Raw genomic sequence first — 70,376 nt, 5'->3', positions numbered from 1 at the left:
ATGCAAAGCAGCAGGAAAATGTTCTTCATTATTAATATGAAAGTCAACAGAAGGAGAACCAGAGGAAATCCAGATACTGGACTTAGCTGACAGGGCCTCAGAATAACTGAATAAACCCTGGCTGGTGTGGCTCAGTGGATTGAGTGCCAGCCTGTGAACAAAATGGTTGCCAGTTCGATTCCCAGTCAGGGCACGTGCCTGGGTTGCAGGCCAGGTCCCCAGGAGGGAGCACATGAGAGGCAACCACACACTGATGTTTCTCGCCCTCTCCCTTCCTGCCCCTCTCTAAAAATAAAGAAATAAAATCTTTTTAATGTATTTTATTGATTATGCTATTACAGTTGTCCCATTTCCCCCCTTCTCTCCCCTCCACTCTGTACCCCCTCTCCCACCCACATTCCCCCCCTTTAGTTCATGTCCATGTGTCATGAGTTCTTTAGCTTCTACATTTCCCGTACTATTCTTGCCCTCCCCCTGTCTATTTTCAACCTACATTCTATGCTACTTATTCTCTATACCTTTTCCCCCCTCTCTCCTCCTTCCACCCCCCTGCTGCTAGCCCTCCATGTGCCCTCCATTTCTGTGGTTCTGTTCCTGTTCTAGTTGTTTACTTAGTTTCTTTTGGTTTTGCTTTAGGTGTGGTTGTTAATAATTGTGAGTTTGCTGTCCTTTTACTATATATGTCTTTTCTTTATCTTCTTTTCTTAGATAAGTCCCTTTAGCATTTCATAAAATAAGGGCTTGGTGATGATGAAGTCCTTTAACTTGACCTTATCTGAAAAGCACTTTATCTTCCCTTCCATTCTAAATGAAAGCTTTGCTGGATAGAGCAATCTGGGATGTAGGTCCTTGTCTTTCATGACTTGGAATATTTCTTGCCAGCCCCTTCTTGCCTGTAAGGTCTCTTTGGAGAAATCAGCTGACAGTCTAATGGGAACTCCTTTGTAGGTGACTGTCCCCTTATCTCTTGCTGCTTCTAGGATTCTCTCCTTTGTTTTTACCTTGGCTAATGTAATTATGATGTGCCTTGGTGTGTTTCTTCTTGGGCCCAACTTCTTTGGGGCTCTCTGAGCTTCTTGGATTTCTTGGAAGTCTATTTCCTTTGCCAGATTAGGGAAGTTCTCCTTTATTATTTGTTCAAATACGTGCTCCATCTGTTGCTTTTCTCCTTCCCATTCTGGTACCCCTATAATTCGGATGTTGGAACGTTTAAAGGTGTCCTGGATGCTCTTAAGCTTTTCCTCGATTTTTTGAATTCTTCTTTCATCATGCTTTCCTGCTTGGTTGATTCTATCTTCCTTCTGGTCCACTGTATTGTTTTGAGACTCAGATTCCTTCCTTTCACTATTGGCTCTCCTCCGCGTATCTTCCTGCATCTCTTTTATGGTAACCTGCATCCTTTCATCTAAATTGCGCCCAAAATCAACCACTTCCGTGAGCTTTCTGATCACCAGTGTTTTGAACTGTGCATCTGATAGATTGGCTATTTCTTGGTCGCTCAAAAGGACAAGTCCTGGGGGACTGATCTGTTCTGTTGGAAACATGTCTTATGTCTTTCCCTGTCTCTCCTTTTTTTTTCCCCCAGTCTGGTTGCTCTTGTTACGGTGGGGGGCGGAGCCTTAGGTGTTCACCGGGGCTGGGCACCCCAGTCGCTAGATTGTGACGTTATATGTGGGGGCGGGAGCGGGAGGGAACAATGGCGGTAGTTCCGTTCTCCTGGGCTCAGGCCCTTCCTTGGGATCCTGGGCTACGAGCTCTGCCCTGGTCCACAATCGCTGCCTCACTGGGTCCACCAGCCGCAGCTTGCGTACTCAGGGATCCCCGCTGCGTTCTTGCACCCCAGATGGCTGTCGCGCCAATTTCACACCAAATTTTCCCCGACCTCTGCGCGCCGCTGACCCACGCCAGCCCCACGCCCGCCTGGCTCATTGTCTCCTACCAGTCTGGATGTACAGGTCTACTTCAACTTCTTGGCTGTCCGACTTCCATTCAGATAAATCCTCTATCAGTTCTGAGTGATATGCTATCTGTAAATTATTGTTGTTCTAATCTTGGTTGTGCGAGGAGGCATGGTGCATCCACCTATTCCTCCATCTTTCCGGAAGTAAGAAATAAAATCTTAAAAAGTAACTGAATAATATGTTATGGAAAATGAAGAAAACAAATTGTAGAAAATGAAAGACAAACCTAAAATCTTCACAGCAACCAAAGAAAAAGGATGCATTGCTTTTAAACAAGTAAGATGAAAACTTTTCAAAAAAACAAACTGGAAATTAGAAGACAATGAATGACATCTGACATCTAAAGGGGTGAATGAAATAAAAAACAACTGCCAACCTGAAATTCTATGACCTAAGAAAAATAGTCTTCAAAAATAAAAACAAAGCTGTTTTCCACTGGTTTTCTTTTAAGCTGAAAAAAATTAGCAGAGCTGCCGCTTAAGAAACACTAAACAGAGTTCCTGAAGTGAAGGAGAATGATACCATGTCCAGACACAATTTAGGAATGAAGATCAGCATGAAGTAAAATATGAGTCACTATAAATAAAAATGGACCATATATAACAGCCCTGTATAGTTTTACAACTTCCGTGTAAGTCGAAACTCTTTCCAAATGAAATGCTTTTAGAAACACCCCCAAAACCAGAGAGGATGGAAGTCACTACAAGGGCTTCCCCAGCCTCCCCCCAAGACGAGAGATCCCGGGAGCCCCAGCAAGTTGTGCTGGCACTCCAACCCCGCAGTAGCCCTAGCAAGCGACCGGCAGTCCCCTCAGTGTCAGAGAGCAGCTGTCATCCCAGACACAAGTGATGGGTCTGAGTGAGCAAGACCTCCATCCTGACACTAAAAATGGTGGAAATTAGTGTTGACAATAAAAATAAAGTTTAGAAAAATAAAAAGGAAAAAAATTATTTAAAAATGACGGAATTTCCAGCAAGCAACCCCAGTCACTTATGATTATGGAAATGACGGCAGCCACAGGAGTGACACCCTCAGCTGCTTCTCAACACTAGAACATAAGGAACCCCAGCCTAGTGACCCACCTAGTAGAAGGGGAGACACAGAAAGGGACACATTTAATCCCCCCAACACTAGTTGAAAGGAGCTATACGGAGGTCCCGCTAGTCCCCCTGACTAGCAATAAGTGGAACCCCATGAAATTACCACCCCCCACCCAGTCTTCTCCCCAAATTTGAGACAATAGGACTGCCCACAGGGAACCCTGCCCTGACACCACATCACTTGAAAAGTGGGAGCCCCAGGCAGGCAGTGGCCCTCCAGTTCCTCAGCACCAGAGACAACAGGAACCCCAGTCTCATACCCCCCACCTTCCCCCAACAGCATGAGAGCTCCATCACATGATGGAAGCTTCAAGTGATCCCCCATATTCCTCCACTACTCAAGAAGACGAATACACTGAAAGCAATTTGCAAACCCCTATATACTGAAGAAAGAAGCCCAGCAAATGCTACAACATTCTCACCCAACGCAATTCTCAACTGGCTCCTGTGACTACAGGAGAGTCCAGATGACCCTGATGGCCCCCCGTGTTCCTGGCAGAGCCCTGGAGGGGATCCTGGCAATGCTGGTGGATTCAGGTTTCCCTGAAGAACGCTGGTGTTCCTTGTAGATTTTGGTGACCCTGATGGGTCCAAGGGTCCCTGGTGTAACCTGGTGTCATTGGTGATTCCTCATGTCCCTGATGTGCCCCTGTGTGCTGGTGGGTCCAATGCCCTGAAGGACATAAGTGTCCCTGGTGGACACCAGTGTCCCTGACGATCCAAGTGTCCCTGGAATACCCCAGTTTTACTAAAGGACCATTGTGCTCCTGGTAGGCGTTGGTGTCCCTGGTGGGTCTCTGCATCTCTAGTGAATCCCCATGTCCATGGAGGGCCCTGGTGTCCCCGGTAGTCCTCAGTGTATCTGGTGGGACCATCTGTCCATGTTAGAACCAGACGTCCCTGGCTGACCCTGATTTTCCTGGTATATTTAAATGTCCCTGGAGGCTACCAGTGTCACTGGTAGATCCAGGTGTTTGGGGAAGCCTGGTGGCTTTGGAAGACCCTAGTGTCCCTAAATAATACAAGTGTCCCTGGAGTTCCCCCAGTGTTCCTAGAGGGTTACCATATCTCTTGGGGACCCTGGTGTCCCTGTTGGATACCAGGGTCTCTGGTGTTTCCAAATACCCCTGGTGGGTCCCATTGTTCCCGGTGAATGCAGACCCTGGGAGAACCCCAGTGTCCCTGGGGGATCCTGATTCCTCTGGTGGACTTACGTGTCCCTGGAAGACCTCAGTGTCCCTAGATAATACATGTGTCCCTGGGTTTTCCCCATTGTCTGTGGAGGATCAGAGTGTCCCTTGTAAATACTGGTATCCCTGTTAGATACCAAAATGCCTGTTGGGTCCCAGAGTCCCTGGTGGATCCCAGTGTTCCTGGTGGATCCAGGTGTCCCAGTAGAACCACAGTGTCCCCAGCAGGTCACATTGCCCCTGTTGGGTTCTGTGTCTTTTGTGCATCAAACTGTCCGTGGTGGAGCCCAGCGTCTCTGGTTGACACTGTTGTCACCGGTATATTCAAGTGTGTTCAGAGGATCCCAGTGTCACAGGCGGATTATGGTGTTTCTGATGGACCCCAGTGTCCCTAGAGGACCACAGCGAGTTGTTGGACCCTCTTGTCCCTCGTATATACAAATGTCCCTGGAGCACCAGAGTGATTCTGGTGAACCCTAGATTCCCTCGTGGTCTCCAGTATCCCTTGTGGCCCTTGGTGTACCTGGTGATCCAGGTATCCCTAGAACACTCTAGTGTCCCTAGTGGTCCCCAGTGTCTCTGTTGAATCAAACTGTCCCTGGAAGACTCTATCCCTCACAGCATGGTGGCCCTGGATGATCCCAATGTCCCTGGAGAAACCTAATGTCCCTTGTGGATTATCGTGTTCCTTGTTTATCCCAGTGTCTCTGGAAAACACTGACGTCCCTGGTGATCTAAGTGTTACCTGCGGACCCCAGTGTCCCTGTAGCACCTCAATGTCCCTGGACAAACTCACATTCCCTGGCACATTTTGGTGTCTCTGGTGAACCACACTGTACTTTGAGGAACCCTGTGTCCCTTCTGCATTTCAGGATTTCTGGTGCATCTAAGAGATGGACCCCAGTGTCCCAAGTGAGTCCCAGCAGCCTTCACAACCCTTTGAACCGGGAAAACCCTGTGTCCCTAGAGGATCCATATAAGCTTGGAGGATCTCAATTTCCCTAAAGGACCCCCAGATTCCTAATGGATCCTGGTATCCCTTGAGGGTCTTGGTATCTGTGGCAGAATTAACTTTTCCTTGTGTATCCCAGTGTCTGGTATACCCAGGTGTTCTGGAAGGACACCATGAAGGTTTACAAAGGTTATATCCTTTTGCTGGTAAGCAGTGTTCCGTTCCAGGCTACCGCAGATTTAGATTTTGCCGTGTTGGGGAAGGGCTTAGGAAAGATGGCACCTGCCTGGTGGCTGTGTGGGAAGATGGCTCAACGCAGGGACAATGGTGGCTGTCCCTCCAGCCCTCACCCTGAAGCCTGTTTCAGAGTCTGTTTCTCCCTGTATGTCTCTGGCACCCCCTGAGCTGCTGTCCTTTCCCTGGAGCCCAGGATAAGTGCTTGGGAGCGAGTGTGTCTTCTGGGGTCACCTGGGTTTCCAGCAACGTTCTGTCTCACCTGCGTGAATGGAGTCCCTGCCGATCTTCACAGCCGGATGTTGGGGGAGTTCTTCCCAGAACCGGTGCTCCAGGCTGGTGAGCACAGTGTGGGACCGGGGCCCCCAGCTCCTCGGAGGGAGCTCTGCGGCTGAGGTACCCCAGTTCTCAACTGCCGCACGTGGTGTGGAGCCAACCCACTTTGCATTTCTCTTCCTCCCACGTCTTGACCAATTGTTCTTTATGTCCTTAGTTATAGCACATAACTGCTCGGCTGGTCCTTAGATGGTTCTCCAGGTTGGTTGTTTTATAATTTAGTTGCAACTTTGATGTGGTCATGGGAGAAGGCAACCACAGCATTTACCTCCTCTGCCACCTTCACTGGAACCCCTACTCCTGATTAGCGATTGAGCATCTTCTCCTGCATCTGGCGGCCATCTGTAGGTCCTCTTTGGAGAAATGTCCATTCCAATATTCTGCCCATTTTTACATCAGATTGGTTAGGTGTTTTTTTTATGTTGATCTGTATGAGTTCTTCACATATTTTTGACATTAAACCCTTATAGGATATATCATTTGCAAATATATTCTCCCATTTATAGATGGCCTTTTTTAAAAAACCCTTAGTATTTTTTAAAGAATTTTATTTATTTTATTTTTTTAGACAGAGGGGAAGGGAGGGAGACAGAGAGTGAAACAATGTGTGGTTGCCTCTTGAGTGTCCCCTACTGGGGACCTGGCCTGCAACCCAGGCATGTGCTCTGACTGGGAATCGAACTGGCAACCTTTTGGTTTGTAGGACAGCACTCAATCCACTGAGCCACACCAGCCAGGAATAGATGGCCTTTTTGTTTTGTTGATGGTTTCCCTCAAGGTGCACAAGCTTTTTAGTTTGATGTAATCTCATTTGTTTATTTTTGCTTTTTTTTGTCTTTGCCCAGGAAGACATATCCAAAAAATAAATATTGCTAAGACCAATGTCAAAGAATTTATTGCCTCTGTTTTCTTCTAGAAGTTTTATAATTTTACATCTTACATTTAAATCTTTAACCCATTTGTTTATATTTTGTATATGATGTAACAAAATGGTCTAATCTCATTGTTTGCATATATTTAACCAACAAGGTTTTTCCAATCTGTTATTGAAACAACTTTCTTTACACTATTGGATTTTCTTACCTCCTTTGTCATAGATTAATTGACTACATAAGCATGGGGTTTTTTTCTCTTCTCTTTATTCTGTTCCATTGATATACATGTCTGGTTTTATTCCAGTAGAGTGCTGTGCTGACTACTGTAGCTGTGTAATATAGTTTGATGTCAAGGAGTGTGATGCCTCCAGCTTTGTTCTTTCTGAAGATTGCTTTGGCTATTCAGGGATTTTTGTGATTCATATAAATTTTTGGATTATTCTAGTTCTATGGAAAAATGTCTTTGGTATTTGATAGGTATTTTATTGAATCTGTAGACTGCTTTGGGAATTTTAATTATGTTAATTCTTTCTACCCAAGGGCATGATGTATCCTTTCATTTGTGTCTTCATTTCGTATCTTCAATGTCTTATCATTTCTAAGTACCTGTATGTTACCTCATTGATTAAATTTATTTCTAGGTATTCTTTTAAACAAATTTTAAGATTTTACTTATTTTTAGAGAGAGGGAAGGGAGGAAGGGAAAGAATGTGTGATTGCCTCTCATGCACCCCTCAATGAGGACCTGGCCCACAACCCAGGCATGTGCCCTGACTGGGAATCGAACCAGTGAACATTTTGGCTCGCAAGCCGTCACTCAACCCACTGAGCCACACCAGCCAGGACTATTTTATTCTTTTGATGCACTTGTAAGTGGAATGGTTTTGTTTTTTCTGAGTTTATTTTTATATTAAATTGCAACTGATTCCTGAATATTAATTTTGTATTGTTACTTTACTGAATTTATTTACCAGTTACACTAGTTTTTGATGAACTCTTTAGGGATATATATATATAATGTCATCTGCAAATAAGTTTTATTTTTCCCATTCCAATTTGAATGTCTTCTTTTTCTCATGATTGCTGTGGCTTGGACTTCCATTATTATGTTAAATAAAAGTGGTTTATCACATTAATTGATTTGCAGATATTGAACCTACCTTGCATTCTAAGAAGAATCCCACTTGATCATGGTGTATGATCTTTTTAATGTATTGATAAATTTGGTTTGCTATTTATTAAAGATTTTTGCATCTATGTTCATCAGGGATATTGGCCTATATTTTCATTTTTTTTTTGGTAGTGTCTTTGTCTGGTTATTGTATCAGAGTAATGCTAACTTTGCTTGGGTATTCTTAAGTGACTAAGCAACCTTGTAGGTCTGCCTGAGGAGGAATTTCCGGTGGGGTACGAAGCAGTTCTGTAGAGGTACCCACCACAGCTAGCTCATCTAGAGACAGGCACAGTGGCTGTTTTCCCCCAGACGTTTATTCAGACGGCAGATCTCAAATAAAGACAGGAAACCATGCCTCTAAGGCCAACGAGTCCCATGAAGAATCAGTCTCCCATTAACACTAAGATTCCCAAAATGAGGGTCTTTTGATACTTCTAAATTAGTTTTTGTGTGCACAATTAGAAAGAGCTGGCTATACAATTTGGCAGTATAAATAGAAAATATATTTAATTAGCCTCTTGAAGTTTCAAAGAGAATTTAAATAACTGGATCAACTTACGATGTTTAGATATCAACCCAATTCCTGAGGTATTATAAATGGCTGCCTTTATTTTAAAAGAGAAGAGGTCATTTGGAACTTGACTTGTCAAGAACATAAATTATGAAAGGTCTTCCAAACAAAATTTGGATCCAACTGTTCCCTTTGTGTCTGTTTATATATGTACGTTGTGAGTGAAATAATTTTCTACCATCAGATATTGCTAAAATTAATTTAAAGGCAAGCACTTGTAAGCATTAAGTATTCTAAAATATAGAAATTAACACAAATGCTTTTTCAAGTTTAAATGATCTAAAATTAATCTTTAGTAAATAAAAGTAGGTTTAAATTTTTGGTTTAAGTAGAACAGGTAATGAATGTCTTTTAAATCATTGATATTAAATGTAAATTTACATTTTACCCAGGTTTTACAAAAATAAGCTCATGTTAATCATTGACTTTGATGTCTCTGAAATGTTCCTAGAGGTTATGAAATGTCTTAAGTATATTTGCCAGTTAGAAACCTGTTTCTAGAGGTTATAGAATGTCCAATATAAAGAATTCAATTGCTTCTTAGTTTGCATTAGAAGTTGAAGTTTTTAGGGTTAAAGTATCCATATATGTAGAAATAAGTTTGCGGTATTCCAGAAGGACCTCTGGAACCTCTCAAAAGATGTCTTTTATGTTGCATTTTATGGGGAGCACTGTAAAGTAAGTGATGAAGCACTCTGGGGACACTGTGCGGGCAACCAACGGTTGTCAGTTAGGCAGCCAGGACTGGGAAACCCAAGACAGCTGCCTGGTTCTTCCAAGGATCCCTGGCTCACCAAATCTGTTTTTGCATTCCTTCCAGCATCGTCATGCATTTAAGTTGCCTTAAATCAGATGAAGGAGCTTATGAGCTGAGATTATTGAAAAAAGACATTTTACACCATTGGCAAGGGTTGATATAGTCGCTTTAAGAAAATGCCAAGTTGGTAATTAGTCACTTCCTTTCACAAAAAAGGTTCCCGGGAGACAAGGACTTTAGGTACTGGCTTTTGGAAAGGAAACCAGACTCTCCAACCTCATCGGAAGGGACCTTATCAGATGTCTCCCTGCAACTGAACACCTACCCTGGTCTCTGACACTCCAGGAGGCACATCAGAGACTTTCAGGAGAGATGCTCCTGACGTCAGAGGTGGACAGCTGTACTTATGGACCAGTGCTGAACTCAAAATCAGTTTTGTCTGATTGTCTTTACCAGTGAAGCCAGGCCAAGTCCTCATCTCAAAACCAATCCTAACCCAAAGATATAATTTCATTCCTAAACTTAATTTTATCATGAATCTTAACATCAAACCTAACCTTAACCCTGTACCTAACCCTAAACCTAATCATAACCATAATCCTACCCTAAAATTTATACCAGCTGTAACACTGTTGTAACCCTCTGTATGCCTAGTGTATGACCTCAAACCTAACTCTAACCATAAACCCAACCTAAATACTAATCTTAAATGCTATACCTAACCTCAACCCAAACCCTAAACCTTTAGTTAACCTCAACCCTAAGCTTAACCTTAAATCTAAACCTAAGGGTCTCCCTCTGCACCTGGAAGAGATTGAGAATCTCAAGACTCATCACCAAAGGCCTTGACTTAAAACCTACTAGTGCCTTTGTTTTCTGTTTTGCTGGATAATCGGCCTTAACTGGCTTCCCCCTCCCCCAACATCTTTGTTTTGTTTTTAGCTCCAGATGATCCCTAAGGTGATGACTTGGGCTATTACAGGGAGCTACTCAGTTTCCCTCTCATGTTTCTGTACGAGATATACATGTTATTAAACTTGTTTTCCTCCCGTTAATCTGTCTTGATTACAGGGGAGCCTCGGCCAAAACCCTAGAAGAATAGAGGGGAATCATTTCCCTCCCCTGCACAAGCAATGGAGCCCAAGTCAGCAGTAGAAAGGAATGCACCGTCGACCTGTGGGAGCAGAACAGGCCCTGCCTAGTCACCTCCCAGGGAAATCTGAGCACGCATTCCTAACTATGAAGGTCATGGTGGGTGGTTAGGCCTCAGGCACACAAGTTTTTTATTTTTATTATTTCTTAATCCTCACCTAAGGATATATTTACTGATTTGAGAAAGGGAAAAACCAGCCACCTAGGCATGTGCCCTGACCAGGAATTGAACCTGCAACCTTTTGCTGTACAGGACAACGCTCCAGCCAACTGAGCCACCCAGCCAGGGCACTCGTTTTTTAGTAAGAGATTTTCATCTTTGCCTGAAGCAAGCCCTGCCCATTGTTTTTGTGCACCCAGGTTAATACACCTTTGAAATAAGCATAACTGCCCTTGGCAGAGCATGTAATCCTGTTAACTCTCCTGTAATCCAACCCCTGCCTTGCTCTCTCTCGCCCTTCACTTCATCTTCCTTACATTCCCTCTTAATTCCAAATGCAGAGAAGCTGCAAAACGGCTGTTCGCAGATACACTCGAGATCTTAAGTAAACAAACCCACACGAGGCCGTGGATGAATCTTACCAGTATAGTTAGTGCTAAGTAGAAGAATCCTGTACAAAGAGGCTACATACCGTATGGCCTCATTTTCAGCCTTCTGGAAAAGGCAGAGCTAGAGATGGTGAATCACGGTGCGGGCTGAAGTGCTGCTCCGCAGGGTACCTGAGGGACGGCATCCACCGTTGTGCATTTGTGAAACCCAGTTAGTTCTTCACAGCCCAAAGGGCAAATCATAATCCATTCATATTAAGTTATTTAGGATGTGGGAATATCACAGAATGGAATACAGAACGTGTCAAAGAATGTGACTATATTAGAAATGCGTGGAAAAAAAACCTCACTGTAGGTGGTAGAGGCTAAAGTTACTGACCTGTGTGACAGAAAACGAGCAGAATCTCAGACTAAATCAACGTGTACTGTGCATACACAGCAGGCTCTATTTTATAAAGTTATTTCCCTCGAGGGTCGTGTACAGCTCTGAAACCACTCTTGACAGAATCCGGAGTGGAGCAACGAATGAAATCAGTGGCCGGTGGGAGGAGCCAGGTCTCCCAGCTGTGGGAGGGGCAGGGTACGGAGGAAGAGCACCAGGGCAGGTCACAGGGCCCGAGCAAAGAGCAACAGCCAGCTGGGCTGGAGACAGTGGCATAAGTCCTTCTTTAGCTGAATGTGGACACAGTTCCCCGTAGAAACCTTTATAACTAGGTGTGCACACAGAGGCCAGAACACACACTACATTTCCCTGCCTGGTCAAATGAGCACACTGGGGCACACGTGATGTTAAGTTTTTAATACCATTCTGCAGTAAAAGGAACCAGAGCCCTTTGAAGAAACGGCCAATTAAAGGCATGGCTGTTACTTTCATTTGGCTTGTTGGCTTCACCAACTACTCCAACACCTGAGCTCAGCTGAGCGTCCGACCAGGGAGGGTCACCCCTTTGCTGTTCTCAGAATGGCCAGAAGAACAGAGAGGTGCTGATAACATTCTGCGAGCAAATGCCCTATTTTACTAAGAATCCACATATACATTACATTTTACAAGACAGTATTTATCTAGATCTCTTGGTCCCTTCCCTTACCCAACAAAAGAAGGGTACTGAGGGAGCTCTATTCATAATGGAGGCATAAGGGCCCCCATCCAAAGGGCTACCCTGGCCAATCCCAGACCCCTTGTCCAGTGCAAAGGAGGTTGGCTTCATAGAACCCCTCTGTGAACCAACCCGTAGCACCTGGAGCCTGTCCAGACCATCCCAGGTGAGGGCCCTGCCAGGGACCTACCGACCCACACACAGCCTGAGGCCCAGCTGCAGGCACGCATGGGCCCAGCCTGGGCGGCTTCCAGCCTCAGGAGTTGGAGGCTGGGTACCCATAGTGGTTGCGGTCAGCCTCGCCCAGAGTCAGTGTCAGAGACAGGCTGGGCTTCCGTTCCAGCTCCTCTTCCAGGCAGCGCTGTGGGGGCCGGGTTTTGAAGAAGTCAGAGATGTAGCGAACCTGGGTGAGGAAAGGAGGCAAAAGCTGGCTGGGCAGCAGTAGGGATGGGACCCAGGTAGGGGTGGGGAATGGGAACCCTGGGAAGGAGGTTGGGGGTGAGGGGTGGTAGAACCCAAGAGGGAGTGGGCATCGTGGGAGGGGGCATTGAGAAAAGCAGAACCGAGGATGGGAACACTGGGTTCTTAGCGGGGAAACAGGAGTAGGGAGGACTAGGGACCTGGAAAAGGAAGAAAGGGTAAGAGGGTCCCAGGAGCTCACAGTGAGGCCGGCCACCAGGGCGCCCTGCAGGAGGCCCACGAGAACATCACTCCAGTGGTGCTTGTGGTCAGATACACGGGTGTAGCCCACATACAGGGCAAAGGCCACCAGGAAGAACTGCACCGTGGGCCGCAGCAGCCGCGCCCACTTCCAGCAGAGCCGCGCCTGCACATAGAGCTGAGGGCCAGAGGGCGGCTATGAGCCCAGGAGCCTGCCAGGTTCCCCCCACGGCCAATGCACAGACAGTAGCTCTGAGGCCGAAAGCACAGAACCAAGAGACCTACGGCCTCTAGGTTTTATGGACAAACCACATAGCCTGACCAATCACCACCTCCACCCACCCAGCTTTACAGATGCAGAAACTGAGGCCTGGAGAAGGGGCCACGGTTTCACACCAAGCAAGGAACAGAAAAACCAACTCACCGCCAAGAACATCATGCAGTACATCCCAAAGGAGGAGTGTCCGGAGTAGAAAGATAGTCTAAGGAAGGAGAGGGCAGAAGCATCAGGAGGGCTGCGCAGAGGACAGAGCCCCAGAGCCCAGATCAGGCAGCTCACTCAGCCTCTCTACCTTCACCACCCCCGGTCCCCAGTCCCCAGTCCCCTTCTGCTGAGCTTCCCACAACCTGAGGGAGAATTTCACATGGAAACATGGCTGGTGTTAGACATAAGGAGAGCCCCAAAAGGAGAGGACAAAGAGAAGGGGACAGTTATGAAGAAGAAACTAACACATTCCCAGAGAAAGAAAGATCCAGATAACTCGACGCATGTACACCTGCCCTATGAGAAATGCTGACAGGCGTCTCTCAGGAGAAATGAAGGATATAGGACAGAAACTCCAATCCACACAAAGACATAAAAAACACCAATGAAGGTGGTTACAAAATATAAACATCAGTATCAATGTACTTTTGGTTTATAGTTCCTGTTTTTCCTGTACGATTAAAAAGAAACAACTGCATGTGTGCGAACAGTGTAAACTAGACTCCCTGCGCGGACCACTTATTTCCCAGTAAACACAACTGTCAGTGAATTCACCGCACAGTGCACCTGGAACCAGCACACAGTCACTGCAGGGCAACTTAAAGAACTGCTTCCGACAGTAAATAGAAATCTATGTTGATAGCACATGATGTATAAAGATACAATGTATGCTAATAACTTCAAAGGGGGTGTGCAATATAGTATATACACATGTATATATACAGTGATATACCACTATATATCTGCAAACATTCTGCATAAGAAATACCTATTTAACAGAAAAGAAGGAAGTAATGGAGAAATTTAAAAACAACGTAAAACAAAAATATATATATATGTGAATAACAAATTATAGAAGTCTTTCCTTATTAGCAATCACATTAATGTGAATGTATTAAATTCTCTAAAAGGCAGAGATCAGAGAATGAATTTTTTAAATATTCAATTTTATGATGTACCTAACTCACTTTAGATTCTAAGACACAAATAGGTTGAAAGTACAAAAATGAAAAAAAAAAATCCATGCAAACAGTAATCAAAAGTCAGTCAGAATGGCTATGCTATACTATCAGGCAAAACAGACATTAAGGTAAAAAAAAAAAAAATGTTAGGAGAGCCCTGGCTGGTGTGGCTCAGTGGATTGAGTGCTAGCCTGCAAACCAAAGGGTCACCAGTTCAATTCTCAGTCAGAACACATGTGAGGCAACCACATGTTGATGTTTCTCTCCCTCTCTTCCTCCCTCCCCCTCTAAAAATAAATAAGTAAAATCTTCTTTTAAAATGTTAGGAGAAAGAAAGGACATTCAGCCCTGGCTGGCATAGCTCAGTGGATTGAGCATGGGCTGCAAATCAAAGTGTCGCAGGTTCGATTCCCAGTCAGGGTACATGCCTGGGTTGCAAGCCATGACCCCCAGCAACTGCACATTGATGTTTCTCTCCCTCTCTCTCTCTCTCTCTCTCTCTCTCTCTCTCTCTCTCTCCTTTCCCTCTCTAAAAATAAATAAAATCTTTAAAAAAAAAAAAGAAAGGACATTCATTACATAGTGATAAAAAGGTCAATCAATCAAGAAGATACAACAATCACAAAGATATATGCACCTAACAACAGAACCCCAATACTTGAAGCAAAAATGAACAGAAGCTACAATATGGGTGACCTTTAAGACATTAAAGAAGTCAAGCAAGAAAGGCCACAGAGTATATGATTCTGTGTATATGAAATGTCCAAAACAGGTAAATCCACAGGGACAGAAAGTGGGTTAGCGGTGGCAAGGGCTGGGCGGGGGGAAGAGAGCTGATGGACAGGAGTTCCTTTCTGGTGTGATGAACATGTTCTGGGATAAGGCCGTGGAGAGGGCTGCACCGCATCGTGAGTGTACTAAAAATTAATGAATTGTCTGCATTAAAATGGTTGATTAGTGAATTTATGCTACGTGAATTTTATTGCAAGTTTTTAAAAAGAAAAATAAGGACGTCAATTAAGTGAAAAGTGTATCAGCAGAGATGATGAGAGGGCGGAAGAAAAGCATGAGAGCGGGGCCCGAAATTCAGGGGAGGTGGGACCCCCTCCTCACAGGACTGCTCTGCTCCAGGGCCGGACACCCCCAGCCCCACCTTGCCGCTGTCTATGGGACCCAGGGCCACAAGCACCGCCCAGCCAACTCCCACCCTGTCCTCTGCCCATTGAGGTACCTCTCTACCCTTCTCCATCTGGCAATTCATTCGTCAATATTTAGCTTCTCCAGCCCCCACTTTCCCCCAGGAGTGGGAGTGTCTATGGCTTGGGATCCCCCAGCATCACCCAGAGTGAGGGCTGCTAATCCAACACCCACCTGGACTCGGTAACATTGGCAGGGCTTCCCCTGCACACCTTCTCCACCTGCACATAGACGGAGCAGTTCACGCGGCTCCAATCCGGGTCACACACTGCCAGGAAGTTGGGCCGCAGCCGGCCGATCATGTACTTGGCCAGGTCTGTCAGGGACTGGCTCACTGCAGCCCCGAACAGGAATGTCCCCAGGACCTTGTAGACGGCAGCCACGTAGTTGTTGAAGTCGGAGCGGGAATAGAGGCGGTCCGTGTATACCAAGTAGGCCTCTCCAGCTGAGACCTGCAAAGCGATCAGCCAAGAAGCTTCAGGGCGATGCTGCAGCAGCATAGGTAGGGTCTCCACCAGGCACTGGCTTCCCTGAGGCCACTGGGAAACTGGGAGTGCCGAAGGGGGCCCTCTTCCCCACAAATACTACCCAGGGCAGATCCCTGACCCCCAGCCCTACGGGCCCCTCCTGCCTTACAAGGATGACGGTGGCGGTGATTGTGACCCCGGCCATGAGCCCGTGGGTAATGGTGTCTGGACGGTAGGGGTACCGGATGGAGTCATCACCACAGTAGAACCCTCGCTTGTACGGGGCGTTCACGAGCGTCAGTATGGCGAAAGGCAGAGCGGCTGGGGGAGGGGGAGAGGAGCCATGTAACCGCAAGTTTCTTCCCAGGCCCATACAGACCAGCCTTCTTCTGGAACTTGCACACCTGCCTCAGTCTCCCCCAACACCCACCATTAAAACCCTCCCGGGGTTCCCCACCACCCCCAGATGAACACCGAAGTCCCCGCCAGGCCCGCCGTCTCACCCCCACCCCACATCTCCTACTCTTTCCCCTCACTCATTTCCCCCTGCCCCCCTTTATGCACCTTGAACAAACCCAGAAAGCACCCACTCCAGGACCTGTGAGCATGTTCTCCCTACCCAAAACACCTTTACCTCCCCCCTAGCCTCAGCTTCACTGCCCCGACTGTGCCACCCAAGTAATCCCTCTCCTAGAAGGAAGTTTCAACTCTTCCTGTCTCTTATCCGTGTAACTCTGTAATCACTGATACTGGATTGGATCCCCTCCTCCACCACCTGTGAGCACCTGGAGGGCACTGAGGTGCTCAGGGCTGAGCCCCAAGAGCTTAGACGGCATTAATAAGCATCTGTTAAAAGAGAGGGCTTCCTGTTTTTAAGCTGAAATGTTTGCATTCTCATTTGGCCCTGAGCTGGCCACACAGTGACCCAGGCAGACCAGGCCCGGGAGCTCAGTGTGAAGAAGACACATTCAGAAGCCAAATTAAGAAAGGTTAAGTCACCCAGGCACTGGAGCCCTGCTGAACCAAAACCCTTCCCCCTCCCCACAGAGGACTCCCAGCTCAATGAGGTAAGTACAGAGACAAACTCCAGCAGGGTGTCCTTTGCCCCAAGCACAGCAGGTGACAAGAGTAAAAGGGCGTGGCTTTTCTGTGGCCTGAATGCCAGAGGAGGGGGACAGTGCGGCCAACTCCTTTGAAAGCCAAACTCAAGGGCCCCGGGGACCCTTTACTGATGGTGTTGGGCATCTTCAGATGCTGAGTCTGGGGAAAGACCTAGTGAAGAAAACAGAGGTTGGCCTCAGGCAGTGGGGGGGAGTTAGAATAAAGAACAAGTGAATGAAGACTGGAATGGGGGCGGGGCAGCTGCAGCTTTGACAGGGACAGTAGAGCAGGCCACAGAGAAGGTGACCTGGAAGGGATGAGGAAGTCCAGGGGAGATCTGGGGAAGAGTGCCAGGCACCCGGGCCAGCCAGTGCAAAGGTCTGGAGGTGTGACCACGTCTGGGCCCTAGGAGCACTGGGAAGAAGAGCTGGGTTGGGGGTTGGGGGGTGGAGGGCATCAGAAGAACGGGGATCTTGCTGGGAGTGAGACAGCAGGCCCGGGAGGGCTGGAAGCAGAGGAATGGAGCACGTGTTCACAGGATCCCTCCTGCTGCTGTGAGTGAGGGCCAGGGTGGAGGCAGAGAGACCGAAAAGGAGACCCCCAAAGCTGTGTGTGCATGAGTGGGGGTCAGGGCTAGAAGGTGCTGGGAAGTCAAGTCACGCTGAATGCCTGGGAGGGGAGGTCAGCCTCCCTACTCCTGTCCCCGGTCCCTTCCACTGGAGACGCAGGCACCCCAGCTTCAGCGGGCTTTCCTGGGATTTGGGAAGGAGAGCTCAGGGCGCTGAAGTCAAGGCCTCACATCATCCCTCAGGGTCCTTGTCACCATTTAAAACCGAGCTGTTGTGTTGAATCTTCTAGAACAGGGAGTGTGATCTGCTTGAGCCACCAACTCCTGGCACACAGCCAGCCAGCAGCAACATACAACTTAATCTCGGTTCTGCCTCCCCGGTGACCTCTCTGGGATGAAACGGGATTATTAACAGCTCACCCCTCACAGGCTGTTTGGAGGAAAAGGTCCAGTTATTTGCATGTTGCTTACAGTCTAGCATACGATAAATGCCACACAAATATTTAAATAAATAAAAACGGAGGTGCTCAGAATATGGTGCCCAGGGGTCTTCTTCCTGCCACCACCTAGCCCATCCTATTAGGGGTCTTATCTGGGACATGGGAGGAGGGCCTGGCCTCTGCCAACGCTCAGCACAGAACCCTCCATCCCTTGGTCCCTCAGGCCCCTCTGTGCTGGTCTGATCTGAAAGACAAGAACCAGATTGGGGGGCGGGGGAATTTTTGCCCGAGGGGCCCCTCCCCCTGCCCGGGCTAGAATTCCGAGGCCATTGCCCTCACAGCCCCAGAGCAAACACTCAGCCATTGTTCCTGGGACCCTGGGAGAGGGGAGGGGAGGGGCCTCGGGCTGCCCCCTCTTCCAACCTGGCCCAAAAAGTCGCCCAACAGGTTTAGTCGCGCTGCCCGGCAGCCCGCGGTTCACCCGCAGCCTGGGGCCCAGCTTTCCCTAGGTGTTTACCCGCTTGCGCGAGTTCAAATCCCACCTACCAGCTGTGCGCCCCAGGCCAGGCCTCAGCTCTCCCCAAACCCACTCGGAAAGCCGACCCTGGGCCCGGGGCGTGAGGGTCCTCCCGGCGGGCCCCGTACTGCAGCCCCTGCCCCGGCCCGCCCAGCCTCGGCCGCCGCCCGTGTGAATCACCGCCCGGGCAGGGCGCGGCGGGAAAGGGGGACGCGGCAGGAGTGGGGGCGCCCGCGGCCCTGGCGGCGACTTCCTGCTGCCCCGGGCGGGGGTGCGAACTCGAGCGCCGTTTATGACCCACTCCTGAACCCGGCTCGAATGGGGTAAACTGAGGCTAGAGGGGCGCACGCCGGGAAAGGTGCGCCGAGGGACCTCCCCTGGGACACCTGAGAAGGGCCCTCCCCCACCATCCCGGCTTCCCGCGGTTCTTACCGACCAGCACGCAGAGCATGTCGAGCAGCACGAAGACCCACCTCCGCTCCATGCCGCCTCCGCCCCGGGCAGCGCCCGCGACCCCCGACGCCTGTCCAAGCGCGTCCCGTCGCGTCCAGGCCCGGCCACAGAGTCACATGGCCGCCAAGCCAGGCCTAACGAAGGAGGGGAGGGGAGCGGAGCGACGGGCGGGGCGGGGCAGCCCCAGGGGAGGGGGCGGACTCTGCCCCCGCCCCGCCCGCGGCGCGCAGGAAGAAGCCTGGTAGCGAGTGCGAGCGAGCGGCTGCGGGGGACCCCGGGAGTGGAGGAGGGGGTGGGGTCTCCGAGCTGGTAGGGATGATCAGCGCGCAGTCCCCCGACCCCCACCACCAGGCCTGGAGGCTACAGCTCTGGGACAACGAGTCCTGGGTCACCCAGAACGTCTGTGCCCCGGCGAATGCCCGGGTCTCACGGATCCCGCCGGCAGAGTCGGGGGCATGGGGTAGGGAGAGGTGACACGGAAAGAACGAGTGAGTGAGGGGTGAATGGGCAGCCCCAGCAGAACTGCGGCGTGTAGAGGAGTTCTGGCTGCGCAGGCCACTCTCTGAGTCTAGGTCTCCCCACTGGAGACTGGTATTCATGCCGTATCTCAATATTCTGAATCAGTAAATGTCTAAAAGTTGACGGAACGGTTACTGAGGCTTAACTGCAGAGGTTTTTATGAGGTCCTGCCAGCCTTGACAGCTTAGAAGATCGGATTCCTCAACACCTACCCTGGAGGCTGTGCACTGTGCAGGGCCGGCACTGTTGCTATGTGGCATTTATTGTCTCCGTTGGACAGCTGAGGAGCCAAGAGGTAGGAACTAGCTCAACACCTGGAAATGGTTAAGAGTTTGGTTCTGTGCCCTGCATCCGGATCCCAGGGAGCCCTGAGCTGGGAGGCCCCTGGGGGTCACAAGCACCCAAACCTGGGAAACTGAGGCCAGAAGGGTGAGTTACATCCATTTTCAGTGTCCACACACCCACATTGGATCCTTTTGGCTGGAACCCCCTGAGAGGCTTTGGGGAGTGTGACCACCTCCTGGAGAGCCTGCTTTGATCTGGCCAAAACACTTGACAGGCCAGAGGTTCTGTCACCCTCAAGGTCACACAATGGGAAGGGGGCTGGGACTGGAACCCAGGTGGTATGGCTCCAAGGTCCCATGCCCCTGACCTCCAAACCACATTCACCACCCCATCACCTCCAATGATCCGGCGGAGGATATTCTGGGCCCTTTTCAGACCTGAAGGGAGCCAGGTTCATAGACAGGCAGCCCCTGGCCCAAAGTCAAGCAGCTGGGACTTGAACTCAGAGCCCCCTCGACCCTGCTTCCTGGAAGGATGAACAGACCTCTGCACCTTGGCCACTGTCCAGAAGGCTAGGTTGGGGGGGCCAAATGTCTCTGGGTCAAGTCCCCTGCGCACCGGTCAACTTCCTGAAGCGGGCTGAGACACTCCTCCACTACTCCCACACACACTCACATAACTCAGCCCATCCCCAGGGCATGACAAGGTCCTGCTTGGAAACTTCTGCACTGCATTTTCCGTCTGCGGTGTGGCAGAGACAGTTTGGGAGGTATGTCACCAGCAGCCAACCCCCTCTTTGCAACCGCACTCCCCGAAAAGTTTAAGTCGCCCCCAGACTTCCTCTAAGGCAGCCCGGATTATCAGATGTAATTGCCTGGAGGGTATTCCTAGCGTCAGGATAGAGGTGCCCTGGCAGGGTCGTTTCAGGCTCAGCTGGTTCCAGGGCGTACTCCTCTCCTCCTAGCGTGACCCCGCCCTGCATTTGCTCGGGCTCTGCTTATTGGCTACTCCTGCTGCCACTCACAGGGGGTGGGCCCCAGGGAAAGGACGCCGGAGGCTCTAATTCCTGTCGTTCGTTCATTCATTCATGCAACAGAAATTGAATTAGGGGTGTTGTGAGAATTACCTGACAAAATACTGAAGCCTGGCAAAAAATGTTACACAAATGTTAGCTGGTACCATTATTATTACCGCAATTTTTTTTAAACTTTAATCTCACTTTAATGGGGTGACTGACTACCGCACTCTGGGTGTTGACAGCCCAACACTTTTAGGTAATGTAGAGATTCAGCATTGCATTAGATCAAGAAAATTCAGGGTTCTTTATTGAATACCTACTGTCTGCTGCGAGGATGGGGGTAAGCTGTGGGTGGGGCACCTGCCCAAGCAGGGCATGCTGGTGGAGACAACCTGGGTGGGTGCTGCAAGGTCAGACCCAGGCGAGTCTCCAGGGCAAGGCTCCTGCAGGCAGAGGCCTTGGGTGGGAGAGTGTAGCCTGATCCATTGAGCCAGGAGAGTGGCTGGACAGAGGGCAGGAGGCTGGAGCTGCTGTGCCCATTGGCCCCTCCCCACTGACCTCAATCTCATCCTGTTCTTAAAATATCCAGGCAGGGTCAGGATTAAAATACAGGAATTAGGATTAGTGTTAGGATTGGGGTCAGGGCTTCTATACTTGCTAGCTGGGGTCTCCCACACTTCAAGTTTTCACACCTGGTCCTCTACAGAGAAACTGAACCAGCGAGGCCTGCTCAGGGGACAGAGCCTGGGCTGGGAGCCAGGGCTGGATGGCTTCTCCCTCACCTGCAGATGGCACAGCTGGAAGGAGACTGAAGGTACTGGGCCTTACCCATCTACCCTAGAGATCCCACCAACTCTGTGGCGCCTGACCGCTCCCAGGCAAGTGACATTCTGGGCTCAGGTTATCAGTTCTCATGACCCCATTGTCTCGGCAGAACCTGAGAGACTCCAAGTTTGCTTCCAAAAGGAATATTGCGAAGAAAAAAGCTTGCCAGGTTGGTGGGTTGCCTGGCACACAATAGGTGCCATCTGAGGGCAGCCAATACTCCCACCTTTCTATACTTCTCTCAGGGATCAGAAAGACCACACTGGGAGCTGTCTCCCAGACGGAGGGCTTTACCTCTGGGTGGCTGAGAGGAGGTCCAGAAGGAGAAGAGAGAAGGGGGTAGCAGCAGACACATCTGAAGAAATGATAGCCAAGATGCCTTGACACCAACGCAAGGCCACCCTCAAGCCCAAGAAGCTCCATGTGGAAATCTACACCTTGCACATCACACTCAGTTGCTGGTGTCCAGACAGAAAGGAAATCACAGAGAAAAAGGAGAGGCCTCGTCTAGGAAAACACAAGAATGACCGCTTTCTCATTAGAAACCAGGAGTCTAATGGAACATCTTAAAATGCTGATCCCTCCCTGACCAGTGGGGCTCAGTTGGTTGGGCATTGTTCCACAGGGTATGTGGACGTCGGTTTGATTCCCAGTCAGGAAACAGGCCTGGGTTGCGGGCCAGGTCCTCAGTTGAGGCACGTGAGAGAGGCAACCACACATTGATGTTTTTCTCCCTTTCTTCCTCCCTCCCTTCCCCTCTCTCTAAAAATAAATAAAACATTAAAATGCTGATCCTGCCAAAAAAAGGAAAAAGTGTTTCAAAAATGAAGGAGGAATCTTCGAGGATCTCTTTGGCCAGGGAGAGGGAGTGAAGAACATTTGTGGGAAGAAATGAGGGCCCATCTCTGAAGGTACCACCACACGCCTGTCAGAACAGGCGACACCCAAAGCAAGCATGACACACAGTGCCGGCAAGGACAGGAGCCACGGGGACCCTCCGCTACCACCAGTGGAAATCCCAACGGGGCAGCTCTTTGGAAGACAGTTGGTGGTTTCTGACAAAACTAAAAACTCTTACTGTAAGATTCAGCTCCTGGGTATTTACCCAAATGAGCTGAGAACTTGTGTCCAAACAAAAACCTGTGTAAGTGTTCACAGCAGCTTCATCTGTAAGTGCCCAAACCTGAAAGCAGCCGAGAATTCCTTCGGCAGGTGAGTCCATCTGGTGGAATGCTGCTCAGCGATACAAAGAATGAGTGATGGGGCCACGAGATGTAGGAGGGGCCTTAGGTGCGCATCACCAAGTGAAGGGAGCCCGCCTGGAAAGGCTACGCGCCAAATGGTTCAAAACCAGGGAGAAAAACCGTTATACTACACACCTGAAACTAATACAAACAGTGAACGTGAACTGACAAACTAAATTTTAAAAAACCAGGGAGAAAGGCACAAATCTTAGCAGTCAGAGTAAACACACACACAGATAAGGACAATGGCAGCTTTCTCGGAAGCAGAGCAAACCAGAATGCAGTAGAGCAAGAGCTTTAAAAGTCATTGTATAGTCCCTGGCATCCCACCCCCAAGGGCCCCGGCTCCCAGTGCTGCCACACCAGCTCTGAAGGACTAAGCCCCAAATTCCGGGAGACACCTGACTTTCCCACACACCTGGACACAACCGGCCCGACCCATCTGGCCTTGGCCTCCACTCCCTGGGCCCAGGCCCCTCCCTTCCAGGCGTGCCCCGTGCCCCTGTCCAGCCTGTCCACACAACCACTAAAGGAGCTTTGAAAATTTCACATCTTGGCCCAGCCCCTGCTCACCCCCTGAAGGGCTTCAGGACTAAACCTGCTGGCTTGCCCACCTAGCCCCTCTGCTACTTCCCCTCCCGCCCTCCACCTCTTTCCTGGGACTCAGGGCCCTGCCTTCCTCTGTGTTGGCGGTAACCTTGGCCTGACTCACACGGCCCTCACTGAAACAGGGTGATTCACCTTCAGGTTCCAGATTAAATGTCCCCTCCATTTAATTCACCACCTCCCTCCTATCGGCGACTATGTGACTCGGGTGACCTGTGGTTTCCCTGAACCTCCTCGAATCCTGCCCAATCCACTACAAGGCTTCAAATCAAGTTTAATTAATAAATCAAATCAGGCCTGGCTGATGTGACTGTGGATTAAGCACCAGCCTGTGAACCAAAGGGTCACTAGTTCGATTCCCAGTCAGGGCACAAGCCTGGGTTGCAGGCCAGGTCCCCGGTGTGGGGCACATGAGAGGCAACCACACACTGATGATTCTCTCCCACTCTTTCTCCCTCCCTTCCCCTCTCTCTAAAAATAAATGAATAAAATCTTTAAAATCAATCAATCAATCAAATCAAATCAAGGGTTTCAAATCAAGTTTAATAAATAAAACAGCAAGGGGTTCAAGGCAGTTGTCACTTCACAGTGTGGTCCTTGTTGGGGTGACAGGAAAGGCCGAGTCCAACTCTGCAGACGGGCTCGAGCCAAAACTCTCCTGGTGACACCCAGGGCCTAGGGAGAGCTGCCCTGTCCCCCTGAGGACCCCACTCCAATTTGTAAACAGAAACATAAATAAAACAAGGGCGGTGGGGGAAGAGAAGGACCAGGACCCCAAACCATCTTGCTGGGGAGCTTCAACAGAAACACGACCTGCACAGTCAGGAGAACAGGCTGGAACCCGGCCCCTCGGCATTGCAGGCAACAGGGGGGATGTCAGCCACCTGTCTCTTGGAACCCATGCCCGCACAAGGCTGCTGAGAGGCCCTGGGGCAGATAGAGAGAGGAGGCAGATGGGCATAAAGTGCGGCTTTTCCTGAAGTGGACAGAGTGGGTGAGGTCAAGGGAGGGGCGGGGCCAACGTCGAGGTATATGGCTCTGTGCCCCGTGGGGTTTGGCACCGAGTAGCAGCTGCCCACCGACCCCCCGGGCTGGGGCAGCCCATGGCCCTGCTAGGTGCGGGGAGACAGAGCCAAGCAGAGTGCTGGGGGCTCCCTGGGTGGAGACTGCTGGTGGGGGGAGGGCATCACCCTGCCCTGTCTCCCCCTGACAGGCAGGGATGCCTTTCCTGGCCTCCGCTGGCTAGAGGGGACCCGGCCCTCTGCACCCAGCTGCCCAACGGGTCCCACGGTGAGTGGCAGCCTAGAGCCAGGCGGTGGTGCCCAGCCCTGAGGGTGCCGGTCTGCATGTGGGGAGGGGCAGGGCTGGTAGCCCTGCCACTGCTCACCCCAGTCCTTGAAGTGTTCTGAAGCAGAGAAGGCGTTACCCGAGGCCCACGAGGAAAAGGGTCGGGAAGACTGACGGGCAGAGGCAGGCCCCACAGTGGCCTCAAGTCCAGTCTAGGCCACGCACACCTGCCTGTAGCCAGGAATCAACAGGTCATCACGTTACAGCTGCAGTGAGGGGAGAGACCGAGAGAGAGACCAAGAGAGGGTCAGTCCGGTCCCATGTGCCACACAGCTCGAGCACTGAGGGCCAAACGCGTGGCCCCCAGCCTCGCTCCCCCAGCAGACCGTGTTTTCACGTGAGCCTGGGAGGGCTGCTGGTTGGGGTGGGGGTGAGAGGAGACTCGCACTGGCCCCACTGGTACCTTTTTGGATTTTGAACCATATGAATGTATTACCTAGTCAAAAAATAAATAAGCCAAATTAAAAGTAGAAAATAAAACTAGAGAAACAAACAGAGCCTTCTCCACAGGGCGGTGCCACCCGCAGGCCCTCAAGCCAGACCCCTCCCACCCTCCTCAGTTCAGCCCGAGGCTGGGGCCCCAGGGTGGGGGCTGCACTCACTGTGACAGGGGCTCCGAGTGCAGCCCAGGGCCCGGGCACGCTGGGTGGGCAGCCAGGAAAGGATTCACGTCCCCAATGCCAATGAGTCCAAACTCAGTGACCGACAAGGCCACCTGTGCAGGGGCCACAGCCTCCTCAGGCTCTCCGTCCATATCCACGTGGCTGGAGACCAGGGGCAGCTCCTCAGGGAGGGCCTCGGGGAGGGCCGTGGGCAGGGCCAAGTCCACAGGCAGTCTCGAGCTGGCGCCGGGCTCTGAAGCCGCTGCAGCGGAGGGGCAGAAGGCCGGCTCGTCCAGGGCCGGGGGCTGCTGGGGCAGGGGCACAGTGGGGGAAGCGTCCAGCTGTTGCAACAGACAGGGCCCTGGCTCCGAGGATGGGAGGCTGTTGGAGCCCTCCTCAGGCTCACCAAGACTGCCAGCCATGCTGTCCACACTCAGTGGCTCTGCAGGGAGAGAGAACACAGCTGCGGCCAGGCCCCCAGCGACACCTGGTGCCCAGCCCTCCCCTCCCAGGACCGACAACAAGGCACACTCGCTTAAAGCCACACTTCTGCCTGGACACCACAACCTATGCAGGCTCTGGCCAAATCTGTCGGGGATGGCAAAGCTTACAGACCCCTCTTCACAAATGTTTTCACACCAATGCAGAAAATGCACATGAACACAAGGAAACTACTTATACTCAACTGTGCAACCAGTCTAAGGCTCTGCCTCAAAAGGCTGTGACTCCTGCTTCTCAGGACAGATCACACCAGATTCAAAATGACAAAATGATGCTTAAGTGCATTGCACAGTCGGGGCAAGCGTGGGACCTCTGGGACTCTGCACTCAGAGGCACGGCAGGCAACTTTGGACGGTTAGCTGTGGGTGTCCTTCTAGGCAAACCACAAAGCCAACCACATTCTGGAACTGGGGGTAATATAAACCAGAGTCCCGCAGACCTAGAGAATGAAGAACCTCGTCCTTCCTTCCGTGGTCACCTTCAGAAACTGAAATCGCGAACCAGGCCTGCTTTGCTCTGGCGTGGCCCTGGGCTGGGTCACCGGGAGGGCTCAGGCACTCCCAGTTCTCCCGCATGGTGGCTGGAGCTAAGCAGTCACCATCAGGGCCCAGAAAGAAGCCCCCTGACCTGGGGCCAAAAGGGGGCCCCCCAGACACCTGGCACCCAGAGAGGAGCCCCTACTTTGGGCTGCAGGACACACACGGTTCCCTCCATGTGGAAAGCCCCTATGGCATCTCATGTGTGTGACACCTCATGGAGTGGAGTGACAGTGGCTCCCAAACACCTGCTCCTTAGTGTCCACTGACACAGGTCAGGGTGCTAGTTACGAGAGGGCCCCCAAGGGTAGGGCCTACTCTACATTCTTACCCATGTGCATCCGTGCCACGGGGTCCTGCTCAGGGCCTAGGCTGTCAGCGGCAGGGGGCAGGGGTGGTGAGGAGCGAGGACGGGCAAGGCCATCAGGGTCACTGCTATCTAGGTCCTGGTCTGTGTCCCTGAGAAAAGAGGGCGACATGGAGGGCTGCAGGAAGACAGGCACCTCAGGTAGGAGGTGCTCCCCGGGACTCCCGGTGCTCCCCTGCCCCCAGGGCCTGCTGGAAGCTCGCTGCACGTACGTGGTTCCCGACGGGCCATACTTCCTCCGTCCCAGCCGTGTCTGCTGGGAGAAGTAGTCGTAGCGCTCTGACTTCTTCCACAGGTAGTAGTACTCCACGCACTCGCCCACAGACCTCGTACGCACCTGAGGGGCAGCGCAGTGTCATCTGGGCCCCACATGCCCAGCCACCTCCACTTCCCAGGATAGTGGCAACAGGTCACGGCAACTGTGGCTCTCAAAGACCCTGCCTGTACCCCCATGTCCTCTGCATCCACCTCCAGCCTCCATCTAAGGCCCACAGGCCACCTCCATGTCTAGGGTTCATCCCTTTGACCTAAACATGATGGCACCCCAATCTCAGAGAGATCCCCCACCTGCTGGCATGGGACCCCCATTCTTCTTCACTCTGGGTCCACGTGTCCAGTGCCCACCGCCCTCACCCCAGACCTCTCCAGGCTCCCAAGGACTGCAGTGTCCACCTCATTCCCCGTTCATGCCAGGCCCAGTAGAGGGGAACGAGCAGTGCGGGTGCCAGGCACAGAGCCCCCACTCAGAGAGCGTGGACTGCAACCTGGCTAAGCCTGCTTTCCCCTGGGAACATCATTAGCACCCCAAGGGGGAGCCATCCCTGAGCACAGGAGATGCCATCACGAACCCCAGACTCAGATCGCACACACAAGCGCCCCCAAAATAAGGGCAACACAGTGTGAACAAAGGTCCAGCATGGGCCTAGATGCCCCCGGCAACACCTCTTGGGGAATCTTCATTTGGAGAAGCCCCCACAGCAAGGCCGCAGCTGCGCTGCAGCTACAGCGTGTGAGAACCACTGCTGCTCCCCAGGATGAGGGACAGACACCAGAGCCCCGTGAGGCTGGGGAACCAGGCGGACAGGCCCAGCGAACACAAGCTGTCTCCTCTTCCCAGTGACCCCTTCTGCATCAGGGGTCCGAATGGGAATGAAGGGCGGCGTGTGGAAGACAACACATGAAGTTCTGCTCACAGAAGCAGCCTCGGCTGCAGTGGAAATGCAGTGAACAGCGTGCCGCATCAGGCCAGCAGGAGCTGATCCACCTGGAGGATCTCGTGCTGCCTGGAACAACACTGGGAAGGTCAGCTGAGCACAGGCCTGTCCCTACGGCGGCCCAGCAGAGGCATCTCATTGAGTCCAACCTCCAAAGAGAGGACAGAGGCCCCAAACGTGAGTTAGGTTTCACTAGGCCCTGCTTTTCCACATGCTGTGTCACCATGAGTAGCCGGAAGGGGCAAGGGCTGCTTCCCCAGATGGGCAGAAAAAGCACTGGGAGAAGGGGGGAGGCGGGGGAGCTGAGATGAGAAAGACAAAGGGAAGTTCGGGCTCTGAGACAGAGTCATGGAGCACATCCAGCCAGACATCGGGGGAGAGTGACTGAGGTCTAAGAAAGACAGGGGACTCAGGTCCAGGGGAAGATGGACTCAAGCCTAGGGTAGGGCAGGGACCTGGCACCAGCAGCCCCTCCGGTCATGAGCAGTTGCCACAGGTGGCAGGGGAGACCTATTTCCTCAATTTGATCGACCTAGGAGACCTATGACCCCCATGGCTACGGGCTGAGGGTGGATGGTGAATACAGGCATGACTCCTACAATTCACCTTTAGGCCAACTGTTTCCCATGTTGGAGCCTTCTTTGGGGGAAGAAAGTGGCCTGGCACAGGCCAGAGTGAGACAACAGGCACGTGAGGGTGAAAGGCAGAAACCAGAGCTTTAGCCCTCGGCTCAGAGGAGCCACAGGAACCTGGTGAGGGGAGCTGTGACCTCATGCTGTGGGGTATAGGGTGCCATGTGCTCAGGCTCGTAAGACCTTCCCAGCTCCAAAGAGGCCATGGTGCAGCCGTGTCCTCACCTTGTTGGCCTGGATCAGGTGGAAGTTCTTCCCGTGCACGCGGAAGCCATGCTCGAAGTTCCTGCACTCCTCCTCACTCCAAGCACAGAGCCCGTCTACAGACAGGAGAAGCCAGCCGCATCAGCAGTGCCCAGACCAGGACAGCCAGCAAGGGTGGGGCGGACCGGTGGGGAGCTCACCTCGGATCACCTTCACGTTGAACCGTAGTCTCCGCAGAGCCTCCTCCACATTAAAACTGCATTTCACCAGCTCATACAGCGCCTGGGGGAGCAAAAGCCTCTTCCCACCTGCTCACCAGCAGCAATAGCAGGATTCACTTCACTCTCGGGGCAGGGAGATGGGGGGCATGTACCTCACCATCAGTCGGGGGGTATGGGTGGTGTTTAACCCTGCCATCGGGGCAGGGATATGGAGCCCATCACACCGCCATCAGGACAAGGGTATTGGGGGCGTTTGCCCGGCCATCAGAGAGGGGATGTGGGGGCATCATACCGCCATCGGGGTACGGATGTGGGGAGTATTTACAACACCGCCGTTCACACCACCATTGGGGTGGGGACATCAGAGGCATTTACCCCATCGCGGTGGGACTGTCGGGGTCGTCTGCGTCGCTGTCGGGGCAGGGCTATCGAGAGCATTCATACCGTCGGAGTGAGGACAGCAGGGGGCGTTTACCTCACCATCGGGATGGAGACATGGGAGGCATGTTCGCCGCCTTCGAGACAGGGATATGGGGGTGTTCACAGGACCGCAGGGGCGTGAACACGAGTGTGTTCACACCACCATCAGGATGGGACATCAGGGTGCACTTACTCCACCGTCAGGGCTGGGATGTGAGGGTGCTTCTACCACCATCGGGGCAGGGATATAGGGGTGTTTGCACCACCACGGGGGGGTGAGGTCGGGGGTTGTGTACACCACCACCAGAGTAGGGATTTGGGGGTATTGTACCACCCAGCACACTGCCTACCTGCTCGCTATCTTTCACTGTTTCTCCCTCCGGGAGCTGAGACCCAGCCGTCTCGTGCCATCTCCGCTTGACTGCCCGGTACAAGAACTCCTCCACCTCCCTCTCAGGGAGGATGTTGGGGTCCCATAGCAGCTGGTCTTCGTTCTCATAGACTGTTCAGAAGGGCGGCCAGGGTCAGCTGTGGGCACGTGGCCCACACCCACACCTCGAAGAGCACATGCTCCCTCCCACAGGCACCCACCAGGCTGGCCACCACAGCACCTCCAAAGAATAGCTACCACCTGGAGGAGGTGGCAACTGGCCTGGCTGAGGAAAGAGGGACTTCTGAACATGGCCTTTGGGGAGGGAGTTGTGGGTAATGGGTTCAGGGAGGATGAACCCATTTGCACAGTTTACAAGCCTTGAAAAAGAGTCCTGAGGAAGCAGAGCGAAGAGCCTGGACCTGTTACCGGCAGTGAGACCTGGGTCCCAGTGGTCTGGCTTAAGCCACAGCCACTCTAACCAGAGCACTGTGCCAGCCACATACGAATGTACTTCGCTCAGGGAAGGGGAGTCCTGCCCCACAGCTGCAGGGACGGCAGCCTCCAGCCGGGGAGGCACGCAATGAGGAAGAGACTGAAGGCAGCGCTCAGGGCCAGGTCCGGGAAGCCCCCAGAGCCAGCACCTCTTAATTATCGCGGGAGGCACAAAGACTGAAAAGCAAACAATACAAACAAACAACCCAATGCAATGGCCAGAAAGAGAAAAACACACTTGGGAAAACAGCTCCTACACTGGAATCCTTCTGGCTGAAAAACTGCCTGGGAACAAACAACTCTTGGGTTGGTGCCAAAAACCACAGGGGCAGTGGCCTCGCCTGGTGCGAAAGCCCCTGTGGGCCTGGAGCTACCCCTCCACACTGACGCAAGTCCAGCCTGGACCAGAGTGGCCAGCCTGAGAGGACAAGAGGCCCCTCTCTGGGGAAAAACATCATCCCATAACCTTAACCCTCCATCTACCGAGTGTGTGAATGTGACAGAAAAACTGTGGAACAACAGAAGTAAATCCACTAATGGCTGAAAACCAGAATTAACAGACAGGACTTCAAAGAATCACATGAATTTTCCAGGACTGGAAAATACCACTTGTGAATTTATGAACCCACTGAACAACCCTACAGCAGCCTGGACATAGCAGAAGACATGATTAGTAAAATCAAAAAGAATTCAATAAAAATCAAAGAGAAGGAACCAAACTGAATTTAGCGAGAACACAGGGGAGGCAGAAGACAGTCACGTGTGTAACTGAGAGACGGAAGAAACGAACGAAGAATGGGCAGGAGGAAATCTGAAGAGACAACAGCCAGGAAGTCTCCAAACTGACACATGGTACAAAACTACACACCCAAGAAACTCAGGACAGACACAACGAAAACCTGGGCAAATCTGGGCAAAATGCTAGAAGACTAAAGAAAAATGTAATCAGCCTGCAGGGAAACAGTGAACAAGAATTTCAACAGAAACAGTAAGACAGACATCTGACTTTTTTGCAGAAACAACAGATGCCAAAGACAATGGAATGAAATGGTTTACACGTAAGAAGAAAACAGCTGGCAAATCTAGAATCCAGACCCATAAAAATACTCTTCAAAAGTGAAATCAAGGTTAGGACTTTCCAGGCAACCAAAAGCTGAAAGAATTCATCAACATCACCAGAAACTGTAAAGAGCAAGTTCTTCAGGCAGAAGGAAGCGATCCTAAATGGAAGCTGGAGGGAGTGGACAACACCGTCCAGGCGGCTGTGCCTGAACTGGGGACCGTCCCGCCCACAGCACAGCACCGCCACCGTGGCACCCGCAGACCCTGCAGCACAGGAGGCAGCAGGAGCGCGTGGACAGGAGGTGCAGAGACTAGGACGCGCTTATCTAAAGCGGTGATTTCCAACCTTTTTCATCTCGCGGCACACACAAACTAATTACCAAAATTCTGTGGCACACCAAAAAATGTATTTCTTTGTCATCTGACAAAAAAAATAGGTATAATCTTGATTCACTCACACTAGATGGCTATTATTGTGTTGGCTGTCTTTTTTACAATCCTCACTTGAGAATATGTATTTATTGATTTTAAAGAGAGAAGAAGGGAGAGAGAAAGAGAAAAACATCAATGTGAGAGAGAAACATCAATCGGTTGCTTCCCATACGCGCCCAGCCCCGGGGTCAAACACAACACACGTATGAGCCCTGACCGGAGATCAAGCCCGCACACGTTCGGTGCACGGCACAACATTCCAACCAACTGAGCCACCCAGCCAGGACAACTGTCGTTTTTTCACTTGACAATCTAAGGGAAAAGAGGTCAGTGTTCCTGATTAACCAGTCAGGTACTGCATGCTGTAAAACTTCTCGTGGCACATGGGTGGACCTGAAAATCACTGATCTAAACTAGGATAATCACTGAGGAGGTAATATGAAAATTAAAACTTATTATCTCAAAGAGGAGGAAAAAATAGAATAAAACTACTTAATTAATCAAAATGAAGACAAGCCCTGGCCAGCGTGGCTCAGTTGGTTGGAGCATCATTCCGTAAAACGAAAGGTCGTGGGTTCGGTCCCCGTTTGGGACGCACACAAGAAACCACCAATGGATATTTCTCCCTCACACCAGCATTTCCCTCTCTTTCTCCTTCCCGTCTCCTCTCTCTAACATCAACCAGTGTGTCGCTGGGTGAGGATAAAAAAAAAAACATTTTAAGTAGACAAGAGAAAATAAAGGAAAAAAGAATGCATGAAACAAGGAGAAAACAAAACATGGTGACCTATCCCAACTGTTTTCACAACTACAAGAAAAACAGCCCAAAATGGAACGGGGCTACGTACTCTCTATTAAAAGGCAAAGGAGTATGAGACTGGATAAAAAGTTAGGTAGAAAAATACACTATTTACAGAAAACACAACCTGAAATATGAAAACACAGAAAGCGGCATTTACAAAATACACTAAACACTGGTCATAAAACAAGGCTAATTTCAAAGGACTAAAACCACAGAGTATATTCTCTGGAATTCAACTAGAAATCAGTAACAGTTAGGATAACAAGAACTCCCCAACACCTGGAAATTAAACAGAATGCTTCTAAGTCAGAGAAGTTACCACAAAGTGAACGAAAGAATGCCAAACCAAAATGAAATAAACTAGGAGGAAAGAAATGAAGATAAAAGTAAAATCAATTAAATAGCAATCAGACAACAGAGAAAAATCAATAAGCCAAAAGTTAGTTCCTTGTAAAGGGTAATAAAAGTAACAAACCCCTAACAAGACTGATCAATGAGGACTAAAAAGGAGAAAATGCAAAACATCAATATCGGGACTCAAAGTGGGACATCACTCTAGACTCTACAGATATTAGGAAGATAAAGGGACATTATGATCTTTTTTACAATAAAATTAGCAACTTATTAATGTGATAAACACCTCAAAAATGCAACTTAGAACTCTATTATTAAATATACTGAATTTATAATTAAAAATCTTCCAAAAACATGAAGCCAAAGTAAACACCAGGCCCAGAGAGCTTCACTGAGAAACTCTTCCAAACATGTAAACAAGAAACGGTAACAATCTCACACAAATTCTCCCAGATGTTAGTAAAAGGCACTTGCCATACATGACCCCAAAGCAACACACATGACCCCAAAGCCTGGCAAGGACAATCACAAAGTAGACATGACAGGCAGGGTCACGGCAACAAACAAGGTAATCTACAAGCTTACATGGATGTGCTGTGATACTTCGAGGCTGAAGGCCCTGCACTCGTCCAGACGCTGTGGAAGCAGAAGCCCAGAAACAGCCCATGCACCACCAGCGGCGGGCTTGCCATACAGGCACCACCTCGGTTCAGTGGAGGAAGGATGCCTTTCAGTATGTGGTGCCAGAACAAGTGAACACTCACATGGGGCAAAAGCGGATCCACACCCCAACCCCCAACCACAATACAAAAACCAAATTAAGTCACATCACAGCCTTAAATGAAATAGAGAAAACAAAGGAGTTTATCTCCAGACCTGTAGGCTCCTTCGACAGCCTCCACAGCGGGTTAAAATGCAGACCGGTAAGCTGGACTTTGGGAGGAAGTGGGCAGTGCATGGCGCCCACACAGGACTTGTATCCAGAACACAGGTAGAACCCCACAAGTAAGAAAGACCACCCAATTTAAAAATGGGGAGCCCTGACCAGGTGGCTCAGTTGGTTGGAGCATCATCCTGTACACCAAAAGGTTGTGAGTCCAATTCCCCATCAGGGCACATACCTAGGTTATAGACTCTGTCCCCCGTCAGGGTGTGTACAGGAGGTAACTGCCTGATGTTTCTCTCTCACATCAGCACCTGTCTGTCTCTCTCCTTCTAAAAGCCATGAAAAAATGTCCTCCGGTGAGGATGGGGGGTGGGGCATTGAGCAGGCACTTCACAAGAGATAGCTGAGTAGAGATATCCACCAGTAGAGATATTATTACTCACCAGAGAAATGCAAATAAAAGCCACTATGAGACACCACTCAACCCAACCGAAGGGCTAAGATCAGTCAGACAGACCATATCCAGTGTTGCTGAGGATACGGAGCACTGGGGCCCTGCATGCTGCTGGCAGGACCCCCTAAGCAATACCCACAGACCTAACGTAGGCCACCAGATGCCTCCCAGCCATCTATCCACTAAGACACACCTGAGGACGTGCATAACCACAATTGCAAACGACTGCAATATCGCTCAATAGAAGGGATGACCAATGTAGCAATAGCACATTCATACAGGGAACGTGACACCACAGTATACAAGATGCATCCGCCACACGGGGGATCTAATCTCACAGTGTGACATGAGTGAGAGGCCAACTCCCACCCCTATAGTACCAAAGAGCTGCTCCATGCAGGGCTGGCTTGGGGGAGAGGACAGAAGGACAGACCTCATGGCTGGGCTCCAGACCAAGACTGGTACAGGCTCCAGCCCCTCTGGGGGTGTAGCTAAGGTGCGTGCACAGATGCCTCTCTCTGAGAGAGGGTTCCAGGACTGTCTCTTGGGACCCAGCCCAGCTAGGACTTTCCTACGTCCCACCCTTTGTCCAAACTGCTCACAACAGAGCAAGTACATCCCATCACACCCATGTCCTAGCCTCTGGCCCCAGGAGGACTTACTCTTTACTCAGGGTCCCTGTCTTCCTTGTCTGCCCTGCCCCACCCCCAATCCCCGCTGCAGAGTCATCTGGGAAAAGCCTCCTGGGCCAAGAGCACCAGCCCAGGACCTGAGGAGGTTTTCGGGCAACAAAAACAAGACTCAGTAGGCACATGACTTCATACTGCTTTCTTCACCTCTAAATGGAGGCAACAATTCCTATCTCAAAGAACAGGGGCCAGTACACATGGTAGGGGGTCGGCACACGAATCAAGTCCAGGTCAGGGAGTACCCTGAAGGACGGAGCATGGAGAAGGACACAGGCTTCTAGAAGACTCTGGCACAGGACACAGACGACGTAAGGAAAAGGTCTGAGGGCTAAGCAGGGAAGAACATGAATGCCCAGAGGACAGGTGCAGCACCCTGGGCAAGAGGCAAGTCTCCCTGCTTCCTCCCACCCACAGAGCGCCCTGCAAACCTGCTGCCCATAGCTGGTGCAGGGCAGCACCCGACCCAGGCTGAGTCCCTCAGATTCCCTTGAGGATCTGGGAAGTGGCTATGGCTGGATGTGCAACAAGTTCCTTCTTGTCTGGAGTGGAGTTTTCATATCTTCTCCCCTCTGTCCCCACCATGATCCAGGCCCCACTTACTCTTCTCACCGAGGCGATTCAAGTGCAGGTTGCTGAGGTCAGCTTGGAACTGAGGCCCAACCATGATCTCCTGCAAAGGCAAAGGCCCAGGAAAGTCAGGGCAGATGCGAGGCCCAGCCATGCCCCAGAGCCCAGAGCGGCGTCAATCTGTGCAATCTTCCTGCAGGTACCAAGTCCTATGGTCTGAGAATGGGAGGCAGAGACCTGGGGATATGTGGGCATGTGAGCAACTGCATGTCTCCACCTACTTGCCTGTCTGTTCAGTCTAGCCAGTCATGTGACAAGGGGGCGAGGCCTGAGGACCTGGTGTCCTGATGGCTAGCCCTGAACACCAGGACAGGGCCTTGGGGCCACATCCCTGGGTCAGCTGATGCCGCAGCAGCACAGGCTCGAGGTCCTGACACCACAGTCAAGTCCCAGTGCAGCCCACCTCTCGGATGCCACGCGCTTGTCTCTGTAGAGGGACACGCACCTTCTTACACTTGTTGGAAGGAAGAGGGTCCTCCTCATTGTCAGACGAGGTGGAAGAGCCCAGCTCCTTGTCTGTGCCAGTCAGGAAGTGGGCTTTGGGAAAAGGGGAGCAGGTAAGACACATCTGTGGCACTGGGTGGCCCCCCAGGCTAGTGGATCCCAGGGTCTTCACTGCTGCAGCCCCCTCTACACCCACCTGACCACCCCCCGCCCCCTACTATGCCACTCCTGACAAGAAGCGTGTCCCAGGCCCTGGCCAGATGATAGGTTCGCAATGGACAAAGGAGAGGAAATGTGCTGATCGTGGGCCCTGGGGCCCCAACCACCTCACGCTGCCAGGACACTCCCCATATCTGACGGCTGCAGGAACCAACACATTCCCTCCTCGTGTAAACCAAAGCCACTCAGTCTCAGCTCACAGGCCAGAGAGATGGGAACCCCAAAGAGGCTCGGATGGAGAACAGGACACCCCTGAGGCATTAATGCCTGAGTTCTTTGCCCCCCAAACAGCCCAGGGCCCCTCCGTCTGCATCATTAGAGCCTTGCTCGACCCAGCCCAAGCTGAGGAGCAGGCAGGACACCTACATCCATTCTGGCTAGGGAAAAGGTCGGAGGTCTCGTGGGAGGTCACGGAGGGGGTGAGGTCATCAGCAGAGGACTGTGTCTCTTCTTCTTCTTCCCCTGAAAGCAAATCCTTCGCTATTTGTTCCTTTTAACAAAAAGTAAAGAACATTTTTGCAGTCTGTTTGACAAGCTTAAGATAACACTAACAATAACAGTGACACTAACTTGATGGACCTCCCTCTGGGAGCTGCAAGGGCTCCAGTTCTTCCCACTTTGCAGATGAGGAGACCACGCACCAGAGCAGGGCAGCCAGGGCGCCAGCATGGATACATGTGGTCCCCAAGCCCACACCCCTGCAGCATGGAAAAGGACATCACCTATACCTGGCTAGGGACAGTCAGAGCCCCCAGTCACTGCTCTCTCTTCTTCTGCATTTGGTTTTCAACTTTGGCAATAAAGCCCTCCTCCTGGCACTACCTCTGACCCAGGCAGGACCCCAGGGGTCAGGACCTCCCTGGTTCTTCTCCTTCCCAGCCATGTTTCTCCAGGACAGGTTCCACTCTGCCCCTCCTTCGGCCAGTAGCCAGGGTCTCTCTGTCTCAGCCCTCCCCGTGGCCACGCTAATGCTGGGTGGGTGGCCACAGGCGGCTGCATCAGCTATGACTCAGGAACAAGAGAGTAGGGCCCTCTATGAAGTTGTCCAGGCCTTACACTTACTGAAAGCACGTCTGCTTTTCCAAGGCCTTCATGCCTGGCCTCCCTAAATCCTCCCACCACTTCCAGGGACAGACCCCTCTCACCTTGTCCAGAGTCATGTCCGGGAGGTTGGTTGTGGCATCGCTGCCCTCACTGTCCCGTTCTGAGATGGGATCTGATGTCTCATAGCCATAGAGAGCAAGCAGCTCGTCAAGGGGCATGTCACTGCTCTGAGAGGGGACAGGGCTCTGTCAGGAGGGACTGTTTTAGGGGTTCTGTTCCCCCCTCCTTCTGTCTGAGCCCCATCTGCCACAACCAGGGCCAGTTTGTCACATTCACAGCAACTCACCCCAGCCTGACCCCAAGCCCAGTCCTTGACCCAATGACTCCCTTATGAGCCCCAGGAGAGGCACAAATGAGACACCAGAGCCCGGAGAGGTCAGGTATGTGCCCAGGGTCACCAGCCTTGAGGGGTGGAGCCAGGACTGGCTCTCAGGCCACGCTGCACTGCCCAGAATAGCTTCCCTACTCAAACTGGTACAGGCTTGATTCCAGGAAAGCAAGGATGGTGTGCTATCTGGAAATCTACCACAACTCATGACATCACTATATCAGGAGAGCAAAGACCTATGACCGGATAAATGTGGAAAAAGGCATCTGGTAAAATCTAATGCCCACCTGATTTCACAAAGCCCTCAGTTCACTGAATAAAGAGACGGGTGCTCTGTCGTTGTAGCAGAGGTGCTGTGAGCACTGGCTGGCACAACACATGGCCAGAGCAACCCTGTCACTCTCAGAACAGAAAGGCAGGACTGGGAACACCAGAACTACTCACATTGTTTTGACACTTCGAACCCATCCAACAGACCAGAAATGGAAATAAGGTATTTCATTACTGGGAAGGATGAGACAAAAACTACCACTGCCTTCCTCTGCAACACTGCTTTCAAATCACTGTTTCTCACCCTCCTGTGAGCCTCCGCTCCTCTGAGACCAGTGCCTTCTGACCATACTCTGTCCTAACCCCAGGGTCACCGTCATCCTCTAGCCTCTTAAGCACTCTCTCAGGAGCCAGCATCTGCCACCCCTCCCCCAACTCCTGCCCTCATGCGGGGACTTCCATTGCTGTAGAAGACTGAACAGCCTCCTTCCAGCCCTTCCTCTCAAGGGGCATCATCCCTCCTCCCAACCAAGTTCTCACAGGACACAGGACTGAAAACATTCATTTTGTCCATCACGGTTTCTAATCATGCATTTGTTGGAGGGGTTCACACAGTGGCCCAAAGATGCCTGGGTTCCCTGGGACTTTCACAACACTGATGCCATATAGTCTTCCACTACACTGGCACTTGCACTAATGGAGCAGTCAGCGGTCCATGGACAGCGCCCTCTGTTGGAGGCAGGAGCACAAAGTGCGTGAGTCCCCAATGCACATTCCTTGCAGACACACCGTTTGGGGGTTTTTTTAGATTTTATTTATTTATTTTTAGAGAGGGGAAGGGAGGGAGAAAGAGAGGGAGCGATACATCAGTGTGTGGCTGCCTTTCATGCGCCCTCCACTGGGGACCTGGCCTGAAACCCAGGCATGTGCCCCAATGGGGAATCCAACAGGCGACCCTTTGGTTCACAGGCCGGCACTCAATCCCCTGAGCCACACCAGGCAGGGCCACACTCAGTTTTTAAAAAATGCCTGTTTCACTTAAGAATATCCTGCATAAGATGATGGATTTTAACTTACATCCTGTGCAGATGTCATTTTAATTTTCTGTGTGAGGAAATGGGAAGCATGTAGGAAGTGCTAGCCACATCCCAAAGTGAGGTGGTGACTGTGAAGAAGCGCACTGGTAACTGTGAAGTTGTGAGGTGAGCAAGCCGCCTCCATCACGCAGCACCATCTTAAATAAAATGGCGGGCAACCCTGGCCAAGTGGCTCAGCTGATGCGAGTGTTGTCCCCATATGCCAAAGTTGCAGGTTCGATCCCTAGTCAGGGCACACACCAAAAACAACCAATGAATGAATGACTAAGTGGAACAGCAAAAATCGACATATCCCTCTCTCCTACTGCCCCACCTGAAATGAATCGATACATTTTTTTAAAAAATGGTGGGCAGAAAACCAGTGTCAGCAGGTAACCAGGCAGACATTGTCTCAGACATGAAATAAGTGGCTGGTTACTTTCAAAGACATGACTGACTGTGGTTGCTGTGAGGGTAAAACAAGCTTTTAAGCAAGCAATTCTAATTTTGGGAAACAAGAATCTGACAATGTGAACTTGCTAAGATTTCACAGCCTCTGGTAAGGTAACACAAAATGGATGGCTTGCTGTTTTACATAGGATATTACAGTCTTTTTTTTCTTGTTTTTTAAGAAAATACAGACCTAAGTATTAATTAGCTGATTTATGTTTGAGAGTTTTAAGAAGTTATAAATTCATGTTGAACTTTTTTACATTGCTTTTTCTTTTTTGAAGACATTTGTTTTGGTCATCAGACCAAATTGGCACCAAGTGATCCATCACACGCATCTAAACAAATGCCCTGTGGTTAGTCCCTAAAATCAATCAATCAATCAATCAATCCCAATACTTAAAAGACATCTGGTAAGATCAGGGTTGATGTTGTCTCTTATAGACTAAATGTTTATATGCCCCTCCAAATTCATATGTTGGGTCCCTAATCCCCAACCTGACTGCCTGTATTTGGAAATGGGCGTTTAATGGGTCATGAGGGTAGAGACCCGATCTCTGATTCAATAAGGCAGCTCTCTCCCCTCCATATAAAGACCCCATAAAAAGGCAGCATCTGCACACCAGGAAGGGAGCTCTCCACAAACAGTTCTAAAAGACCTTGATCTGGGACTTTCGGCCTCCAGAACTGTGACAAAATAAATGCCTGGTGGGTAAGTGCCCCCAGTCTATGAGATTGACAAATGTGTGTTTTTAGATTTTATATTGTGAACTCTGTCAACATGTGGAAGATGTTGAGGAACCAGGGTTTTGCAAACATGTCACCAGTGTAGAGGTGACAAGCTCACACCTGGGTTAAGATCCACACCAAGTTCAAGACCATTGGACTGCAATGTAACCAAGTACAGGAAGCTCACTAGATGTGGCTACAGAATCCACTGGGTAATCACCCTTTATAAAATGACTAGTTGCTGAATTTTGGTCTAGAATGAAAGAATAATGGCAACTCTCTGAAAAGGTTGTTAAATACGCCACCCTTTTTTCCACAATAGATCTGTATGAGGCCAGATTCACACTTCAATCAGAAGAACACATAACAATGCCAGCTAGATTCTCTCAGCTGTTCCTGTATTCAGAGATTTACAAAACTGGTTACTCCACTCTTGCCCTGACCTGGGTGTGGTTAGGTTGGTTGGGCACTGTCCTACAAAGTAAAAGGTCGCCAGTTTGATCCCCAGTCAGGGCACAGGCAACCAACTGATGACCAATTGATGTTTCTTTCCCTCTCGTTTCTTTCCCTCTCTTTCTCCCACCCTTCCCTTCTCTCTAAAGATTAAAACAAAAAAAAAAATCCTATTCCACTCTTCTCTAATTTTTTTAGAGAAGTTAGAGAATTTTTTTAGAGAATTTTGTTTTAGAAGTTATTTTTTTCATTTTCATAAAATTTCCAGCCCCAGCTGGTGTGGCTCAGTGGATTGAGTGCTGGCCTGTGAACCAAAGTGTTGCCAGTTCGATTCCCAGTCAGGGTACATGCCTCCCAGTTGCAGGCCAGGTCCCCAGTTGGGGGCATGAAAGAGGCAGCCGGTCACTGTTTCTCTTGTACATCATGTTTCTCTCCCTCTCTTTCTACCTCCTTTCCTCTCTAAAAATAAATAAATAAAATCTTTTAAAATATCTATTATTTCCATTAACAATTAACTTACTGTATATACACTGCATCAATAAAGCTGCTTGAAATCCTCAATAACTTTTAAGAGGATAAGGGGGTTCTGAGGCCAAAAGTCTGAGAATGGTAAGTCTAGCCACTGCTCTGGTCTGCAGCCCTAGAGCCCCTTGAAGGCAAGTCCGGGTCTGACCTCTCCCCTGTGACCTCAGCTCCTAGCATAGGACCTGCAGCTTTGCGAGCAGATGTGCAAGCAGAACTTACTGTAGAATCTGAGCAGCCTGCAGACCAATTTAACCGAAAAAGAAACCGTGAGCTTGCCCAGCAGGGCTCCACCCACATGGAGTGAAGGGCTCAGCTCAGCCAAGTACCTGGGAGATGAAGTCCTTGTCCAGCTCCTCCTCAGGTGGCTCTGGGCGTCTCGCAGTCCCTTCACACTCCTCCCGGATGCCGTAGTTCTGTGACAGGATCTCTGCGAGGTTGAACTGCTGGTCTGCAGAGCCCATGGACACACCTACGGAGGGGACACCACCTGGGTGAGCTCCTCACCCCACCCATCCCCATCACTACACTGCGACTGAACACGGCTAGGGTAGAAAAAGGAACAGTGGCCCAACTGCCACCAGGGACAGAGCCCACAGCACGTAGCCACGTGTGCATGTGCATACATGAAAGTGCATGCATGTGTGAGTGGGTGACCACATATGGGTGGGTGTGTGCACCGGACTGTACATATATGCGTGTGTGTGCATGCAGCTGTTTTTTATGTAATGTGCATACATACATGCATGCATGCACGTGCACAGCGGTGTGTGCTTACATACACTTTTTCACCTAAATTAAGTGTGCAGCTGTGTGTATATTATGAGGCTGTGTGTGTGTGAGGCTGTATGGCAGTACACGCTGGTGGTCAGCAATGTCAGTCTACTGTGTGAGAACTCCCAATAGAAGGATTCCTGACAGAAGAGCACATCTGGCTAACTGCACACGAATTCTGGGCATTTTAGGGATGGGTTTTCCTGGGGGACTGTTTGGTCTCCCTGACCATAGACGCCTACACAGAAGGGTCTGGAGAGACAGCAAGTGGACAAGGAAGAGATGAGCCCCAGGTGAGTCTGTGTGATCACAGCACTGGGACTCAATGGAGCTGGCTACACACCTGGTCCCCAGTACCTGCATGGTTTGAGCAAGGTCCTTGGCTCCAGAAACACAGGGGTGATGCTGTACACCCACCTCCATAAGTGACTGCAGGCACAGTGCAGGGAGTAGGCCAAGGAACAGCACACAGTAGGCCCAACAAATGCCAGTCCCTTCTTCTCCCTCAGCAGGGCCACGGCAGTGTCCCATGCACAGCCCAATGGGTAGTAAATGTTACCAGATTGGGGGTTTTTCCAAAAGAGCCAGGAGAGAGCTCACTGCTCTCTCCATGACTGGTCTTTGTAAGTTGAAAACTTTTTAAAGATTTTACTTATTTTTAGAGAGAAGGGAAGGGAGGGAGAAAGAGGGGGAGAAAAACATCGATGTGAGAGAGAAACATCGATCAGTTGCCTCTCACATGCACCATGACTGGGGACCAGGCCTACAACCCAGGCATGTGCCCCAACCAGGAATCAAAATGACGACCTTTTGCTTTGCAGAATGATGCCCAACCAAATGAGCCATGCCGGCCAGGGCAGTAAGTTGAATCTTAAAAGAAACAAACAAACAAAAAAATAGCTCAGTCTCAATCAACCCAAGCTAGGAAGCCATGAAGGAGAAGGCTGGCCCTCCACGTGGGTCCAAAGCACTTCAGCGGCAGGAGGAACTGCAGGGGCCAAGTGGAAAGAGGCCAAGTGACCAGCTCAGGGAAGGTGCAGGCACCTAGGAAGGGTGCCCACATAGCACCCATTCCACCTCCACAGCCCCCATTTTTCCTTCAGCCTCAGCACAGACACCAGCAGGAACCCCAGCCTCACCCCCGGACAAGGCACTCCGGTCCTCCCCTGGAACGAGGAACAAGGCCCTGACCACTCTGCCTACACGCCTGTCCCTGGACTCGGGGGCCAGCATGCCATCTCTGTCTCACCAGGCAGAGCAAGGTTCTATCTCTTACAACTGCAGTGGCCCTGACAGCTCTGGGCAGGAGGGAGGTAGGGCAAGGAGGCACCTGCTGTTGTCGGCAATCCAGGCTCCCCGGTGCACAGGCTATGAGTGAGGCAGGAGACCACTTGAGGGCTCTGCCTCTCCAGCGAGGAGGCCTGCAAAGGAAGAGAAGCAGGGTTAGGTCAGCCAGCCCAGAACCCACTGAGAGCAAGCACGGTCAGAGCCTGGTTCCCCATGTGGCTTCAGAAAGTGGACTCATCTAGACTCCAGGGGTGATGCACATGAGCTGTCTCCAAGGTTTGAGGAGGGAGCACCAGACATGCAGCAGCTAGAAAAGTTACTCCCTTGCTCCTAGGTCAAGCACCCAGAGGATGCACAGATGCAGGTTTACACATCAGCTCCAACAACCTTGGAACCTCAATGTCCTCATCTCCAAGTGGAAAAACAACACCCACAGGGACTGTGACGAGCCTGGCACAGCCAGGAGCCGATGGCAATTATTACCCACCCAGGACACAGGGACCAGGTAACTCAGGCCCACACACAGCCCTGCTCCACACACCCAACAGGTGTTCACTGACAGCCATGCCCAACACGACAGCCCATTTCACTAGGGTCCCAGCCTTCAAAAGACAAAATAGCCACTTTAGGGAAATCTGGTAAGTCCTCCAAAAGTAAACATAGAGTCATCAAATAAGCCAGCATTTCATCTACTCCTAGGTACATACCCAAGAGAACTGCAAATATACATCTACACTAAACACACATGTGCACAGCAGCAGGATTCACAAAGGCCAAAAGGTGAAACCACCCAGGAGTCCTTCAGCAGACGGCTGGATAAATAAGAGGTTGCCCATTCTCACACTGGAATATTACTCAGCCATGAAAAGAAGTGAACACTGACACGTGGATAAACCTTGAAAACCATGACTGTCCAACACAGCCCTGGAAGTTCTAGTCAGGGTAAGAAAATGGAATAAAAGGAATACAAAATGCAAAGGAAAAAGTGAAACTATTCTTTTTTGCAGATGAAGTAATCTTTGCACAAACGATACTAAAAAATCTCCTAAAAAAAATACTGGAACTAGCCTTGGCCGGTGTGGTTCAGTTGGTTGGAGTGTCAGCCAGTAACCATACAGGTTGCAGGTTCAATTCCTGCTCTCTCTCCTAGAATGGTCTTCGTAAGTTAAAAATTTTTTAAAGGTTTTATTTACTTATTTTTAGAGAGAAGGGAAGGGAGGAAGGAAGGGGGAGAGAAACACTGATGTGAGAGAGAAAAACATCGATCGGTTGCCTCTCATGTGCACAACTGGGAACCAGGCGTACAACCCAGGCATGTGCCCCAACCAGGAATCAAAATGGCAACCTTTTGCTTTGCAGAATGACGCCCAACCAAATGAGCCATGTGGGGTTCAATTTCTGGTCTGGGCGCATGCGATCGCTGGTATGAGTCATACAATCCCCGGTCCACATGTACGCACAGGAGGCAACCAATCAATGCTTCTCTCTCACATCGATGTTTCTCTTTCCCTTCCTCTCTCTCTAAAAAGCAATGAAAAAATGTCTTCAGGTAAGGGGGAAAAATATCTACCTATCTATCTATATATACATATCTGAACTCATAAGTGAGTTCAGCAAGGTAGCAGAATACAAAGTCAACATATAAAAATCAACTTTATTCCCATATACTAGCAATTAACAACCCCCACACCCCCAAAATTAAGAGAACAATTACAGAGGAATGAAGATGGAAGCAAAGGTAAACATGCCTCACCTCCTTGCACAACTATAGCAAAAATTACAACCAGACTACAAAACAAGTATCACCCACAAATGTCAGAAAATCAAGCTGTATGGAGGTCCGACAACCAAGGATTTAAAGAAGCCATATTCCTCCAGGCACAGAGGGGCAGAGAGGTACGGAGAGGCACGGAGAGGTGCAGAGACCGAACAGGCAGTACTACATACATGTGTGGTGTGTAAATACCAGCAGGGATACCTCGGGAGTGAGAGACCCCAGCCTCAGACCAGATCACTCAGCCCAGGGTTCCAGCGCCAAAAGGATAAGTCCCCATAACTTCTGGATGTAAAAACCAGTGGGGATAGAGGCAGCAGAAAAAACTGCAAGATTCTTAAGAGATTCCTCTTAAAGGGCCCACAGTGGACTTATGACTCACACAGATCCACCTCTCTGGGATTCAGCACCAGGGCACCAGGATGCAGCTGGTAGGGCACCAGTGGCACATGGGGAGAAAGTGAAGAGACTGGCAAGGCAAGTGCTGGGAGATAGCTTCCCCCGAGGCAAAACTCCAGAGACTAGGCAGCAGCACTGTTCCCTCTGCAGGCCCTCCCCCACACAGAGCCACAGAGAGGTGACATGGGTGGCCTCACCCTGGCAATTACCTAAGGTAAGGCTCTGCCCCATACAACTTACAGGTGTGCTCTTCTACAATAGGCCATGCTACTAAGACAGAGAGTCAAAGCAGCTCTACCTAATACACAGAAACAAACACAGGGAGGCTGCCAAAATGAGGAGGCAAAGAAGTGTGGCCCAAATGAAAGAAGAGATCAAAACTCCAGAAAATGAGCCCTGGCTGGTGTGGATCAGCGGACTACATGGTAGCCTGCAAACCAAAGGGCTGCCCGTTCGATTGCCAGTCAGGGCACATGCCTGGGCTGCAGGCCAGGTATCCAGCGGGGGGTGCACAAGAGGCAACCACACACTGATGTTTCTCTCCCACTCTTTCTCCCTCCCTTCCCCCCCTCTCTAAAAATGAATAAATACTTTTTTAAAGAAAAACAAACAAAAAAAAACCCTCCAGAAAACAAACTAAATGAAGTAGAGACAAGCAAACTATCAGATGCAGAGTTCAAAACACTGGTTATCAGGATGCTCCAGGAATTCATTGAGTACTTCAACAGCATAAAAAAGACCCAGGCAGAAATAAAGATTACATTAAGTGAAATTTTAAAAAGCTACAGGAAGGGGATGAAGCTCAGAATCAAATTAATGATTTGGAACACAAGGAAGAAGCAGCATTCAAAAAGAAAAAAGAATTTAAAAAAAAATTAGTAGAGGCTAAGGAGTCTCTGTGACATCTCCAAATGTGCCAACATCTGAATCATAGGGGTGCCAGAAGGAGAAGGGGAAGAACAAGAAACTGAAAACTTATTTGAAAAAATAATGAAAGAAAACTTCCCTAATTTTGTGAAGGAAATAGCCACATGAGTCCAGGAAGCACAGAGAGTCCCAAACAAGATGAACCCAAAGAAGCCCACACCAAGACACATCATAATTAAAATGCCAAAGGTTAAGGATAAACAGAATCTTAAAAGCAGCAAGAGAAAAGCAGATAGTTACCTACAAAGAAGTTCCCATAAGACTGTCAGCTGATTTCTCAAAAGAAACGTTTCAGGCTAGAAGGGACTGGCAAGAAGTATTCAAAGTGATGAAAAGCAAGGACCTACAACCTAGATTATCCTATCCAGCAAAGCTATCATTTAGAATTGAAGACACATAAAGTGCTTCCCAGACAAGTAAACTAAAGGAGTTCATCACCACCAAGCCATTATATGAAATGCTAAAGGAAATTATTTAAGAAAAAGATCAAAATGACGAACATTAAAATGGCAATAAAATTACAACTATCAATAATTGAATCTGAATAACAAACTAAATAAACAAGCAGAATAGGAGCAGAATCATAGATATGGAGATCATTTGGAGGGTTATCAGTGGGGAGGGGGAGGAGGGAGAAAAGGGGGAAATGTGCAGGGATTAAGAAGCACAGATGGGTACATACAAAATAGATAGGGGAATGTTAAGAACAGTATAGGAAATGGAGTAGCCAAAGAACTTACACGCATGACCCATGGACATGAACTAAGGAGGGTACTGCTGAAGGAAATGGGGGTCCTGGGCAGAAAGGAGGAAAGGAGGAAAAACTATGATAACTGTAATAGCATAATCAATAAAACATATTCTTTTAAAAAAATAAAAACAAATCAATTTATAATAGCATCAAAAAGAATAAAATACTCAGGAATAAATTTAGCAAAAGAAGTTCAAAACTTATATTCTAAAAGGTGTAAAACAGGATAAAAATAATTAATTAAAAAGTAACAAGTGCAAAACATGTTGAAAGGAATTAAAGACCTAAATAAGTGGAAAGACATCCTACATTCATGGTTTAGAAGAATTAATACTGTTAAGATGTTAATACTCTTCAGCTCAGGAGTATTAACATCAGTGCAGTGCCTATCAGAATCTCAGCTGGCTTCTATGCACACACTGACAAACAGATTCCAAAGACATCAATATGAAAACTCAAGGGGCCCAGAACAGCCAAAATAATCTTGAACGAGAACACTTCCTGGTTTCAAAATCACTACAAAGCTACGGTAATCAAAACAGTGTGGTACTGGCATAAGGCTAGGCATTTAAATAAAAGAAATAGAATTGGAAATCCAAAAATAAGCCCGCACATTTACAATCAATTGAATTTTGGCAAAGGTGAAGAAAAAAATTCAATGGGGAATAAATAGTCTTTTCAACAATGATGCTAGGACAACTGGATATTCACATGAAAAAAAATAAAGTTGAACATCTATCTCATGCCATATACAAAATTAACTTAAAAACGATCAAAGACCTTAAATATAAGAGCTAAAGCTATAAAACTTAGAAGGAAATTAGGGATAAACCTTTGTTACACTGGACTAGGTGATGACTTCTGAGATGAGACACCAAAAGAAAAACCAGACAAACTGGACTTCGTCAAAATGAGAAAGAACAACATCAAGAAAGTGAAAAGACAACTCACAGAATGGGAAAAGATATTTTCAAATCATATAGCAGAAAAAGGGCTTGCGCCTAGAATATATAAAGAATTCTTACAATGCATTAATAATAAGATAACCTAATTTCAAAACAGGCAAAGGATCTAAACAGACATTTCTCCAGAGATGCACAAATGGCCAGCCAATAAGCACATGAAAAAATGCTCAACATCAAGTGAAATCTAATCAAAAACACAAACAACAGTTTGTAAGCACAGAACGACTATGACCAAAAAGACATAACAAGTATGTCAGGACGAACACGGACGACCCAGGTGGGAATGTAAGATGGCGCAGCCACTTTGGGATGGAGCAGTTCCTCCAAAAGTTAGCACAGCATTACCATGTGACCTGGGAATTTCACTCCTAGGTATACGCTGAAGGGGTTCAGAGTACGCCACCCCAAAATACACCACTGTGGTAAGGATTATTTTAAGCTGAAGGTAACTGAGAAAACCCAACACAGGTTGAGTTCTCTGTCCCTATTTGCCTGAAAGCAAAGCATAAACTCCTGTGAGGGTGCCCCCAAACCAGGAAGGAAGCCCCCTTATCAATGGAGGCAAGAAGGCACCAAGACTCTGCGCACACACAGACCTTACTAAATCACCCGGTCTTTCACCAATTCCCCCAGGTTTACCTTCCCACAATTTGATGCCCTTAGGAACTTGGTCCCTTTCCTTTGTCACTCCTCTAAGATTTATTGTTCTTTTGTTTCAGATACTACTTAAGGCCAAATCCTCACCACCCAGCTACTCTTCACCTAGTTACCCCATGTGACGTGAGCCTGCCTTTTGTCATTCTAAATCACAGGGCTGCAGCAGAGAACCTAGGAGAGCAGAGGGGGAAAGATAGGCTCCTCCTTCCCTGTGATCTCCAGGAGAAAAGAAAATGCACATCTACACTGAAACTTGCACAGGAGTGTTCACAGCAGGATTGTTCACAACAGCCAAAAGTGAAAAGAACCCTAGTGTCCATCAGCTGATGGACAAACTAAAACAAACCAATAAAATATTACTCAGCCATGAAAGAGAACAAGGCACTGACACTCGCCGCAACATGGATGGACTTTGAACACGTGATGGTCAGTGAGAGAAGCCAGATGCAAAAGGCCACAAAATGCCTCATTCCATTTATGTGAAATGCTCAGAACAGGGAAATCCACTGAGACAGGCAGTGGGTTCAAAGGTGCCGGGGAATGGGGAAGGAGGACGGGAAGTGGCAACCAATGGGGTTTCTTTAGGGGTAATGAAAATATTCTAAAATTGACTGGTAACAATTGCACAACTCTGTGAATACAAGTATAGGTACTGGAATTGTACACATTAAAACAAATGCATCATATACCAGTATAGCACTTTGCAAAAAAAATAAAATATTTACCAAAATAAAGTTTAAAAATTTAGAAAAAAAAGTTTAGCAAGAACTTCCATGCTGATTTCCTCACTGGGTCCTCAAGAAAATGTCAAGAGGTTGTGTAATCATTCTCTTCATAAGAGAAAGAGGGAATCAAAGCTCAGAGAAGTCAAGTCACTTACCCAAGCTCACACAGCAAGTAAGTGGTACAATTAGAAACTCACACTCAGGCTCTGTGACTCAAAAACCCTTCATAGATTCACAGGGGCAGGGCCTCTCACCTGGTGCTCTGGCTCGAGTCTGTGGCCTACCAGAAGCAGCCTCACCAGGTGGCCATCAGCCTGCAGGCCACCCTGCAGGGCCAGCCCCCTAAGTGTCCTCTGAAACCACCACAGCCCTCCCTAGAACACACCTAACTGCTCAGGTACACCAGCCTCCCTGGGCTCCCCTCCTGCCTTGGCCAGGACTGGCTTTTTGTGTCCTGCCACCAAAAGCCTTGATTGGGGGAGGAAACCAGAAGAGGACAGAGTATGGATGGCTCTTTTCCCAGAAACAGTGAGGGAGGACAGCTCTGCTCCAAGGCTACCTCAAGTGCACAGCCCCCAGGAAGGGGCTGAGGAGAACTTGGCCCATGTCTGACTTGCCATCTGACATGGGAGCTCAGGCAGGGGAGCAGTGACAGCAGCTGGAGTGACAGTGGAGCAACAAGGAGGCAGCCTCTCCCAGGAGGCACTGAGCAGCATGCTCCCAAGAGGCTTCAGGGGCCTCGGATCCCCAAGGTCATTTCCAAGTGACTCCAAGTTCCTCAAAACTTACCAAGGAATACAGACTTCATGGATTTCTTCCTTCTCCCTGCCCTGATTTCCAGTTCAAGCCCACCCTCAAGGGTGGGATTCCCACAGGCTGTATCCTCTAGTTCACAACAGTCCAAGTGCCAGCAGTCACTGCTCCATTTGTCAAAATGGAAAAAAGAGAATGGGGAGCTGGCTAAGAGAATTCTGGGTAAAAACAGTGAGGGGAGGAAAACAAGGAAGACAGCACTGTAGAGACCTGATCCCAAACAAAAGTGGGCCGCAGGACCTGGTGTCCAGACCAGGTCTTTTAGGCACAAAGGAGGTATGAGCTTACCAGCAGGAAGACTGCCCCGTCCAGTCTCACCAGGAGGATAAGGGCCTTGACCTCTCAGGAGCAGAATAACCCTTCTTCCAGGGCTGCATCTAATTGCTACCTTACCCCCCTCCAGGTTTAACCTCAGTGATACTCCAGGGACACTGTGGCAGATCCAGTTCTCCAAGATGGTGCATCCGTATGCTCTTCTCCATGTGACACTGATATGCCTGCCTCCCTTCAAGAGGTAGAGCTCTTTGACCCTGCCTGTCCATCTGGCTGGGCCTGTAACTTGGGTGGGAGGGATTCTATGTGACTTCTAGACTAAATCATAAAATGCAATTCAGATTGCAACTGGAATCTTCTGAGACAGTCACTGTTATATCCAGCTGCCATGTTGTGAGGAAGCCCAAGCCACACAGACAAGCTACATTCAGGTGCCCCAGCCAGCAGCTAGCACCAGCAGCCACACCTGAGCAAGGAAGCTTTCCTCCAGCTCCGGCTGCAACCTAATTGCAACTCAATGACTGACCCTGAGTGAAAACTGCCTGGCTGAGCTCAGTCAACCCTCAGAACTATGAAAGACAAAAATAAACTAATTGTTGTTTTAAAAAACTGAGTTTCCAGGTTACACTGGAACACCCTTTGCCCACACCCGTGGAGGTGGTCAGTCCCACTGGGCTGCTCCAGCGCTGCACTACTCCATTTGACCAGTGTGTATTGAGCGCTCCCCCTGGGCCAGATGAGGCAGTAGGCACTGCGCGCAGAGCAGTCAATCCAGAAACAGGTTCCTCCTATCTCCACCCACAAGTCACCAGTCCAGCTGGTGACACAGGTCTCAAACAAGTGGATATGTACAGGGCTGAGGGAGAGAACAGGGTAGGGGGGGACCTGTACAACTGGGCTTGGGAAAAACCCTTGAGGGCTTCTCTAGGCAGGGAGTGCTGGAACAGCAAGGGCACTGAGTCCCTCCAGGGTACAGAGCACAAAGAAAAGGAAGGAGCCCAGGGAGCTGGCGAGGTGATAGGCAGATGTGTGCGGGGCCACACCAACAGTCAAGAGATCGCAGGGAGGAGGTGCACCACACCCAAGGACAAGAGCCACTGAGGGCTGTAAGCACACGGCAGAGCCCATGCACGTCAGTATCGGTGAGGAAAATACTATAAAGCACCCCCTCTCCTCTCACAGTACTGACCTGGTGCTGATGGCTACTCTGGTGATGACAAAAAGCAGTCAACTAATCCTCATCAACCACTTATGCTAGGTAACGAATCACTGTTTTCGTTCGGCAGACAGCTGGTTACCAGTGATTTTGTCAGGCTCCATTTCTCTCTGCAAAGCCCTGAACCCAGATCTCATGTGACCTCTTGCTCCCATCTCTTCCCATTTCAGAGATGAGGAAATTGTGGCTCTGAGACATTCAGCAACCTGCCCGAAGTCACACAAAATTAGAGGGTCCAGAGCCACAAGTCTCCTGGGCAGAGGCTGGCCATGGCTCATCATATGTGACATTTGCACACCTGTTGGTCCTTTACTGAGAAACAGCTGCTAAAGGCCCTTTAGTTTACTGTTGGATTTCTACTCACGGCCAGACCCTCAGGGCCTCGCACGGAGCCAGGCACACAGGGGACCTCGCATGTAGACTTTCTCAAGAAACCAACTCAAATTCACTCAAAAGGGCACCACCCCAAACTGTCAGCAGGGGTAACAGGAGCACCCAGGACAAATGGCTGCTGTGAGGTTCCAGAGGCTCAGCATTGGGCAAGGCAAAGTCAGCAGCAATCAAGGGAGGCTGGCTAGGGAGTCTGGCCCTTCCATCCACGACACATAGCTACCTTCCAGGCCAATAGTGCTGCCCAAACAACACCTGGTGCCCAGGAAGAACACCACACACGACCCTGGGCCATAGGGAGACCTGGCTTCTGCCTCCAACCTATAAGGCCAGCCACTGTCCCCGTGATGCCTCAGTTCCCCTAAATGCGCTGTTAAAAAAAGAGAGAATTAACTCTCTAAGAACCCTCTGGATCCAGGCACCCAGCAAAAGGTCAGGCCCAAATTGGCTGGTGAGTTCTAGTTTTGCACCCAGATGCCCACACCTTCTTTGGCACAAATGCAGAGCCTGTTGCTACCTCTGAGAAAGCCACTGGTGGGAGAGAATGGCCAGTCCTGCCCTCCACAACACCTACCCAGGTCCTGCTAAGGGAAAGACTCAACGTGACGCCATGACCAGGCCGAATACCCCACGAACCTGCTGAGCCTCACTGGATGAGTACCTTCTGCCCTGGTGGCCTCAGTGGCACCACCGACCCATTTGATGAGGACCACTTGCAGAGTCTATGAACTGGTTTCACGGTGGCCTTATGTCCTGCGTCCCCAGACTGAATCCTCATGCAATAAGCGTCACATATACTGAGCCCCTAGCAGATGCACTACCTCATTTCACCCTCACTAGAGCCCTGGAAGGTGAGAGCAGGTCCTACTCAATATTCCAAAGTCAAGAAACCCCAAAAGTGAAAGTTTTTCATCCCAGGTTTGACCTGACAAGAAGCTATTAAGCGTCTTTCTTTACTCCAGATGGTCCTAGAGTTTGATCAAGCATCACAGTTCCAAACCCCACAATTACCCAAATCGAAAAAACTTTGAATCCCAAAATTTATCAGGCCTCACGGATATCGGGTAAGGGGTCTTGGGCCTGCTTTACCGACAGAAGAGTTTCCAAGAAGTAACTTCGAGCCCCCGGTTAAGGCTAGTCGAAATCTGCCTACCCTGAGGAAACCCCAATGCACCCCACACCTCGTGCCGAGTTCAAATCCCGCCCGGCATCTGGCGGGAGGGCTAATCTGCGGTGCCCGGCACCTGAAGGCTAGAGAGCGGGATGCGGCGCTGGGTCCCACGCTGGATCTGGGCGGTGTGAGCGCGCGGCGCTGCGACCGGAGGACCAGAGAGCGCTCTGCAAAGTTGGTCAAGGATGAGGAGGGGCGGCATGAGCACCGCCGGGCTGGTGACTGGCGAGGAGCCACCGGAGCGCCCCTAACCCAGCGTGTGCCCGCCCCCTGGCCCCTCCCCACGCCGCGGCCCCCGCCAAGCCCCCGCCCCCGCACATGCGCACTGTAGCCCGCGATGTGGCAGCCGGGGAACCGGGGGGGGGGGGCCAGGGCCGGGGGCGGCCGCCGACGGAGCCCCGCGCCCCTCAGGTTCCCACGGGCGCGGCTTTCCGGGCACTGCCTCGGATTCTCGGGGCGGAGGAGTCTCGTTCCCAGAGCTCTGACGTGGCCGAGGCCGGGCGACGGGTAACGCGGGTGCGCGGGGGTGGGGGGCCGGCTCCCCCAGCCCGCTCACTCACCTCCGCCATGGCCGTGTGTGTGCGCGGGAGGCGGTGGCCGCGCCGGGATCCCCGGATGCGAGGCCGCGGGCTCATTGGCTGCGGAGCCCTGAAAGGCGGGGCCTGTGGAGGGCGTGGCCTTCGAGGGCGGGGCGCGGGCGGGGCATAGTAGGTGCGCCGACTGGGATGCGCGGGATGAGCGAGGGGGCGGGGCGGGCTCGAGAAGCAAGGGTTCGAGGGTCTTGGCAGGACCATGGCCTTGGTCTTGGTCTTAGCTTGGGAGATGAAGGATGCTGCTAATAAAAATACTGATTCTTGATAATCACACCTGCGTAGGGAACTTTTGCCCCATTTCCTCCTTCCAATAGGTTGGCTAAATGTTATTAGTACCCCGGTATTAACTGATAAGGAAACTAAAGCCTGGAATGAATGGCCACCCAATGCATAAGTGGTAGAGCCAGGACTGAAGTCTGGGCAGCGTGGTTCTTGAACTTTAGTTTTGCACTAGTGGTGATCCATCCAATGTGCCAAAGTACCAACTGGGATGCTTGCGAGATGCAACTTACAAGCTTTGAGCAGCATGGTGACCCTGTACCAAGGAGCCAGAGTGCTGTCTGGGTGACTGGAGAGGTGAATTCAAACCCCCCAACATTTGGCTCTGAATTCATTAAATATTTATGGACCACTTGCACATTGTAAGCAGGTGGTGGGTGCTGGGGGAGAGTTTGAACAGGACAGTCCTAACAGGGATTCGCTACATTTTAAATTTCAGACTGACAAGTGTGAGCTTCAGAGGTTTATAGAGAGCAAGTAAGGAAGCTGGGAGGCAGTAAGCAGGCACAGGTACCCAACAGGACTCAAGTGGTAGCAGGGAACAGAGAAGTGGAGAGAGCTGGGAAGGTACCACTCACAAAATCCCTGATGGAGTGAAGGGGGAGAGGGTATGAAGGCCAGCTCCCAGACTTGCACAATGAGTGGATGGTGGTTCCTACTGAGACTGGGACAAATGGAATTGGGGAAGTGGGGGACTCAAGAACCCCATTCTTTTTCCAGCTGTCAGCCAGCAGAATACTGCTGGGGTCATGGTGACAAGGTGCTCCTCTTAGACCAGCAGGAGGGAAAGGAGGCCACAGAGTCAGAGAGGGGGGCTGGTTTAATTGTGGAGATCACACTGAGTCTGCAGTCTTTGTGGGCACCCAGCATGTAGTTAGATAAACAAGTCTGGACCTAAGACATTCTGGGGGGAAATTGTGAAGTTGTGGGAGGCTGAAGTGTGACATCAGAGAAACTCAAGACAGTGGAGGAAAGTGATTTGGGAAATAAAGGGCTGTACAAATCACAGGTGGATATGAACATAAATATTATTATTTTCTTCCTACAATCCTTTGGCCTTCCAGCTTGCCCTCCCTCCTACAGGCCAAAATTCTTAGAGCCAGCCACACACAAGGTTAGATGCACTTGGGTGTTTACTGGGAACGGGGCCTTGGAGGCCAGGCCTGAGTCACTCAAACTTTCTTGGTGATGCTTTTGGGGGTGGCGAGCTCATACAAGCGAGGGGATGCCCGAGCAGCCAGGGAAGCCGGGGAAATGTAATAGGGGTCATAGCCCTCGTTGAGGTCCTTGCGCACTTTGGGCTGGGCCAGGGAGATGATCCGGGGACTGGCCACCGCCTTCTTGGTGACGTCCAGCACCTCCCAGCGTGGATTTCGGTCAGGAATACACTTCTCTGACTGGACCTTGGGCACTAGAGAGGGCAGGAGAGAGTGGCAGCATAAGGCACCAGAGCCTTAGGCATGCAGCCACTCCCCTTACAGAGATCAACCTGCTAGGTCAAAGTTCCCAAGTTCAGTGGCCTCTCTGTTAACAAAGGAATAAAAAAACATGTCCCATCCACACACTGGGATATTACTGAGCTATAAAAAGGAATGAAGCAATGACAAAGGTCACGATATAGATGAACCTTGAACACATGAAGCTCAATGAGAGGAGCCAGACACAAAAGGCCACACACAGTGTGTGATTCCATTCATGTGAAACGCCCAGAACAGGCAAATCCATAAAGGCAGGAAGTGGATTAGTGGGTGCCAGGGGCTGGTAACAAGATGGAGAAGGACTGCCAATGGTCGTTAGGTTTCTCTTTGTGGTGACGAAAATGTTCTAAAATCCATTGTGATGATGGGTACACAACTCTGTGAGTATACTAAAAAGCAATGAATATACACTTTATTTTTTAGGGGGGTATAATGAATTGTACATTTCTCTTAAAGGGTGAATTGTAAAAAAATAAACAAAAAAAGTATGAGTGAATTGTAAAGAAAAAAAGTATTTCAAATGCCCACATCCCAGACAGGGGGACTCAGAGGGCTGGCCAAAAGTGTCCTTGTGGCTAGGGTTAGGTGAGGGTTCAGCAGGCCCTTTCACATTCTCCTCCCTGCTCTGATGTCATGGCGGCGAGAAGGGGTGAGCAATGGGAAGCATCTCCCCTTGGTGGGCCCTGCAGGCCTGCTGAGTGGACCCAAGGGCAGCTCCCTGGATGCACAGGCACTTGCAGGACTCAGCCTTCCACCACATTCTTCTAGGCTCCTTCCCTCACTGTCCAACAAGACTGTAGCCTCAGCCAGGCCCTCTCAGAAGTGCTGGCGATGCGGCTCCTACCAGCCTCATGTGAGAGCACCTGATATGGACTGGAGTTCTCTTCTACTTAATTTTAATGAAATCAATTTATTTAGATCAACTGATTGATTGGTTTTAATTTCACTGAAGCAGCCATACGTGGCCTGTGGCTGCTGCCAGGGACAGACAGATCTCAGGAGCAGAGACCCATGGCTCAGCCAGGCTCCCTCCTTGCCGCTGCTCTGCCACCCCTTCCTTTACAGCGAACTGCAGTGCGTGGCTTAGGGACTGGAAGGGAGGGGGGATCACCACTGATCACTGCCTTAGGCTTCGTTGTCTGGGAGCCTCAGGATCCTCGGCTTTCAGGAGTGCTGCAGCCTCCTTTCTAAACCCCTTTGTTTAGAGCCTCTGTGCAAACGGAAAAGGCCACCCCAGCCCTCTTCTCAGGAGACAGGCAGTGGCTCAGGGGAGGGGCCCTTGATGACAGAGACTGTGGTCCCTTCCTCTGGGCAGCCACAAGCCCACACAGGCCCACTGCTGGACAAGGCCATAGAGCCTATTCCAGAGATTTGCCAGGCAGATGGCCATTCCTTCCAAAGGGGAAGAGAGACTCAGTGGTCCCCTGGGGGGCTGGGAAGACCCTGCCCAGAACTCAGCCTTCTCTGAACTCTTCTGTGAGAATTCTGGAACATTTCCACCATTGTAGTAAGTCTGGGCTTTTAAACTCTGTTGACTGAGTCCACTGCCACACAGCACATATGTGGACACACAGAGAAACATGGACTCACACCCTCCTACACAGTTCATGCTCTTCATGTGTCATCATTTCATTTTTTAAAATGTTGGTCACACCCATTAGCAGGTAGGAGTTTGCTGTTTGAAAAGCACACTCTGACACCATTCTTATAAACACATGAACGTGCATTTATAGGTACATCTGAGACATGGACGCATATGTACACAAGTGTGTCTGCACAAATGTGTGTATGTTTATGTCCCAGGTATGTGTGAGAGAGAAACAGAATGGTCTAATGCAGCAGTGCATATGTGCGCATATGTTTTCATTCATTTATCCAATCATCTAATAAGTATTAAGGAAATGGATACGTGAATAAATTAAACAAACAAAAGATCCTGTAAACACAGTTAAAAGAAAAGAGATGGACTGGGGAGAAGTTATTTTGCAATGTTCTCAACAAAGGATTAGTGATCATCTTATATATATATTAAAAAATTGCTCCAGCCCGGGATTGAGCACCAGCCTATGAACCAAAGGGCCACCGGTTCAGTTCCCATTGGGGGCCCATGCCTAGGTTGTGGGCCAGGTCCTTAATGGGGGATGCTCAAGAGGCAACCACACACTGATATTTCTCTTTCTCCCTCCCTTCCCCTCTGTAAAAAAATAAATAAAATCTTTTTTTTTTTTAGTGCTCCAAATGAATAACCAAAAACACAGAAAGTAGGAAACTGGGAAAATGATAGAGCAGAGTAAACCAGAATGGCCAGTTACGCTCTCCAGTGGCTATGGTTACTCTCTCCAGCGGCTATGTGCCAGGAGCGGGGACACACAGGATCTCCAAAGCCTCTGACATCGCAGGCCTCGCGTATAACAGACCATGAAGGATAAATAGACACATAAATATATGGTAAGCACATATGTTCGAAACTTGACAGGTGCTACAGACAAAGAGTACAGAGAGCAGCCCAGGTGCACACGGGTGTCCAGAGGCAGGCACAGCTCATGGGTTAAGTGGGGAGCTCAGACAGGCCCCGCTGAGAGGACAGATTGGAGCACCACCGTACAGAAGGCAGAGGAGTGAGACTGCAGGTGTCTGTGGTCAGGGTTCCAGGCAGCAGGAGTGGACCCAGGTCAGGGAGGCAGAGGGGCAGAGGGGCACAGATCCCGAGGGCCCGTGGGCCTCACGGAGTGAGACGGGGGCCCTGGGAGAGTCATGAGCAGGGAAGGGTGGTGCCCAACTTAAATTCAGCAAGACCTCTGTGGCTGTCACATGGGAAATGGACAAGGGTGGCACCAGGGACAAGGGTGGAGGCAACTGCTCTGGCCCAGGAGCAGATGAGCGTGGATGAGCGCGAGTTCTCCATATGCTCAGAAGGCCAAGCCCACAGGAGTTCTCAGGGCACTGGACGTGGGGCGTGACAGGAGGGGACTAGTAGGGAGAGCACTTGGAAGGTGCACACTCACAGGCACACATGCCACTGCATGCATTCGTGGCTCTGCATGTAACTCTGTGTTACACCCAGAATGCAACACGCCGAACTGCATTGTCTTTGGGTGGGATTCTTTGCTCCTTTAGGCTCTCCCGCATTTTCCCAGTCCCCCACAGTTAGTTCATCACTGTTGTCATGAGGGGACCGGGAATTTCATTTGTTTTAAAGGACAGAGAAGAATCAGGCCAACGCCAGTTCCAAGCTACCCTTCACCTCAGCTTGGCTCCTTGTCCCTGGCCCTGTCCCACAACTATCTCTTCTGCACCCACTCATCCTTCTGGTAGACCCACTCCAACAGCACTCAGCTGAATGACCACAATCCCTTCTAACTTCTGCCTCTTTTCCTCTGGGAACCTGCACAGTAGGACTTGTCCACAGTAATCTGACAGCTGGTCTGCAGCTAAGGGAGGAGATGAAGGAAGAGGGAAGCACATATCTGGCAGAAGTGAACCTAAAGTCCATGTCTTCTGACTGCTCCCCTCCCTGCCTCTGTCCAGTGGGGACAAACATGAGGACCTACTTACTGGCCAAGTAAAGGAGCCGGTTATAGTCTGACACACGTGGCTTGGGTTTTGGAACAGGGTCCCATTCGTCCAGCAGAGTGGCTGGAGCTCTGGGCTTTGCCAGCTGGAGGATCCTCGAACTGGGGGTGGCAACCTGGGCTGCCCTGGACACTTGGGACACCTGGAAACAGAATGAGTGGGGAAGGAGTAAAACAGCCCGTGATTCCTCAGAGTCCCTGGATCAAAGAGATCTCATAAGCAACACCAAGAGACAGATGAGTGAATGGAAAGAAGTTAGTTTGCAATGTGTTCAGCAAAAGGCTTGGTAGCTATCACATGTAAAGAGCACCTCTAAATCAATGACCCAAAAATCCATAGGGTGCTAGGCTAATCATACAGGACAGTAAACCTAAATGGTCAACAATCCTCTCTGTTGACCAGGGAGATGTAAATTAAAACAACACAATATCACTGCAGGCAAACAAATGTGGCAAAAATCAAAGAGTCTGACAGTGTCAAGCCCTGGGGAGTGGGGGTAGAGACATCCTCATGCATGGCTGGTGGTAGAGTAAATGAGTACAAGCACTTTGGAGAGAAGTTTGTCCATCTCAGGTGAGGCTGAGCATATGCACAGCCTGTATGGTGATGACCGCCATACAGAGAAATGCCTGGGGGAGGGGCATGGGGGTTTGATCGTACTGGTGCGCACTGCAGCTGCAGACAACCTAGTGTCCCTCAGTAGGGACTGGGAAAGCTAACTGTGGTGTATTCATGGGACAGAACGAGATCCCGCAGTTAAAGTGTTGCTTCTATATAAATCAGCATGAAATGCTCTAGAAAACAAATATTGAGAGGGAAAGCAAGAATTAAGACACCACATATATACGTTAAAAATACGAAGGTTGTGGTTTATGGGTCCATGTACATGGTAAAGTATAAAATGAAACTAACACAGCTGGTCAAAGTCACACACCTATTGCTCTGGAGTCTGTTCCCGCTTGTCCGTCCAAGGCCCCTGACCCCAGCCCACTGACTGGGGTCAGTGCCCTGACTGTTGAGGCAAGGGTCTCAGGAGTGTGAAGCACCTACCTCAGACATGTTTATGCTCCAAATGTTATTCCGGATCCTCGGGGTGGCCAGTTCTATCAAGCGACTAGATGATCGGTAGTCCAAGGTAGACCGAGGAGTGGGATGAATGGGGGTAATCCTAGGGGACATCCACATTTGAGACTAGTTCAGCCAAAGGGGGACATGTCTGCACGTTTCTGGGTGTGTCACCTCTTTCTCAGCTCCTCTCTGATTCTTGGGAGAAGGGAGAACCTGGGAAAGTGGAGGGTTTGGAAGACGCCTCCAAGAAGGGATTCATAAAAGAATCCCCAACAGGAGTCCCTGTGTGTTCTCAAAACCAGGCGACACTGTCCCGAGGTCATCCCCCCAGGGCTTTCTCCCCACACCCTGTCACCAGGGCGTGGGTTCAGATGTGAACATGAGGGATAATAGTTTGTGTCCAGCAGCTGTCACAGAAAGCTGGGACAGTGAACTTCCACTGGGTTTGCTGAGCCCACACCTCCTAAAATCAGGTCTCAGCTAGGCCTCTGCTCCAGAAATAAAGCTGTGTCTCCTTGATCTAAGGCAAGCTTCTCATATTATCACATCTCCGAGGTCGGGATGCAGCTTAGACATGCTGCCCGCTGGACATCAGAAGCTCCGAAGTCTCCTCGTCTGTGTGTGGATGTAGCTGTTCTCACTGAAGTAACCTCGGTCAAGCTACATGTGTTCTTGGCTTTAGAGATGTTAAGTCTAATTGCAGTGTAAATTGCCTTCAGATTACACTATGATTCAGCATTAAAGCAAAAAGTTATTTTCACAAAACAGGCTTAAAACAGTGTGTGGAACATGCCGGCATCTCTGAATCAAAAAATGATTCAGACATCCGGTCAAGGTGATGGCATCAGTAAAAGTGGGACTCGCCTCCTCCCACAGCACCATCAAAATTACAACTAAATGACAGAAACACCATCATTCAGAACCACCTGAAATCTGCTGAATGGAAGTCCTACAACGAGGGAATTAAAGGAGCCAAACTGAGATTGGTAGGAGGGGCAGAAATGAGGAAAAGGCTGGCCCCACACCCACTTGTGGCAGATAAAAATTGGGAAGGGTATCTTGGCTGCAGAGGTCCCTCCTGAGTAGTAAAAGGTCCCAGCTCCACCCCAAGTCCCCCAGCCATGGGTTCCAATGCCAGGAAGAGAAATTCCCATAACTTCTGGCTGCAAAACCCAGCAGGGATTGAGGCTGAGAGAGATGGAGGGCTTCCGGAGTCTCAGGAATTCCTCTTAAAGGGCCCATGCACAGACTTACTGAGACTCACTCCCTCTGAGCTCCTGCTCTGGGGCAGCAGGTTGAAAGACACCAGAGACATATGGGGAGGATCTGAATTGTCTGGCATCAGGATGAGAATGAAGAGGAAGGCAGCTTTCTCCCAGAGAGAGGTGCTGGCAGAGGTCATTGTTCCTTTCATGAGCCCTCTTCCCACAGAACCAGCAGGTGGCACCTTACCTGAGATTCTTCCAACCTGGCTCACACTGTTTGCCCCACGCTGGTGATTCCTTGAGACACCACCCAACCCAACTTGTGGGCCCACCCAAGCTGTTTCCAGTGGATTTTTCATGCAAATGACCTATCTTGGTTCCTGCTTCAGATTTTCCTAAAATCTCTCAAACAACCAGCATCTGGCCTCAGCGAGCCCCATACCTCACCCTAAGCGTCCCCAGGCCTGACACTAGCAGCAGCCAGCCTTGGTTCACAGCTTGGCCTCACCTAGGCACCTTCAAGCCCAGCACAAGCAGCAGCCATCTGCAAAACACAGATGGTGACTGACTTGGCCCAGAGCACCCAGTGGGTAGTGTCAGACCACACTGAAGGACCACCACCCAACATTGTTCACAAGCGGGCCCCTGCACAGTCCTCGTGGTCGCCAGAAACTGACAGGCCTGGGGATGAATTCCTCCAATAGATGTGCCAACAGCAATCAAGGCACCATGACAAGAGGAGGATGCACAGCCCATATGGGGCAGAGGGCGCACCTCCAGGGCCCAGCTTAGTAACCAGAGCGGCTGCGGCTCTGGCCCCTACAGGACATCTATGACATTAGGCCATGCATCAAGATAAGTAATTAAAAGTTATGTCCAAATAATGCTAAAGATCACTTTTCCTTTTTATTGAATTTATTGGGGTAACACTGGCTAACAAAATTCTACAGGTTTCAGGTGCACAATTCTATAACACATCATCTGTACTGTATGGTGTGTTCACACCCCAAGCCTTTGTCCATCACCATTTATCCCCCCACTTATTCCCCACTCCTCCTGGCAATCACCACACTGTTGTCCGTGTCCATGAGTTTTCTCTCTCTTTTTTTCTTTTTTGCTCAGGCCCTCCACACTCCAACCAACCCCTTTCACCATTGTGACAAGCACGAAAGTTCTAATTAATAACAAAGAATTAATTCACTAGTTGTACATAAACTAACAATCTCTTACAATTACTAGCTTTCAGAGTCAACAAAACCCATGAAGGTGATAAATGACGTTACTCAGCACTTTCTCCAGCAGGCATTGTGCTAAGTATCTTTTGTGTGTTCTCCACGGCCATCTGTTCTGCAGGTGGAGAACAAAGACCCCGAGGGTCAAGGGCCTGTCTGCAGGCATCCAGTGTGGACTTGGGTTATCTAATCCCAGGAGCTGAACACTCCCCCTGCTGTACCCTTTCAATTAAAGGGAAAGGTTTTCTGCCAAACTCTGTCCTCAGCGTGCTCACCCAACCCTCCCCTCCTCACCTTTTGTTGCTGTAATAATCCAAGCAGAACCTTCTAGGTTGAGCCAGCTCCTCCAATCGGCGGGACACTGCTACACAAATGGGAAACAGCCCCAACTTGAAACACATCCACCCCTGTTGGGAACCATGATGCCTGGTTTCAGAAGCTGTAATCCCCCCATGGCTAAGGCTGAGTGGCAGACCTTGGAACCCTAAGCCACTGAGGAGATGAAGCTTATGTCCCTGGCAGGAGCACCACCTCTGCCCACTTTACTCCACCCTGCCTGGTCCCCAGTGCGTGACCAGTTAGCCATTGACGGGTAAGATTTCTCAAGGGAGGGAAGACCTAAGACAGACATGGCCACAAGGGGTCCCTCATGGAAGGACTTGGGAGGCTATAGAAAAAGGGGGTGATAGGCCCTTGCCCCTCAGCTTTGACATAGCCTGAGTCCTCTTTCTGTCTGCAAGAAGTCTCCTAATCACTTGGCTGCCTTACTTCCCCTGGTCAACCTAAGCCTGAAACAATGTCAAAGGTGGGTGCAGCCCTGTGCTGGAAAGAGCAGGTTCCCCGGGGTGATCAGGCCTAAGAAAGTAATACATAAAATCCTATGAAACCTGCTTTGCCAATACCCTCAATTTAAATGATAAGGGTCCAAGCCTGAAATGAGTTTGTTTCCCCAAAATTTTATGGCCCTTTAGCTATCTGACCCTGACTCTAAATAAGCCCTCATAGTTCTTTGAATGTTATCTATTATTTGATCATTACTGCCTGACAATGATTGATGGGCTTAATCTGAGAATGTGGGTCTTTAGAGCCACTGGTTGCTTACTGATTACAATAATGCTCTGTGTACTTTGATGCATTTGCAAATTATTTTCCCAGGGTCATGTGAGAGACCAGCAAGTAGCAAGCTTTGTGGGATATATAGCAGTCCTAACTAACAACAAGGGGGGAAATATAGGAGACCCTACTGCATGGTGTGGGCCCAGCTCCCACTCAGAAAGGTCAATGGAAAGCAAGGTCCAGCACACAGGAGTCACATCCATGGATAGGTTCTCCCATGGGGAATCAGGCCTGTATTGTACCTAGGCTGCTATGAGATTTGCTTTTGCTAAAACTCCCTCACCCTGAATTGAGGCAGCAAACATTTACTGCATATCTTTAAAGTAACTTCCTAAAAACTATGCTAAACCTCCCAAGGATGAGTATAACCAGTTCAACTACTTTTCCCTTTGTATTTGCAAATATCCTGCTTCTGTGATGTAATTAGCAACATCCTCTGCTTTGTTTTCTGTAAAAGGTAACCACCTAAAGCGAACCTGTACATAGTAAATGAGGACCATCTTCAATGTAATGTGCCCAGAAAGGCAATAAAAGCTTGTCAAGGCAAGGGTCAGCTCACTCTCCTCTTGAGAGAGTGGCTATGCCGTCCCTTTTCCTCCACAGGACTCGGTAGTCCGTGTGAATTTGTCTTGTCTCAGCCACAATGCTGCAATGTCCACATCACACCCCCAGGGGTTTTCTTCCTACTGAATTCAGCTTTCCCTGGGCTAGACCAACAGGCATGATGTGAGGAACTATGGGCCCAGACAGCTCAGCACCAGACACTTTGCAGAGGAGTGGCCTTTGCTGTCCCCACTCTGGAAACAACAGCCTCAGAGGCCTGAAGTCCCTTACTCAAGAACACAGGATGAGAGCGGCGGGGCTGGAACAGGAGCTCAGGCCCATTGGTTCCTGGATAGGCTCCCATAACCCCCCAGGTTGGGAAAGTGGATTTCGGTCTGAGGTTTGTGCAGGCCTAGGGTTTCCAGGGCCTTAGTGTTCACTGGGTCCTTTACTTCTCCACAGTAATAATGTTTCTTGAAGTGTTTTATTTGAAGGAGTCCAGTACTCTCAAAAAAGGTAGAAACCATTGTGAGAGGGAAGAAAGAAGACTTTTTGTAAAGTTAATACTAACCCCCTTTTCACGGTGGTGCAAACTGGGATTTCCCCTGGAGGATTTGCCCCACGCCCCTCACCCCTAGGACCAGCTGCCAGCTGGCTCTGGCTTCTCCAGGGGTACAGTCCAGAGATGAGCCCCCCGAACATGGTGGGGGACAGACACTCCTGGGAGACAGAAGAAGGGGAGGAGCCACAAGGACTCCCAGGGGCGTTAGGGCCAGGGGAGTCCCTGAAGTCTCTCCATTCAGAGCAGGGCACTGGTTGGGTGAGGTGGGGATGACCCAGCACCAGGAGGCCAGGAGCAGCATATCAGACAGACTGGCCAGGTGCCATGGCTGGGACAAGGGCCACCTCTGGCCAACCCCTGAGCCATGCAGCCACTAACACAGAGTAGAGATGGAGGATGGGCTCAACCTACCAGGCATCGTGACAGTGAGAGTGGTGTCTTCCAGAAACTTCTCTGTCCAGTACACGGATGGCCTGGAAGGCACCCAGGCGTGGCTCAGGGTGAGGGAAGCCAGGGCAGAGGCTTCCTGCGCCCCGCTCTGAAACAGAACTCAGGGCACCCCATAAACACAGACACACGCGCAGACAGAAAGACAGTGAAGCAGAGGCAGGGCAGCGGGAGGAAGACGGGGTGGAGCGGCCAGCGGGAAGGAAGCAGAGAACGAGGAGGCTCAAGAGAGGAGCAGGTCGGAGAGGGGCACAGGGAGAAAATCGGAGAGTCGTGGGGAAATACAGATTATTTTGAGTGAGGCTGATGTGCAGAGAAGTGGGAAGCTGGGAAAGAAGGCGTAACTAAGGAAAGGGTCCTGGGGCCTGGATGTTCCCCCCAACATGGACAGAAGACGGTGAGAGGAGACACCCTGGGACTTACCAGTAGACACAGAACTGCAAGGTCCTCATGCATGGGGAGATCCAGGCATAGCCCTTACAGCAGCACCCCATCCTGCGGTGAGACAGCCCAGCCCCTGCCTTGCTCTGCAGCTCCCATGTACTCAAATGCCTCTCTCTCCTGGGCCAGCATCCAGAGGCCACCTCTGGCCACTGCATCCCCCCAAGTCCCCACTGTTGGCACCCTGGCTTTTCACCCCAAGTTTACTATGCACATAAATAGATGGGACCCCCAGGGGCTGCTCACCTCTTTTCAGACCCCCATCCCTGCCTCCAGCAAGACTGCCCAAACCCCTCACCTGTCTTTCAGAACTTGCCAGTTGGTCTTGGGTTTTGCCAATTCAAAAAGTCTCCTCCTCTTCTTCCTCCTTCTTACCATGGAGGTGCCAGGGAACCTCTGGGTGATGGACAGCCGGCTTTGGGAAGAGTTGAGTGGTGAGGCTGGAGTTGCTGGTTTTTCTGCACCTCCTGAATCTCCTCACCCTACGAAGGGGCCTCTCTGGGGCCGAATTCTGGCTTCAAAAGATGTGGACTGCAATCTTCACTCCATCAGCAGCCAGATGTGTGACTCTGGCCGGGTGGCCCCGCCCCCTCCTCTGCGCGAGGGAATAGAGACCTGGCCCCACCTCACAGGATGGTCGCAGTAATTACACAAGAGGTTTTCTCATCTCGCGTGTATCCAGGCCCGCAAGCAGGACTGAGCTACAGAGAGGCCCCAGGAAGCCCTCAGACTACGGGAGGGACAGGGCCTTCTCACTCCCTGCAGCCATGGACTCACAGGTCTTCCCTGGGCCCCTGTCCCTGTCCTGCACCATTTCCTCCGCAACACTGCCCGACACGTCACAGGCCATGCCAGCAGATGTCCACCTGCAGCGTAGGAGATGCCGCTCAGGAAGGGGGCTGCCGAAGCAGGGGGACAGCGGCCAGCTCCTGCTAACCCACTGGGCCCCTTCCTGCCTGGACAGTCACAGCCCAGAAGAGCCAGGAACGTGGCCCAGGGGAGGAAGGAGGGAGGGACGCACACGCTGAATCTGCCAGGGGATACCTGGCTGTTTCCAGGGTGCCACTCATTTCCAAAAATCACTCCCACAAAGGCTCAATTCACCAACTTTCAGTCCACCCAGAACATGCTCTCCCAGCCAGTTTAAACATTTCTGCAATTTGAGGTGGTTGGAATACTTGCAGCTTCTGAGCTGGTGATTTTTCCCCATTTCTCTTTCTCTCTAAGTGAGGACCACCCTTCCTGACCTCTCGACTCTGGCATCTGAACCTTTTCCCACTCCAAAATTCTCATTTTTATAGGGTTTTCCACTATAATCCACCTGCAACCTGGACATGTTTGACGACCTAGCCTCAGAGGCCAGTGAGGTGCCACCTGACCCGTCTGACACCCTCACCCTAGAATGACTACCTGGACCCAGGGGAGACCCGCACCAGCAGCAACAAACCAAGGCCACAGGAGCATGGGGTGGGCATGGGGATACTACTCTCTCCCCAGTGCGTGGGCCCCACCCCAGCCTGTGTAAGCCCCACCCCCATGCCTACCTCATCTCAGGTACATCATCCTCCTCGTCTTTCTTCAGAATAGTCTTCAATGCTGGAGGGGCCTCTCCTGGGTCCTGGGCATCCAGGAATTCTTCCTCGGGCACCTCCTCAGGGGGAATTTCCTCTTCTTGGTCTTCAGACCCCAGCTCCCCATTATTTAAGTCCTGGTCTTTGGGATCCTTGGACCCTAGGGTCTCATATCCCACGCTCTGGAGGTTCAGGGCATCGTCATATCGCTCCCCTTCTGACTTGCCCTCAGTCTCCAAGGTACGGCGTTTGTCCACCAAACTTTGCCGATGGTCCCCCATGAATGAGGCCCTTCCCCAGCCTCTCAGCCTTGCTCCCAACACACCCAGTGAGTCTGCAGTCACCGAGCAACAGGAGAATGGCCTACCCACATTCTCAGCATCCACATTCCACTCTACAGGTGCCCATCACCTGGATACAGTGGAAGCTCTGCTCATGGCCCCTCCACAAGGTCCTGTGGGGCCAGTTCGCTCCTGCGGCCCCTCATTTGTCCTCTCCTGTCACTCTGCCCTCCCGGTCCATGAACATTCCAGGTGTGTTCCCCTCTGCAGGGCCTTTGAACTTGTTGGTCCTTCCGCTTGAACCCTTTGCCCACACACATCCCAGGCCAGCTCCTGCTCAGGAAGGCATCTGCGATCCTGGGTCTCTCTGCATCCCAAAATCTTGTTTGACTCCTCTGTGGCATTCAGTAGCAGCTAAAATGACGTTGTTAACTTACTTGTTTTCTACTCTGCTTTGTAGAAAGTCACCTCTCCACACCAGGGCCTGAGACCGCCCCACTCTGCATGTCCTGGCATGCAGAACAGCAGCCACCCACAGAAGGCTCCCAGGAAGAACTGTTGAACGAACAGTCAAGTTAGGAGCAGCGCTCAGAGCTAGAGCAGACCTGACTTTCTCCTTCATTGCTTCTTAGTAAGAGGCCCCTGCTGTGCTCAGATCAATGAGGCAATGCTGGTTGGTGGTCCTAGGTCACCAGGGTTTCTGTCACTTTCTCAGGACTGACTGATGTAGGAGACCTGAGGGGGAAACCACAAGGACACAAAAGGAAGAAGCCTGTCTCTTCTTGTTTTGTTTTGAGACTGTCTGTAATGTCTGGAGCTCAGGCAACTATATCGTGACCATGATACCTGCTAGTCTGAGGATGACAAGCTGAAGATGGGTCTTTGGTGGCATTGCCAAACTTGTGAACTTGGCAACCCTGGAGATTTCTCTGTGGGGGGGAGCTTCCCAAACAATGAGGGAAGAGGCCACTCCAGCGTTCCAGCCTCAGCAGACACCACATTCAGTGAGAGCTAGCTTGCTGAGCCCAGGATCAGGGGGAGTAATGCATCTCCATGATTTTAAGCCACTAATTGGGGGCTGTCTGTTATGCAACGATCCTGCCCTGTGTGTTTGTCAAAGCGTCCCGGTAGTCCCGCAGGGTCCTCGGAGGGAGAACGCCTCACATCCGCTACACTGGCCTCCTGCTGGCCTGTTCAGACCCCGCGTCCCCACCAGGCTCATCTCTCGTCGCTTTGCAGTGAGCCCACCTCTCGATTTTCTTGTGGCCGAGTCATCCAAGATTCACCTTAATCATCACCTCCTCCAAAAACCCTCCCCTGTCTAGGGTATGCGTTTTCCTACCTGAATCTATGGGGACTTTCTGGTGGTGCTTCACAGCGATCTTACTCTATTTTGCATTTGTAACTGTCTTTTTACCGCATTAGAGCATGGGCTTTAGTTGGGCGGGAACCGTACTTGTCTTGCTCCCGCCTGGCATCCCTGCGTCCAGAACGGGTCCGCCCCTCGCAGTTTCAATGAACGCCTCCAATGATTTTTTCTTCCGCTGGCGCCAGGGAGGAACAGCAGTACTGCCGCGCGGCCAAAAGAGGTCGCCCCTCTCAAGGGCATGTAGGCGCCTTTGCTGATGCTTTGCCACGTCGACTTGAAGCCTCCCAAAAGGCCGTCCTTTGAGATGGATTTCGGTATTGCCATCCCTATGGCGCCCAGAGAGGCCAAGTCACTGCCCAAGATTGCACAGCATGGAACGTCTGGCTGCCTCTGGCGAGGCCCCCAGCATTTGCAAATTTCAATATTCGCAAAATTCGGTAATGATGGGAAAGGTCCTTGCTCAGAAGGCATTTTTGTGTGTGTGGCAAAAGCTGAGCTATCCACTGCCCTCCCTGCCTCCGGGAAAAAGATGTTTCAGTGGAGGCAGAAACAAGGACTCAGTACCAGACCCTCCAGGGCTGAATTCCAAGCACAGTCCTGTTCATATGGAAATACAAAGAGTGAACACCACGCGTAAAGCTTCCCTGCCCTCTCTCTGCCTGAGACCAAAGCAGTTCTCCCAAAATGCAAGAGGTGCCCTGGCCAGTGTGGCTCAGTTGATTGGAGCCTCATCTCATAGGCCAAAGGCTGAGGTTTGATCCTTGGTCAGGGCACATACCCAGGTTGCAGGTTCGATCCCCAGTCCCCTGGTCTGGGCACATGCCACCGCAGTCCCGGTGAGTGCAATCCCCGGTTCGGGTGCCTACGGGAGGCAACCAACAGATACTTCTCTCTTGCATCATATTTCTCTCTCTCCCTCTACAAGCAATGAAAAAAATGTCCTCAGGTGGGGAAAAAACAGTGCAAGGGGTGAGGGAGCTGGGAGTGAGTGCACTTGGGGGTCCTGGGAAAGGGGCCTGGGAACCCATCACCTACCCCCCAGGCAGGTGGTAGAGACACAGAGGGGCCCAGCAAGGCCTATGGGGTCTGAGAAGGGGGTGGACAGCGTCTTGCTTCTCAGAAGAGCCCTGGAGGTGGCGTGGGGCCTCTCCATCTGTTGCGTGTTCTTTGATGTATAGCAGGGTTTCTTCATGTAGGCACTGTGGGCAGCTGGATGGTTCTCTGTGGAGGGCCATACTGGGCACTGGGGAGAGCCCAGCAACATCCCTGGCCCCACCCACTTGGTCCCAGGAGCATCCCCAGGGGTGACAACCACAGATGCCCCGGACATCGCCCAGTGTCTCTGAGTGAGAACAACTCACAGAGGTAAGGCCCAGCGTGGTACGTCCAATT

General features: G+C 50.5%; 3 protein-coding genes across 7 annotated transcripts; all 3 read right to left on the bottom strand.

The window, feature by feature from the left end:
- Positions 1-11,635: 11,635 nt before the first annotated feature.
- Positions 11,636-18,961, bottom strand: PLPP2 (phospholipid phosphatase 2). 3 transcript variants are annotated; one of them, XM_045831723.1, is made up of 6 exons: positions 18,818-18,961; positions 15,888-16,039; positions 15,426-15,703; positions 13,033-13,090; positions 12,610-12,786; positions 11,636-12,351 (listed from the first exon to the last, which is right to left on the bottom strand). In XM_045831723.1, the coding sequence occupies exons 2-6, from the start codon at positions 15,921-15,923 to the stop codon at positions 12,205-12,207; spliced, it is 696 nt and encodes a 231-aa protein (XP_045687679.1). In that variant the 5' UTR covers positions 15,924-16,039; positions 18,818-18,961; the 3' UTR covers positions 11,636-12,204. The 3 variants fall into 3 exon arrangements, with proteins under 3 accessions (XP_045687679.1, XP_045687677.1, XP_045687678.1); XM_045831721.1 differs by having other exon boundaries at positions 18,777-18,942; XM_045831722.1 differs by lacking the exon at positions 18,818-18,961 and adding an exon at positions 18,374-18,507.
- A 4,855-nt stretch (positions 18,962-23,816) lies between these two features.
- Positions 23,817-53,824, bottom strand: MIER2 (MIER family member 2). Of its 3 annotated transcripts, none has more exons than XM_045831803.1 (14): positions 53,787-53,824; positions 43,209-43,299; positions 41,434-41,576; positions 37,318-37,443; positions 36,539-36,662; positions 35,955-36,046; positions 35,483-35,552; positions 29,689-29,840; positions 28,898-28,979; positions 28,719-28,813; positions 26,860-26,984; positions 26,612-26,739; positions 25,244-25,685; positions 23,817-24,847 (listed from the first exon to the last, which is right to left on the bottom strand). In XM_045831803.1, exons 1-14 carry the CDS (start codon positions 53,793-53,795, stop codon positions 24,826-24,828), a joined length of 1,701 nt encoding a protein of 566 aa, XP_045687759.1. In that variant the 5' UTR covers positions 53,796-53,824; the 3' UTR covers positions 23,817-24,825. The 3 variants fall into 3 exon arrangements, with proteins under 3 accessions (XP_045687759.1, XP_045687760.1, XP_045687758.1); XM_045831804.1 differs by lacking the exon at positions 53,787-53,824 and adding an exon at positions 53,300-53,393; XM_045831802.1 differs by lacking the exon at positions 53,787-53,824 and adding an exon at positions 44,511-44,618.
- Positions 53,825-55,191: 1,367 nt separating this feature from the next.
- Positions 55,192-67,615, bottom strand: THEG (theg spermatid protein). Its single transcript, XM_045831369.1, is given in 9 exon segments — positions 55,192-55,328; positions 55,363-55,509; positions 59,132-59,291; positions 60,200-60,317; positions 62,949-63,018; positions 65,287-65,348; positions 65,746-65,817; positions 66,062-66,178; positions 67,308-67,615. Coding segments are annotated over 9 exon segments (1,191 nt in total).
- Positions 67,616-70,376: the final 2,761 nt, after the last annotated feature.

Source organism: Phyllostomus hastatus, unplaced genomic scaffold (genome assembly GCF_019186645.2).
Source record: "Phyllostomus hastatus isolate PE091 unplaced genomic scaffold, TTU_PhHast_1.1 phas_contig_159, whole genome shotgun sequence".
Classification (NCBI taxonomy): domain Eukaryota; kingdom Metazoa; phylum Chordata; class Mammalia; order Chiroptera; family Phyllostomidae; genus Phyllostomus; species Phyllostomus hastatus.
This window is presented reverse-complemented; position numbering and strand designations above follow the sequence as displayed.

Coding starts and splice junctions, on each gene's coding strand:
- PLPP2 (XM_045831721.1), bottom strand. CDS start 18,828: ATGGAGCGGAGGTGGGTCTTCGTGCTGCTCGACATGCTCTGCGTGCTG. Junction 15,704..15,887: donor TCACCGCCACCGTCATCCTT/GTAAGGCAGGAG, acceptor ATCGCTTTGCAG/GTCTCAGCTGGAGAGGCCTA. Junction 12,352..12,609: donor CCCTGGTGGCCGGCCTCACT/GTGAGCTCCTGG, acceptor TTCCTCACCCAG/GTTCGCTACATCTCTGACTT.
- MIER2 (XM_045831802.1), bottom strand. CDS start 44,549: ATGGCTCATTTGGTTGGGCGTCATTCTGCAAAGCAAAAG. Junction 36,047..36,538: donor TTTCCCTAGCCAGAATGGAT/GTAGGTGTCCTG, acceptor CTTTTCCCAAAG/CCCACTTCCTGACTGGCACA. Junction 28,814..28,897: donor CAACGTGAAGGTGATCCGAG/GTGAGCTCCCCA, acceptor TCCTGTCTGTAG/ACGGGCTCTGTGCTTGGAGT.